Raw genomic sequence first — 72,089 nt, 5'->3', positions numbered from 1 at the left:
GCAATATGCATACATTCTTACCATGGCATAACATTATTCATCTGGATCTACAAGTTTCAAGACGTATAATTCGATTTAGAAGTGAAATAGTAGAAATATGTGTACACATTACCATAATATCATACTATCTAATTGGATAATTTTGTAAGTTTCAAAATGTGTACAATCATATGATGTCCATGTGTACACAAATTTTACTATCATGTACAATGATTCACTTGTATGATATTGTCCACGTACATAAGACCAATTTTTGTTTTTGAGCAAGAATAACAAACGACATGTGTGTACATTTTGTGACGTGTACACATGTAGGAACTTGAACAAATTAGATGTTTAAGATAAATGGACAAGTTATTTTGTGTACACTCGGTAATGTGTATACATATACATCGAAAATGAACCAATATATGTAAAGAAGTTGTACACATGCAGGTGGATTGATGGTTGCTTACACATACAGTTGCACACATGTAGGTAGATAGGTGCACACATGATTTTATGTTTACTCATATCTAATGATTTTTAGCTTTGGTTTTAGTTCATTTAATGTATTCTTCAATGTATTTTAGAATTAGTTATGTGCATATGTTGCCCAATTTCATTAAGAGAGAGTTGTAGTACCTAATTGGTTAATTTTAAGCTTAATCAAAGAGACAATTGATTTTGTATATGACAATAGTTTGGGCCTAATTGGTTATTTTTGTACATAAATAATTAAAAAATGGGCAAATTGCCAATAGAGAACAAAAAAATAAGGGTGTTGTCTCTTTGGTATAAATTCTTTTTTGTCCAATTTTTCTCTTTTCTACCCTTTGTATTTCTGAAAACTAATGAAAAAAATACTTTTGTGAATCAAAAAATATATTAAAAATATAAACAATTAATAAAACACCTATATACACAAGCTGGTATTTTTTCTTTTTTCAAAAAGTTAATAAATAAAAATTTGAAAATACGTTCTACTAAAAGTAGAATGTGCCTTCTACGGAAAATGGTATAGTAGAAAGCGATTTCTAAAATAAACACGTTCATCTACTATTTTTAGAACGTACGTTCTACTATTTACTAATTTTCTAAAAACATGGAATGCACATTCTACTAATTCTAAAGCTATCTACTTTTCGTCCGGAAACATCTTCTACTTTTATTAAGTATTCTAAATTTCGCGGAATGTATTTTCTAAAATGTACTATTCCGTCTACTAAAAGTAGAAAGCGTGTTCTAGATTTTTGTCAATCTTCTAAACTTTTAGAAGGCGCCTTCTCCGGATAAGATTATCTGATTTTTGCGAAAATTAATGAAAATTTCAGTTAAGGAAATAATCTAAAAAACTCCTAAAAATATTCTAACTTCCTAAATCGTGTTATTTTCGATTTTACTTGTCAAAAGTTTTTAAAAAATGATTTTCTCTTGTCTTCTTCATTAATCTATGGTTTTTCCATAGTTTTTCTTTTGATTTTTTTCACAAATTCTTGTTCTCTATGATACATATCTATACAACATGTGGTCTTTTGAAATTATTTGCAATTTTTTGTAAAGTTTTATTTTTATTTTTATTTTTTTTATTTTTATTAAAAGTTTTATTAAAAACATTTTTAAGAGTTCTATTTTTATTAAAAAGTTAGATAAAATTAAAAAGGTTATAACCGTTTTAAACTTTTTATAAAAATAAAACTTTGTAAAATGTTTTTTGTAAAGTTAGTTTAAAGTTTTATGAAATTTTTTTGTAAAGTTTTATTTTTATTTTTATAAAGTTTAAAATTTTTATTTTATTAAAGTTTTATTAAAAACGTTTAAAACTTTTTATAAAAATAAAAAATTGTAAAATGTTTTTAATAAGTTTATTTAATGATTTTTATTAAAAAATTGTAAATTATTTTTATTTTTACAAAGTCTATTTTTATTAAAAAAAATTAAACTTTTTTATTTTATTTTCCCTTTTTGAAACGTTTTAAATTAAATTTCTAAAAAATTCTTCTAGTTTAATGTGTTTAATAAAAACTTTAAAAAATCTTTATAAAATTTGTAAACTTTATAAAAATAAAAATAAAACTACAAAAAGTTATTAATAAAAAGTTTAAACAAACTTTATAAAAATACATTTTAAATTTCTTTATTTTTATTAAACTTTTTGATAAAATTAAAAAGTTTACAAATATTTTAAACTTTTTATAAAAAATAAAACTTTGTAAACTGTTTTTTATTAGGTTGATTTAACATTTTTTGTTAAAAAAAATTGTAAATTATCTTTTATTTTTATTTTATTAAGTTTTACAAAGTTTATTTTTATTAAATAATTTAAAAGCTTTTATTTTTATTTTTCCTTTTTAAACGTTTTTAATTATTATTTGTTTTAAATTATATTAGCTTAATGTGTTTAATTAGATTAATCAAGGGTTAGTTTTGGGATTATGAAAGAAATTATACTAAAAGGACAACTAAATGATGGTTTTATACCATAGGGACAACCATGGTGAATTTTTGTTCCGTTTTGGCAATTTTCCCAAAAAAATTGGGCAATTAAAATGGATAAATCTGAAAGTTTGATAGTTTGAACCAAATTGTTAATAACCTAAAAAATAAAGGACCAAATGTGAAAATGTGAAAAAAACTCTATTGTTGCCCGAGCTTCACCGTACGACACCGCAGTGGATTCCGACACCACGACATACTGTCACAGTGTGAGGCATATGAGTTACAGATCACTACATGGAAGAGGAAGCTTGGTCGTGTTGATTTATGGCGAAGGAGAAGACTAACCGCAATTGAGCTGGGCTGACGTTCATCAGAGTCACGGATGAAGACCAGGAAGCACATCGCAGAAGATATGATGCATCACAAAAGTAATTAAAGAATTGCGTTTATTTTATATAATCAGTAGACTAAAAAAAGAAAACAAGATCTGAGAAAAAAAATAAGATAAGAAATCAGTGGGTCCTACAGATTATGCTCTAGTTATACTTTAGTTAGTAATGAACAAAATAGGTTAAGAAAAAGTGTGATAGGAGCAGAAACTGTCTTATTGTGTTATTAAAAACTCAAAACTGCCTTTGAATGTAAAAAACTCTGGTAAATATCCCCAAATGAGACCAAAATTAGAGAATTGCCGACATGAAATAACTAGGTCATGTAATGTTTTTCTGGTGCTAGATTACCAAAAATACCCCTCCATGTTTTACTCATGAATTGGCGTAGAACTGACACAATCAGGAGCGGACCCACCACTATAATGGGTGTGACACTTACTTCATGCTGTTTTATTTGTTTTTCTCTTTAGTTATTAAAAAAAATATATATATATCTCTAGTTTACACCAAAGAAAAGATTTAGTGCCCCACCTAGCAAAAGATATCGTGGCCCATTCAGCAGAAACAAAAATAATTTTCCTATTCCAATTCAAATAAAAAAAATGTTCCAGCCCAATAAACAATAATATCAAAGTACCAAAGTCCACTTTAAATAAAATAACTTAACTAAATCTGATCCAACTACATCTGACCCAAAAGTTTATTAGCCCAAATATTACGTTCTTTCTTCACAAGAAATCTGCAGATTTGTTTTTAAACTTCTTTTCACGTGTAACAATCGACCATCAGAGCTTTTTTGGTATCTTTTCAAAGTAAGCATATATACCGTCTGTAACGATTTGTTATATATTTATTTGACTTTTAGGTTTTTTTCCGGGTCGTGTATTATTGTTTTGAATACTAATATATTTTTACTAGGTACTATGGAAAGATATTTTAAAAAGCAATGTGTATCAAAGTCGAATACTAATTCGGAGAATTCGACTTCAAATCCTTTATTATCGACATCAGAAACTAATGTGAAGGATCCAACTTCAACATCAAAAATCAATAAGGATTTTCCTTCAGTTTCAAAACCCAATTTGTAAGATTTGCCCTCAGATCCTGCAGATAGAAAGAGAATATCAGTATATAATCATAATGAAAGAGATGTGGTAAGACATAAATATCTTACTAAAGGTCCTTGTCAACCTCGTGGTCATGATTTTCCTAAGACGCTAGTAGATAATAAATATAGAAGATTTAATCCAGCTTGGTTTGATCTCTACAGTAGGTGGTTAGAATATAGTGTAAAAACAAACAAAGCATATTGTTTGTTTTGCTACTTATTTATAGACTACACTGAAAATAAAGGTGGAAGTGATGAATTTGTGACAAAAGGCTTTGATACTTGGAAAAATCCGAAGAGGTTAGGAGACCATGTGGGACTAGTGAATAGTTTTCACAAAGAAGATGGTTGATAATCTAATGAATCAAGATCAGTCAATCGTTCTTGCTTTTTATAAGCAGAATAAAGCAGCAAAAAATGAATACAAGATCAGATTGAATGCTTCAATTGATGCTTGTAGATATTTACTACGACAAGGATTACCTTTTCGAGGACATGATGAGTCGATGGAATCAGCCAATAGGGGAAACTTTGTTGAGCTTGTGAAATATACTGCAAATCAGAATGAGCTTGTAAGTAAGGTTGTGTTGGAGAACGCTCCTAAGAACAATCAAATGGTGTCTCACAAAATTCAGAAAGAATTAGCACATTACTTTGCGGAGGAAGTTATTCAATCTATTATGTAGGAGCTTGATCATGATCTATTTTGATTGATGGTGGACGAGTCTGCAAATGTTTCTACTAAAGAGCATGTGGCTGTGGTTTTTCGCTTTGTTGATAAAAAGGGGATAGTCAAAGAAAGTTTTTTTGGTCTTATTCATGTTCAAGAAACTTCTTCTGCAACTCTAAAAAGTGCTATTGATTCACTGTTTGCAAAACGTGGACTAAGCATGAAAAAATTAAGAGGGCAAGGTTATGATGGAGATAGTAATATGAAGGGTGAGTTCAATGGGTTGAGATCTCTAATTTTAAGAGAAAACAGTTCTGCATATTATGTCCACTGCTTTGATCATCAGCTTCAATTGGTTGTCGTTGCAGTTGCTAAAAAACATTTTGAAGTTAGTGATTTTTTTGATAAGATTGTTGTCTTGTTAAATGTGGTTGGAGCTTCTTGTAAGAGACAAGATATGATTCGAGAAGACCAACGTAAGATACTTGAGGAAGGAGTTAGTCGGGGTGAAATTAAGACATGAAAAGGATTAAATCAGGAGCGTTCAATTCAAAGACTTGGTTATACTCGTTGGGGTTCTCACTACAAAACTTTATTGCGATTAGCTGATTTATTCACTTCTATCATTAAAGTGCTTGAGCATGTCGAAACAGATGGGCCAGATGGTATCAAAAGATGTCAAGCTATGGTCTCCTCAAATACTTTCACACGTTTGACTTTGTGTTCTACTTACATTTCATGTTACTTCTTCTTGGTCTCACAAATAATCTATCACTAGCTTTACAAAGGAAAGATCATGATATTTTGAATGCGATGTCTTTAGTGCAATCTACCAAGCAACAATTGTACCAGCTCAGGGATAATGGATAAGATTCAATCATTGGAAAGGTGAACTCCTTTTGCGAGAAAAATAAAACAGAGTTACTCAGTATGGAAGAAGAATTTGTTAATCCAAAGAGGCCAAGGCAAAAAAGCAACATAACAAACTTGCATCATTATCAAGTTGAATGTTTTAACACAGTATTGGATATGCAAATTCAAGAGTTTAATGATCGTTTTGACGAGATAAACACTGAGCTGCTTGGTTGCACTGCATCTTTGAGCCCCATTGATTCATTCCACCAGTTTGAGTAGTCAAAACTTGTAAGATTATCAGAGTTTTATTCTGAAGATGTTAGCTCTGTGGAACGAATATCTCTTGAGCATCAACTTGCTATTTACATCGATAATATCTCTGAAGATCAAAGGTTTGCCAATTTGGAGGGTCTTGGAGATCTTGCACGTGTGATGGTGGAGACCAAAAAACATCTTTCACATCCTCTTGTTTATCGCCTTTTGAAGCTAGTTTTGACTTTACCCGTTGCCACTACTACTGTCGAGAAGTCTTTTCTGCGATGAAAATTGTGAAGACTACCTTACGCAACCGAATGGGTGAAGAATTTTCGAATGCTTGCATGGTTTGTTATACTGAAAAAGACCATTTTGACGAAGTGACAAATGAAGCAGTGATAAAAAGATTTCAAGATATGGGAGATCGAAGAATAACTTTATGAGATTTTTGCATTATTTTTTATTATATCTGAGGTTTTTTAGTTACTATTTCAGTGTGGTTTCAATTTTTAAATTATATATTGCACAAACAAATATTTATTTATTTATTATTTATTATTAATTATTTTATTTATTATAATAAAATATAATGTGCCACAGTCTATTTAGATTTCTGGGTCCGCCCTTGGACACAACAGTTCAAAAAGATTTCTTGCAGGTTTGCTAGGGAACTGTGCGAAACCGTGGGTTAGACCGTAGATAAGTTCTCTTTCACGAGTTCACTTAATCTCGTCCCTGTAAAAGAAAAGCACTTTTTGGGTTTTGAAAACTTGAAATCAAAACTACACAAGAGATTTATAGATTCAATGAAAAATCAAGAAGAAAAACATAGATTTTCAAGCGATTGGTGATAATTTATGATGTTGACAATGGTGGAAGTTACAGAAGACAAAAACGATGGGTAAAGGAAGAAGAAGACTTAAATCCTGCCATTCATTATAAGAAAATACTAATAAAAAGAAAACAATTTTCTATGTTCCAATTCATCACGTGCAAAGAATATCTTACAAACATCAAACTACTATACCACAATATATAGTCTTTAGAAAATTAATAATATATATAATTAAGTTAATATGTACCCGTTAAATAAAAGGTTAACATTTACGTAAAGAAATATCAAGTAACATTAGGTTGTTACGAGATTGTTAAGGGTGTTACCCGAATCTGATACTTGTGAATAGAGATGTGATTAACCATAATTTTACTTGAGATATGTTTTAAGACAAATCAGCGGATGCATGCTTGGGCAGGGTTGATACGGGGCATGATTACCATGAGGATGATGATTGTCAGATACTTGGTAAGATCTTTCACGATTATAACTACATACATAGCTGTTAAGTAAGTTGTTATCTGGTAATGATATTATGATGTGCTAAAATTTTATTTACCTGATATTTCAGAAGATAGAGCATGACCAAGACTGATCATTTGTATGTGAAAAAGTGTTTGTGGACATTGACGTGTTCAAGACACACATGTCACTATATGCCTTGGCAAAAAAGTTTAGGTACTTTATTAGAAAGTCTGAACACGGCAAGGTGGTCCTCGAGTGCAGTGGTATTAGTTGTACTGGATTGTTAACTGGCTAAGTTAAACGATAAAAAATAAATTAGCAGCTAAGGCAGAACATTAAACGATAAACAATGATTGTTAGCAGCTAAGGCAGAACATAAACGATTAAAATAAATTATAGCTTGCATTGTAAGCTACGATAATGTTGGAAAATAAAGAAACAAACGATAAACTGTGATATGATAGTGTTGTCTGTCCATGTTGAATGGGAAATATATCCTCTCTGGCAACATCTTCATGGCTTTCGCTAGCGGGACATTGATGAACTTAAGATTAACACGGTCCTTCAATGTTGTCTTGACAAAACGGGAGTGGTGTTTCATTAGAGCTATTGGAAGAGTGGTATCGTAAATTCCAACATTGGTTCCACTAGCTTGCCCACGAAACACAAATCCAATCAGAGCGCCCACTACCTGTTAAAATTGAGTTTAAATAAGAGTCAATAAAATGAGTGGCCTACCCAAACCATTAAAGGGAATTGTTTTTTACCCAGTAGACAAGATATTGTTGCGGTGGGCAATATCACAAAACTTCGAGGATGTATCAGAATACCCGTTACGTAAAACTAATTCGCTGTAAGAAATTCAAATAGCAATTATCCATACAAGAAAAACGATGTCGGAACACTTACGATTCTTTTTGAACAGTTTCTTCCATGAGCTTAAGGTGCATCTCAAGATCAGGATCATGGCGACACCTGTTGTTACTTTAGGATCACACTTGTAGTCTTGAAGACCAGTGGGGGTTATCCTAGGCCATTTGCTCATGCGCGTCTCCGGGGCCTCTTCAACCGGCTCCTTAGATGGTAAGATATAGTTTATCGGGTTAACCATAGAAGTTAGCATGATGTATGTTGAGTTAGGGGACAACTTAATAAGAACACAACTAATATTGAATTATATTGTGTAGCCTACTGTAAAGTTGATTCGTTACCCCTAATGACACATTTAGCGGCTAAATTTAAATTAATATCCCACCATATGTGCATTATAAAAAAAAGATTAAATAAAAAATCAGCACTTATCAAACTAGCATCGTTAGGGACGAAAAAACAGACATAAAACAAATTTAAGGGATAATAAGGTAATTAACCGCTAAAGATTCAAAATACCCTAAAACATGATTGATTTTATTAGCTACTAAATCAAGTGTTAGCCACTAATTAATCAGTTACCCCAATTTCTTTACTGGCACTCGGTATCGATGTTCTTAGCGTGTCCAGGTATGAGACAATACTTGGTCGTTTGCGATGGTCTGTCATTCGTCACCGCATTTTCTTCATCTGACTGTGAATCATTATCAGGAGTTTCGCCTTTGCTTTACGAATCCACAATGACTATAAGTGGGTAATTTCTCATTACGTATTGCTCGAACGCTCCAGAGAATTGAGGATTCTATTCAATGGCGATAATCCCCCCCCCCCAATTATGCGAAAATACTAACTCCTCAGGTTCAAACGCCTTGATAATCGCCTCGGTTTTCTTGTGATAGGAGTTGACACGCTCACACAATGGTTGCTCATCAGCGGTGAACATTTTAGACGGTTGTTGAAGTTCTTCCATCACAAATGATAGACAAAATCGGAGAGATTGGAAATGGGAAGTTAGGATTCTCTATAATTTTCGACTCAAAGAAACGATTAAAAAAGCATTGTCGGAGAAAGAATGGAATTGAAAAAAAAGATACATTGGTTGGGGGAAACCGACAGCCTCCTCTCATGCTTTTTCATTGTGAAACATGAAAAGGCACATACCATCTTTTGTCCAATGAAGAAAAGGAGACTCCTGACACGCAGCCACATGCAACACAGAGCCTAGTACCCATAGGTTTACAAGCTGGCAGGGGTAAAATCGTCCACAAAAATGAGTTCCAAAATTCAGGGTATATTGCGAATTATATGAGTGTTTGGGTGCAACTACACCAATTTCTCATCAGACACCGGTTGTTTGGTTTATTTCTCAGATAATGGTGCTCTAAGAGCACGTGGCGGTTCTAATTTGATTCTGTGTTTTCATTAAGTCAGCCGTAAAACGTAACATGCGTCATTACGGCTGAGTTAGTGTTACGTTGTGGCTAAATTAAAGAGCGCGGCTGAATTAAGAGAATACGGCTGAGTTAAGAATATCAGTCAGCCGCTCGTTACGGCTGATTTACAGATATCTGGCTGATTTATGCAATAACGGCTGAGTTAAATACACACGTTACAGTTGACTTATACATCGGCAGTGTGATTTCTGAAAAATTCGGCTGAGTTGTAGTTAAGAAACGACTGAGTTAAGTTCCCCCGACTGAGTTAACGAACATCGACTGGCTGAGTTATTAAATTTACAGCTGAGTTTTGGGAGGTTGTTACGGTTGAGTTATTTTTAATCAGCCGTAATTGGATGGACTAACACTAAACTCAGCTTTGTTACGGCTGGCTTATTAGCGAAAGATTAATTACTTGAATAGCATTCGTTTGATGGTGATTTATTTGACGATACGGCTGACTTATTATTTTCCATTATAATTACGGCTGATTTTTTAGCAAAAGTTTAATTACTAGAATAGTATTCACGTTTCAGCTTTACATTTTACATGATGGATTACATTTTACATGATGACTGATTTATCAAGGCTAAGTTATATATACGTTTGACGGTTGAGTAACCCATTTTAGTGGGCCACCGAAATACTAGTTCACACATAAAAATGATTGTTTATTGAATATATTCACAAATGCGAACTCATTCAGTAGTATTTTCCTCTCAAAACTCGAGCCACTAACGAGTCTGGGTTTTGTACCAGTCTCCGCATATTGTTTTTCCAATAATGGCAGAATGAATTCATGGATTATACGAACGCCAATCCCATCTTTTCTCTCAGTAAATAAGGCTTTTTCTATTTCACCCAGTCAATTCCTCTTTTTCGCAAATTTGAACTCTACCAAAACTATGCAATTGTCTGTCCTTGAGAAATGCAAATAGCTTACACTTAAAGCCACTAATATCTTTTGAAATTCTTAAGTAGGATCTCAATCCTTCTTCATTCTGGATCCCAAGTATATTTTTGAGTTGTTATCGGACTTTCCATCGACTCTCTTACCAATTGGCAGAGGATTTATCAAAATTAATGCATAACTAGATTCTGACCCGCACGCCCGTGCGGGTGTATTTTTTTATATGGTGTTTATAATTTTTTTTTTATTTTTGACTGATTGTAAAAATTTTGTGACTATTTTTTTTTCAAATGATTTTTTTTTTACGATTAATCAATATAAACCGATTATTAGACTGTATAATCGAATCAGTAGTAGAAATCTATAGTAAGATTACATTATATGATCTTTGTTTTTTTTTATCATTGTTGTCTGTTTTAAAGAATATTTAGATGCAATGGTTGTTCAGCTATAGCTTTTGTATTGAAATAAGAAATGTGCATTCACGGTATATATATCGACGGTCTTTGTGTGTAAGTCAATAATGAAATCCTAACTAATTTATTGTCAAACATGATTTACATGTTATGTGAGATGATATACATATTTGAAACTATTAATAAACATTCTTTTTAGTTTAAGAGCTTAACTTATTTGGTTAAGTAAAGATTGATATCCTAATATTAATCCATGTGATCCCTTAAATATAGGAGCTGTCATTCTAATTAGGTGATTTAGTAATGTTTCTAAATGTACTTTAGTTTTACTAGATTAGATAAGTTCAAGTAACTAAAAGAAAAAGGTCAAAATATAGTACTAAAAAATCAAAATGACTAAAATATTTTATTAAAGAGATAAATAAACGTTTATACACTAGGATTAACTAATCTTGACTTATAGTTTAATTTTGAGTGGTGAAGTTTTATGGGTTAGTATTTTAAAATAATTTTTTCAAAAAGACGTATTATTCAAAAAAAAATTATTTTTCAATTTATTTAAATAATCATGTATATTTCAATATCTACAAATTAAGGGAAAATAGTTTTATTATTTTTTAGCCTTTTTGGTGAAAAAACCTATTTTAGGGTTTTTTTGAAAAATTGTGCAGTATAAAGTCCTATTAAAATCATAACTAATAATTATTATAAATGTTAATTTTATATAACCATTCAATTTAACATCCTTACTAGATGACTCTCCCGTGCTCATGCACATACATAAACTTAAACAAACAAATATATTATAATAATTGATTAATATTTGAATTTTACTTTTACATAATTTTTTAATTTATATATGTATATATATAATATGATGTTATCCTAATTAGACATGTAATTTTATTATACAGTTTTACTCGGTTTGGTTATTGTTTGGATATACTGGGTTTATATCTCAAAATCTAACCATAATATTTTTAATAGATTAAAATGTTGATTAATTTTGTTATTTTACTTAGTTTAGTTGTTGACTTAAATTTGTAAATACCCTTCGGAAAATTTATGTATAATTTAATATATGATGAACAGTAAATTAAATGAAAAATATATACTAATGTATTGATCATACTCAAATATAACGAAATATTCAAAATATATTGAAACTCATGTCTATATAAAGTTTTAAGTGAACTAAAATGTAACAATTGTTTGTTATTTTATTTTGATTCATTAATATTTTTGATTCATTTCACATTTATAGGTATGGTATACTATAAATAAAGTATTATCTTGAATAATAATAAGTTGCTATTTTAATTAGATTTTTAGGTTTGAGTGTTAAAATTTGGATTGATCCAATTATTGATTTTGTAGATATATAAAGTTACGTATATTGTTTTAAATTGAAGTACTAACTAAATCAGATTATTCATTGCATGAGTGTGTTTCATCATCTAAAATGTGTAAATATATAATAACAGTTTGTATATTTGATGTCGGGTTTCAATTTAAAAAAAAAAGTAAAGTACTGATGAATGACATAATCAAATATAATTTTGAATGTTTATGAATGTATATCAGTAATTACAAAATAATGAAAATATTTAGTAATTGCAAATTAAATTATAGTTTTGATGTATAAAAAAATATTTTTGTAAATGCAAAAATTGTATTAAATTATTAATATATATATTCATATTGTTGATTTATTTTATTTAGAATATTTCCTTTCCTCTTCTGTTCTTTTGATCAAACCAGATATATAGCGAACCTTTTTCTCATATAGTATTTATTATATTATTTAGGATAGAGTTATTCAGCATTTTTTCTTTAAAATAATAAATCATTATTTTTAATTAAATAAATTTTGAAATAAAGTTTGTATATATAGTATAACCTCTTTAAATTAATACTCGATAAATTAATACACACCAAAAATCTCTATAAATGAATATAGTTTTATAGTTCCAAATTGAGTTTTTGGTTCAATTAGTATATCGATAAATAAATAATCTCTATAAATTAATAAAAAATATAGTTTTGATGTAGTTCAAACATTATTAATTTATAGAGGTTTCACTGTATATGTATATAAAATTTTCATATTTTAGTCTTATAAAAATATCTTTTTTTGATTTTATGTAGTTCAGGAAAATTTCTAAAATATAAAGGAAACAAAGTTAAAAATATTATGAAACAAAAACGAAAATAAAAATGGAAATCATTATAGTGACATTATTATGTATAATGTTTTTAATTCATGATACATTTGTAATTGATCAATACAAGAATTAACGTGAGAACTATACATAGGAAACTGAGTTCTCATATATATAAATTGACTAATACAACAAGGTCCCTCTTCATCCGCAGCTACACATCTAAACCTAGCTAATATTCACTTACGAGTTATGACCAACTACGCCGGTAAGCTCTCTCTCTTTCTCGAGAGGACCATGAGCTTCACTGCCCCTATTTCTTTAGAGTCAAATCTTCTATGGGGTTCGTTACTCTTTTATGCCGTTTTTCATAATTCTATTTTTGATCAAAATACAAATTACCAAATCAAATATTTTCCTCTCATCAAAACTAAACTCCAATCCCCTTATGGATTAGCTAGTCTATGGGCAAAGATTTAAATTCTATACCTTTCAAATTTGGAAAAAATAATTTTAAAATCGTTTTAATCATATTTTGATGATTTTCGCAAAAATATGAAAAAAAAAACAGTTTTCAATTTTTGAAATATTTTTATCAAATTCTATAAATCAAATAAAAAATATGCACTTTTCCAGTTTAATTTTATGATTTTTCGTTTACCATATAAAATTAAAAGAAAAACCGAACCCATTAAAGATTAAGAAATGAGAGATATAAGGGTATTGGAGCAATTGTTCCTTCTCGGGATTTGTATTCTCGATTAGATCTCAAATGATCGATCGTTTATGCAAAACAAGTAGAACTGACAGATTTGTTTCGTTTCGTAATTTGTCCGTCGCAGTGGCTCCCACAGTCGTCTTCTGGGACGTGGATGACTTCCCTATCCCAACTGGTCGACCTTATATTAAGACGGTTATCATGGAGTGGTGTCAATCTACGCTTACAGTGAGAAGAAACCGGACGATCTGGATGATGGAATCACCTTCGTACTCAAAAGTGTGATTTTCTTCACTCAAAATCCTCTTTTACTTTTTATCTTCTATGTAATCTTCGATACATCTCCCTCTGATATACATATCCATTTATTTTTCAGGGCAAAAATATTGGCGACTTCATAGGATGTTGTTGGACATCTCTTTATGGGCATTGGACAGATCTATGCCCACTCTCTCCCGAGAAAATATGATGTTTAGCGCAGTTAACATCAAAGAAGAAATCACTATAACCCCAGTTTTTCAAGGTCTGTATGGTACTTGTAATATTCTCTTCGTTCTGCCTGATGACTACAACGAGAGGAATGTGAAACTTCCGTATACAAATTTTATATGGACTTGGGAGAGTCTGATTAATGAAGGAAAGCCTATGGACCAAAGCCTTGTATTTGAATTGCGTAAGAAGTTTCACACTGACGAAGATGATGCCTAGCCCAGATGATGTGGTACAATACCTCACTCTTTCTTTCCTGTCAGGAATAATGTATCTAAACTAATGTTTTATCATTCTCCCTTTGTATGTCCGTTTTTGTGTGTTAGAGACACCATGAGTGTCTCTTTCTGCAGTTTACTCTCTGTTTGTGTTTTAGAAACAAAGCAGAGTTCTAAAGAAGAACGGTGAAGGGACAAATTATACACAACCAAACCAGTTTGATAGAAACAAAAGTATTATTTTAAAGTTGAACAGAAGCTAGATAGTTTTTTTTTTTGTAACCAACAGAAGCTAGATAGTTCTCTTGGTCAGCATCAGCTTCCCTTTCACGCTTCACATCTTGTGAGCTTCCCGCCTCACACCCCGAATCAGTTCACACCCTGTGAGCTTCCCGCCGGATCAACTATATATACATAGACTCAAGTAAAGTGACGAAGTCCATCTCTTCGCCTAGTATATCTTTTGAAAGGACAAGACTTAGGTTCACCCTCTATGGTGAACCTTTAAATTCACCACACTATTTATAATCAATGAAAATAACATGTAGATAATTAAACAAAACATTATAAATTTATTTTAAAATAGTTAAAAATGAATAATGTCAATTCTAAACCACAAATCTTAATTTTTAAATCTTAAATACTAATTTCTAAATCCAAACTCTATACCCTAAACTAAAATCCTATATCCTAAACCCAAATCTTAGACCCTAAACCCAAACCATAAACCTTAAATCTAAATCTAATACCCTAAATCCAAATCCTAGACCCTAAACCCAAACCGTATACCCTAAACCCAAATCCTAGATCTTAAACCTAAACCGTAAACCCTAAATTTAAATTTAAATTTTAGGGTTTACGGTTTGGATTTAAGGTATAGGATTCGGGTTTAGGATATACGGTTTGGGTTTAGGGTTTACGATTTGGGTTTAGGATATAGAATTTGGGTTTAGGGTATAAGGTTTGGGTTTAGGGTCTACGATTTGGGTTTAGGGTACTTGGTTTCGATTTAAGATTTATGGTTTGGGTTTAGAATTTTGGTTTGGGTTTAGGATCTAGGATTTGGGTTTAGGATCTAGGATTTGGGTTTAGGGTATAGAATTTTGATTTAGGGTATAGGATTTAGATTTAGAAATTACTATTTAGGGTTTAAAAATTAAGATTGTGGTTTAGAATTGTCATTATTCTTTTTTAACTATTTTAAAATAAATTTAATATGTTTTATTTAATTATCTACATATAATTTTCATTGGTCATAAATGGTGTGGTGAATTTAAAAGTTCACCATAGGGGGTGAACCTAAGTCTAGTCCCTTTTGAAATTACCATCAAACTTGTCATGTCCCCGATCCTAGATAGGATCGGCCACATGGACCATGGTGCGAGGAGATGCACCAAATCAGGTCTAATGACCTAAGACAAGGCGTATCATGGTCCCTGGAGTGGGTTAAGTGTATCAGAAGGCTGAAACTTAACTAAGGCAAGGAAGGTTCAAGCTTAAGGAAGCTGGACAAGGGTTTAGACAGCTGGCCGGAGTGTGAAACAAGCTCGGGCAGCTAGGAAGAAGTGTGAGGGAGCTCACAGTAGCTCACAAGAGTTCTGGTCAGCTCCAGTAGCTGGAGTGCTAGCTCACTCAGCTGGTGACAGTAGTGGTCAGCTCATCTCAGCTTGGAGGAGTGTTAGGAGTTGAGATGGTGTGACCGGACCATGAGCGGTTATGGTCCGGTGGGATGGTGGTGCGGTCCGGTGAGACCAAGTGAGCTGGTGGTGCAACTAGACACTTGGTCAAGTGCTAGCTGATGCTGATCGATGAAGAGAAGCAGTTGGGATGGCGGTTGAGAGGCGGTTGGGCCAAAGGGAGGCATTGATTCCCACATGCGCCCATTCGGCCAATCTTCGCACCGGTTCGCCCAAAAGCAGTTGGCGGACCCTTCCTCTATAAATAGAGGGCTCTGGTCATCGATTTATTCATCAGACAAAGAGGGGAAAACTCTGCCAAAATTGCCAGAGAATCCAACAGAGAAAGAGACCGGCGGTTTTACTTGTTGGCCGTGTGAGTGTGGTGGTGAATTGTTCTTGACCGGCGACCAAGGAAGAGTTGTGGGAAGGAACCGTGTGAAGATGGATACAAGAGGAACCGAGAAGGCTAGTGGGAAGGATCAGAACCCATCGTCGGCCACTCCTAAGGTTAGTGATGCTAACCATTTACCATCGCCATGATCCATGGGTCCGGATGGATGGTCCGCATGGACCAAGTGATGTTGGTTGCATCCGTTCTCCCTTCTCTGTCATTTTATCTCTTTTATTACATATTCTGATGATGTTCATGAGTTTAGACTCATGGTCAGGCCGCCAAGACATGGATTGGTCAGTGTAATCTCTCCATGGCCTTGGTTGGGCATGTAAGGTTGGATCTCCTACTTCCGGTTGAGGTTTGGGGATTCTGACTTCATATATCTCTTAATTGGGATTTATCATGAATTGTCATGGTGAAAGGATAATTTTATATCACTGATATAGAGGTGGTAAGTTATGGCCATGGGGGCGGGTCTAGGGTGAGATCGGTATGATCCGGACCTGTTCTGTGGATTCTGACCTGACCATTCTCTTAGTTGTGAATTATCATGATTTATCATGATGTTTGTATAATTTTTAGAGGCCTATCCGAGTGGGTCAAGGTTTGGGACAGGAACTAGTTCTAAGGGACTTAACCATGCATTGCTAGACTTGTTGCTAGGATATCGGTTTGATTGTGTATTTGATGGGTTTTATATGATTGCAGGATCTGTTCAGGATCGTGGGAAAGCCAAGGAGCTGTGAAAACTCAAGCCAAGGATGGATGTGTGATGTGTGTTTAGATAGTATGGAACTTATGATAGCCTATTGTGCAAACTGATTGTTATTACTACATTGTATGGATCACATGGTTTATATTAATAAAATGAATGTTTACTTTAGCTTCCGCATTGCTTATGATTTGTATATGAACCTCAGATCACTTGAAAATGACTTAGAATTATTTGGACATAAACCGACCAATTACACTTAGATTTTTAGGTTAAGGCCGCGGATCAGTTGGGTCTTGGGATCCAGGTTCGGGTCTTACAAGTTGGTATCAGAGCATGCTTGATTCTAGGACTTGGGGGTTATGGTTTGATCATCACACATCCGGCTGGGGTCTCACAGTATAGGGCTTGATTTACTTTTGTCTTAGGAACTGGTTTGATAGATCATTAAGTTAAGTATTACTAACATTGATCTTGTGTGTTGTTTTTGATGTTCCTAAGGGTGGTAAGAGTCGGAGCAAGTCCAAGAGGACTAAGGATGGAGCTGGAGCATCTGGCCAAGGTGGCGCGGATGGAGCCAATCCAAGTGTGGTGCTGCCTAACCCAAGCATTGGTGTGGACAGTGCAACTGGATTGCCTCGAGCTCGGATCATTCCGACTGAGATTCAAGGGAGCCTAGCTGAACAGCAGCAGAAGGTAGCTGAGGAAACTAGGCAGCAGCTGGAACAAGCTGAGCTAACAAGGCAGCTGCAAAAGCAAGCTGAGGAAGCTGCAAGGCAGTTGCAGAATGACATGGAGGTTGAGGGAGAGTCCTCACATGCTGGTGATCAGGGCGGCCGTGGCATTGGTACAGGCAATGTTGGGGCCAACCAAGGAAATCAGCTGGTGGAACCTTCCATGAAGGAGGTGCTTGATGCAATCAGGCTCATGGGTAGTCAGATGTTGGCTATGGCCCAAGTGATCACTCCATTGGTGAATTCATCAGTGGGGCAAGCTCCACAAGTTCAGGTGATGGTACCAGAAGCTGCTGGACGAGTTGCACCGGTTGATGAGGTGATTGAACTCGATCCACCAGCTAGAAGAGCTGGTAAGGTGGATTACCTGAAGGTTCTGGAGCACATATCTCGCCTAGGGACAAAGCACTTTGCTGGAAGTACTGATCCTATGGAGGCGGATGAATGGAGGGACAGACTAGCCCGAAACTTCAAATCTACAAGGTGCCCTGAGGAGTACCAGAGAGACATAGCAGTGCACTTCCTGGAGGGAGATGCACACAACTGGTGGCTGTCTGTGGACAAGCGCACCAATGGTTCTATTGAGAAGTTCTCAGACTTTGAGGTTGAGTTCAACCATAAGTACTTCCCAGCTGAAGCATGGGATCGTTTGGAGGCCAAGTTCTTGGACTTGACTCAAGGGCGCAGGTCAGTCAGGGAGTATGAAGAGGAGTTCAACCGACTTAGGAAGTATGTGGGTAAGGAATTGGAGGATGAGAAGGTGCAGGTCCGCAGGTTCATAAGAGGCCTTAGGGTCGAACTCCGGACCTACTGCTCAGTCTGTACCTTCCGTACTGTCTCTGAGTTGGTGGAGCGCATGGCAATGCTGGAAACTAACCTTGCTGAAGAGGCCAGGCTCAAGACTAGGAGTCAGGCAAGTGGTACTTGTCATGCTGGTGACCGGAAGAGGAAAAGAGATTCAGGTGATGAGGGCAAGTCCTCATGTGGAAGGCCGGAGTGCCAAAAGTGTGGAAGGCGCCATGGTGGTGAGTGCTGGAGAGCTATGGGAGCTTGCACAAGGTGTGGCAAGATGGACCACTCAGTTCGGGACTGTCCTGGACCGGATCAGAGTCGTGGTCAAGCGGCTGGTGGTGACTCTAGTACTTGTTTCCAGTGTGGGAAGGCCGGACACTTCCGAAAGGACTGTCCTAAGCTTCAGGCTGGATCAGGTAGGATGAAGTCTGAGGTTAGCAAGCCGGAACCAAGCCGTGGCCAGACATCTGCACCAAGGGTCTATGAGTTGTCTAAGGACACTGATGAGGCCAAGCCTTTCATGGCGATCACTGGTAATGATCTGATCTTATTCTTTTAAATTTGTAGAAATGCATGGTATGGAACCTAGAATGGATTAGATGCTTAGATTGGGTTTCCTGTAGGGACCCTAAGTATTGGTGGTGTAGAAACACATGTACTTTTCGACACTGGAGCTACACATAGTTTTGTGAGTCCATGTTTGGTCGGAAAGGGTTTGTTCCAGATTGGGACAGGAGATGATCCTGGCCTAGTGAGTGCGGCCGGAGGCCAATTGATGCCCTCATTAGGACGAGTGAAGGACATCCCAGTGGTGATCCAGGACAGGGTAATGCCTGTGGATCTTGTTGTGGTCCAACTCAAGAATCATGAGGTGATCTTGGGTATGGACTGGCTTGGAAAGAATCGGGCCACCTTAGACTGTCACCGGGGGAGGGTGCTGTTTGAGAGTGGGTGTGGACCCCCGATCAGGTTCCAAGGTATTCGTCCAACCTCTGGATGCTTAGTGGTATCAGCAGTCCAAGCGGAAAGGATGCTTGAGCGGGGTTGTGAGGCTTATATTGCCACAATCACCACTAAGGAGGTTGTTGGGGGTGGTAACCCGGACGGGATTCCGCTGGTCAGTGAGTTTGAGGATGTGTTTAGGTCTCCACAGAGCATTTCCCCTGATAGGTCAGACCCATTCATAATAGAACTGGAACCAGGGACGGCCCCAATGTCAAAAAGTCCCTACCGCATGGCTCCTGCTGAGATGGCCGAGCTAAAGAAACAACTAGAGGAGTTGTTGGATAAGGGTTTCATACGCCCTAGTGTGTCGCCTTGGGGAGCACCAGTCCTCTTTGTGAAGAAGAAGGATGGTAGCTTTAGGCTGTGTATTGACTATCGAGGGCTGAATAGGGTTACTATCAAGAATAAGTACCCATTGCCTCGGATAGATGAGCTGTTGGATCAGCTTAAGGGAGCAAGGTGGTTCTCTAAGATTGACTTGGCTTCAGGGTATCATCAGATCCCAATTGAACCAAGTGATATAAAGAAGACTGCATTCAGAACCAGGTATGGCCACTATGAGTTTGTGGTTATGCCATTTGGTCTGACCAATGCACCAGCAGCATTCATGAAGATGATGAATGGTACCTTCCGAGACTTCTTGGATGAATTTGTAATCATCTTCATAGATGACATACTTGTATATTCCAAGAGCAAGGAGGATCATGAAAGGCATCTTCGGGCTGTGCTGGGGAGGTTGAGAGAGCAGCAGCTCTTTGCTAAGTTAAGCAAGTGTAGCTTCTGGCAAAAGAGCATTGGCTTCCTTGGACACATTGTGTCAAGTGAAGGTGTGTCTGTTGATCCAGAGAAGGTAGTGGCCATAAAGGCATGGCCTCAGCCTAAGAATGCCACAGAAGTCAGGAGCTTCTTAGGGCTGGCCGACTACTACAGGAAGTTTGTGAAAGGCTTTGCTAGTTTGGCACAGCCTATGACTCAGCTGACAGGAAAGGATGTCAAGTTTGTATGGTCAGAGGAGTGTGAGAAAAGTTTCTCTGCGCTTAAGGACATGCTCACTAGTGCACCAGTCCTTGTCCTACCTGAGGAGGACCAACCATGTGTGGTGTACACAGACGCCTCCATTACTGGATTAGGCTGTGTACTGACCCAACATGGGAAGGTCATTGCGTATGCCTCAAGGCAACTAAGGAAGCATGAGGGTAATTACCCAACACATGATCTGGAGATGGCAGCTGTGGTGTTTGCCCTGAAGATTTGGAGATCATATCTATATGGTGCCAAGGTGCAGATACTTACAGACCACAAGAGTCTGAAGTATATCTTCACTCAGCCTGAGTTGAACTTAAGGCAAAGAAGGTGGATGGAGTTTGTGGCAGATTATGATCTGGACATAACTTACTATCCAGGGAAGGCCAACTTAGTGGCTGATGCTTTGAGCCGGAGAAGGGCTGAGGTATCAGCTGAGAAGGAGGCTGATATATTGGAAGGGATGGTCCGGTCACTCAACCTTAACACACTGGCTAGTGCTGATGAGCCATTGGGGTTGGAGGCAGTGGATCAGGCTGATCTCCTTACCAGGATTTGTGCAGCTCAGAAGCTGGATGAGAACCTTCAAAAGGTTGCTCTCAATGATAAGACTGAGTACCAAACCACAAGCAATGGTACCATCTTGGTTAATGGGAGGATAAGTGTTCCTAACAACAAGGAACTAAAGGAAGAGATTATGAGGCAAGCTCATAGATCTAAGTTCTCAGTACATCATGGACTGAACAAGATGTACAGAGATTTGAAGAGGTATTACCATTGGGTGCGCATGAAGACTGATGTGGCCGAGTGGGTGGCAAAGTGTCCCATTTGCCAATTGGTCAAGGCAGAGCACCAAGTACCCAGTGGACTACTCCAAAGCTTACCCATTCCAGAATGGAAGTGGGATCACATCACCATGGATTTTGTGACTGGTTTCCCTACGACCAGAAACAAGAAGGATGCTGTTTGGGTGGTGGTCGATAGGCTAACCAAGTCGGCTCATTTCTTGGCAATCAAGAAGGGGGATGGTGTGGATGAGATTGTGCAGATTTACATCAATGAAATAGTAAGGTTTCATGGTGTACCTGCAAGTATTGTGTCGGATAGAGATCCGAGGTTCACATCTTACTTTTGGCAAGCATTCCAAAAGGCATTGGGCACGAGAGTGCACATGAGTACGGCCTATCATCCCCAGACTGATGGTCAGTCAGAGAGGACAATCCAAACGTTGGAGGACATGTTAAGGGCCTGTGTTTTGGACTGGGGAGAGACCTGGGAGAAGCACTTGCCTTTGGTAGAGTTTGCTTACAACAATAGCTTCCATACAAGCATTGGTATGTCACCATATGAGGCTTTGTATGGGCGGCCATGCAGGACACCCTTATGCTGGACCCAAGTAGGGGAGCGCAGCATGATTGGTCCTGAGATTGTGGAGGAGACCACAGAAAAGATCAAGTTTGTCAAAGAAAAGATGAAGGAAGCTCAGGATAGACAAAAGAGCTATGCAGACAAGAGGAGGAAGCATCTTGAGTTTGAGGTTGGTGACCTAGTGTATCTCAAGATGATTACCTTCAGAGGCAGGACCAGGGTTTCTGGAAGAAGGAAACTGGATCCTAGATACTTGGGTCCATTCAGGATCACAGATAGGGTGGGCGCAGTGGCATACAAGTTGGATTTGCCATCAGCAATGGATGCATATCACAATGTGTTCCATGTGTCCCAACTAAGGAAGTGCCTATCCGAACATGATGTGGTGTTGCCTGAGATTCCCAAAGATCTTGGTAAGAACCTAACCTTAGAGACAAGGCCGGTTCGAATCATAGATAGGGCGGAGAAGGCAACAAGGAAGAAGACAGTACCTATGATCAAGGTAGTGTGGGAGAGCAATGGCAAGGACATTATCACTTGGGAAACTGAGGCAAGGATGAAGGTTGAGTACCCTGAGTGGTATGATCAGTATGTTAGTGAAGATGCACTTGGTCTGGATTCGAGGACGAATCCCTATCAAGTGGGGGAGACTTGTCATGTCCCCGATCCTAGATAGGATCGGCCACATGGACCATGGTGCGAGGAGATGCACCAAATCAGGTCTAATGACCTAAGACAAGGCGTATCATGGTCCCTGGAGTGGGTTAAGTGTATCAGAAGGCTGAAACTTAACTAAGGCAAGGAAGGTTCAAGCTTAAGGAAGCTGGACAAGGGTTTAGACAGCTGGCCGGAGTGTGAAACAAGCTCGGGCAGCTAGGAAGAAGTGTGAGGGAGCTCACAGTAGCTCACAAGAGTTCTGGTCAGCTCCAGTAGCTGGAGTGCTAGCTCACTCAGCTGGTGACAGTAGTGGTCAGCTCATCTCAGCTTGGAGGAGTGTTAGGAGTTGAGATGGTGTGACCGGACCATGAGCGGTTATGGTCCGGTGGGATGGTGGTGCGGTCCGGTGAGACCAAGTGAGCTGGTGGTGCAACTAGACACTTGGTCAAGTGCTAGCTGATGCTGATCGATGAAGAGAAGCAGTTGGGATGGCGGTTGAGAGGCGGTTGGGCCAAAGGGAGGCATTGATTCCCACATGCGCCCATTCGGCCAATTTTCGCACCGGTTCGCCCAAAAGCAGTTGGCGGACCCTTCCTCTATAAATAGAGGGCTCTGGTCATCGATTTATTCATCAGACAAAGAGGGGAAACTCTGCCAAAATTGCCAGAGAATCCAAGAGAGAAAGAGACCGGCGGTTTTACTTGTTGGCCGTGTGAGTGTGGTGGTGAATTGTTCTTGACCGGCGACCAAGGAAGAGTTGTGGGAAGGAACCGTGTGAAGATGGATACAAGAGGAACCGAGAAGGCTAGTGGGAAGGATCAGAACCCATCGTCGGCCACTCCTAAGGTTAGTGATGCTAACCATTTACCATCGCCATGATCCATGGGTCCGGATGGATGGTCCGCATGGACCAAGTGATGTTGGTTGCATCCGTTCTCCCTTCTCTGTCATTTTATCTCTTTTATTACATATTCTGATGATGTTCATGAGTTTAGACTCATGGTCAGGCCGCCAAGACATGGATTGGTCAGTGTAATCTCTCCATGGCCTTGGTTGGGCATGTAAGGTTGGATCTCCTACTTCCGGTTGAGGTTTGGGGATTCTGACTTCATATATCTCTTAATTGGGATTTATCATGAATTGTCATGGTGAAAGGATAATTTTATATCACTGATATAGAGGTGGTAAGTTATGGCCATGGGGGCGGGTCTAGGGTGAGATCGGTATGATCCGGAGCTGTTCTGTGGATTCTGACCTGACCATTCTCTTAGTTGTGAATTATCATGATTTATCATGATGTTTGTATAATTTTTAGAGGCCTATCCGAGTGGGTCAAGGTTTGGAACAGGAACTAGTTCTAAGGGACTTAACCATGCATTGCTAGACTTGTTGTTAGGATATCGGTTTGATTGTGTATTTGATGGGTTTTATATGATTGCAGGATCTGTTCAGGATCGTGGGAAAGCCAAGGAGCTGTGAAGACTCAAGCCAAAGATGGATGTGTGATGTGTGTTTAGATAGTATGGAACTTATGATAGCCTATTGTGCAAACTGATTGTTATTACTACATTGTATGGATCACATGGTTTATATTAATAAAATGAATGTTTACTTTAGCTTCCGTATTGCTTATGATTTATATATGAACCTCAGATCACTTGAAAATGACTTAGAATTATTTGGACATAAACGGCCAATTACACTTAGATGTTTAGGTTAAGGCCGCGGATCAGTTGGGTCTTGGGATCCAGGTTCGGGTCTTACAAAACTTGTTTCTCCTCCTGCGAATCTATTCCAGACCACCCAGGTAATAATGTCTTGTAAAATATTATTAAGCTTCTTACGTTTATTACCTAAATTTGAGATAGCCATTCCGGCTGCACCATAGTAAATCATACGCATCTGACCCGTCCTCACTAGCAGGCTCACTAGTCACTAATAAAGTATTTCACGTCACCATAAAAATGCTCTCTACGTATAGAATCTTAGACTCCCTCCCCAGGCCCGATCTTGAGCAGATACGGACGAAACATTCGCATGGGGCCTATAATTTTGTACACTTGAAAGCTTACAATTTATACTGTTTTTTTGTAACAAATGTAAGAATGGGTCTTAATCTAATCTGTAACAGAATGAAACCTTGAATATTTTTTTCCTTACTCTATATAAAAAGAGTAAAAAGATAATTTCTAGGATTGATAAACTCTTGCAATCTTGAAAAATTTGTAAATTTACTTTAAATTTTTCCTAATTAAAATTTTTAGTATCATTTGGGCCTATATTTTTTATTTCGTATTGGATCCGAAATATCTCAGGACCCGAAAAGAGTTCGAAGTACTTGGCGTCCCAGAAGAAGCCTGTTGTATTATCTGCACGAGGTCCATAAAACGGAAATAACTCATAAACAACGGGAAAATGGCTTATTCCCTTATGAACAAGTTGTTCCTCGCTTTTTCACACACGAACTTTTAAGCCATGTCAAAAACCACATGAACAACGGAAATATTGCTTATTCCCTTATGAACTAATTATTTCCAGCTTTTTCACACACAAATTTTTAAATTTTGCCAAAAACCACATGAACTAAGCTATTTTTTTAATTACATACACAAACTATCAATTTCAAGCTAATTCCCCTAAAATCGTAAATTGTGTTATTCAAACATTAACTTAGTTTATGACAGGTGGATAGCCGATTTAATTTGGGTTGATAAAAAAAGATAATACATCGTTTTGTTCTTTTTCTTTTCTTTTTGTCAACTGCGCTCTTCTTCTTCAAAAATCGTTTTACTCTTCATCATCAATTGAGAATAAAATTTATTATTTTGTAGAAGATTAAACATTTTATATGATGCATAAAGAAAGAAGAGCAGTAACATAACGGATTGGTAAACTAGTAGTTGATGTTCTTCTTTCTTTATGCATCATGTAAAACATTGAATCTTCTACAAAATAATAAATTTTATTCCCAATTGATAATGAAGAGTAAAACGATTTTTGAAGAAAAAGAGCAGTTGACAAAAAGAAAAAAAAACAAAATGATGTATTATCCTTATTTACCAACCCAAATTAAACCGGCTATACACCTGTCATAAACTAAGTTAATGTTTGAATAACACAATTTATTATTTTAGGGGAATTAACTTAAAATTGATAGTTTGTGTATGTAATTCAAAAATAGCGTAGCTCATGTGGTTTTTGGCAAAGTTTTAAAAATTTGTGTGTGAAAAAGCTGGAAATAATTAGTTCATAAAGGAATAAACAATATTTCCGTTGTTCGTGTGGTTTTTGGCATGGCTTAAAAGTTCGTGTGTGAAAATGCCGGGAACAACTAGTTCGTAGGGGAATAAGCCATTTTCCCCATAAACAACTAAGATACAAAGAAATCTTACGGATACTATAATTGAACATAGTTTCCACGGATATTCATTGAAAAGTTAGAGGAAGTTAGTGGGTTGTGATTTTTTCATGATTATAAAATATTCTTAAATTTTAGTGTTATCGGTAATAGATTCTAACATTTATACTAAAATTTAGTATAATTAATTTTATTATTGTTAAATGACTTAAACAATCTTTTGTTATTAAAAAAAGACAATCCCAAAGCGCGGGATTGTTTCATTTAAAATTAAAATTTTTAAAATTGAATATTTATTAATTATAACCTTATATGTTTAATATTTGATGACTAATATTTTTTGTAATTAATGATGTTTTATGTTTGCCAATTTTTTTTCTGATGTGGATATTATTCACAAAGGTTTATATCTATAGTTATACAAAGTAATTTTGAAGAGCTGGTTTTTTATAAAGATATAAAAGATATTTACTAAGATAATACCAAATATATTTTTTCATAGCATATTTTAAAATGTGACTAAAAGATATACAATGTGTTCATGGTAAACTATTATATAATGTGTTTAATTCAGTCCTATATTGTTGATAAAATGATAATAATTTACACATATCGAAATGTTTTCTTTTGGGGATAATTAACAAAAATTGGTTTTGGAGTATAGATTTTTCTGTTTAGGGTTTAGGCAAACATGTGAGGATTTTATACGATTTAAAAATTTTCGTTTATTATATTATATCGTATAAATATTATAAATAAAAATCAAACATTATTAGTCTTTTCATAATTTGAAAATTAGTTACCATAAGTTTTTATTTGTAATATTCTTTAGATTATTTCTGCAAGTGATATTAAATGATCTTAGATTTATCATAAATTTTTAGATCTAATTAAAATAAGTAAAAAATATAAAATTAACGACCAATCAAATTATAACAATTTTTTTTTGAAACCTCAGCAGTGATCGACACGTAAGCAAACGTCACTAAAGTGACTTCTCATTTAATATACAGGAGGATGTCGTTACAATGATATTATCAGTTTCATATAGATGCATACACTGCTTGTGTTTATTTTGAAAAGTACATAATATGACTTTTTTCACAATATACCAATTTATATGATAGTGCTTTGCTTCACATGTATATACTATAATGTTTTAAGTAGTCTGGTAAGATATTTTGAATTTTGTAATTTTCTAATGCGAAGTTAAAAGAATATTTGTATACTATATTTGTATATATATATAACAGTAGAAAGATTTATATACTGTATAAAAATATATGTATAACAGTATGCGAAGGCTTTGCTTCGCACTATAAAAAATTATATGATAGTGCTTTGATTTGATCAAAAGAAAAATGATAGTGCTTTGTTTTATAAGGCGAAGCTCAACGTATGACAGACTTTAATTTACTCTATGAATTATCTTGATTATAGTACGGTACGATGTTTCTTCTTCGATTCTAAGTCCTTGATCTGATGAAAGCTAAGAAGTTTTAGTGTGTTATGCATGCACATAATGAAAAACATGCTTATGATCAAGGGTGAAAATCCCGCCGTAAATGAGTTAAAACCATAAATATACTAATATACAAATACGTTACTCTAGTGGCTTTCTATGTAAATAGTCTATTTATGAAAGGGTTAAGGTAAAAGGATTGATAAAAATAGTTTTCATTGTGGCATATAGGCAAAATAGCACAAATAATTTACTTTTTGAAGGTTATTTTTTTTTGTTTTGCTTCTCCTTTAATAATAAAAAGATAGATCTAACCTACATTTTTTTTAAATTATTATTTACACTATAAACATGTAGATCTAACACAGATTTAGCGATTTCGAAACTCCAAAGTTAACAAAAAAAAAACTAAAGCTTTTTAATTGCTCCGTGGAATTAGCCGATTTGGAAAAACTGCCATGGTCGATGACCGTCCGCAATCAAAAGTTATGAGTTAGATGAACAAAAAAAGACTATGAATTCATAAAATACAATTTGTTGCCGCTATAATTAAAAATACAACTTTACTAGATACATATAATGTGCTACATTTAGTTTATAAGATTTTAGTTGAATAGAAGAAATATGTTTTTAATCATCGGTAAATAAACTCCGATGAAGAAAAAAAAAATATAATATGTGATTAAACTAATATTCATAAGAATCTTTGGTAAAAATAAGAATGTTTTTAACCATGTGTCAGTGGTCAAGTGGTATGTGCTCCCTCCTGTTGTCCGCAAGGTCGAGGGTTCGAGGCTACCTCTTGCAGATTTGTGGTGATTATCTTGAGGGACCTTTGGGCCCAATACGGAGAAGCCCAGATCTGCTGCGCGTGGCCACTGGTGGCTTAACATAGGGTGATCACCAGCCCTCCTGGATGCCTTCGGCGGGCTCTCTGGTGGGCAATGCCCAGATTTTCGAGACGGTCATTATGCGCTAGTCGGATTCCTCTCGAAGCATTCGGATACCAGGGTCATAAAAAAAATAAGAATGTTCTGTCAGCAATACTAATTATTGATTACACTGAAAAAGCTATACTATTACTTGACTAAGAGGGGTTTTCTTTCATAAACATCACTGATATCTGGTAATTATTATTTTATTTTGTAGATTTATATTTTATGTTATTTTAAAAATTAATAAACATTATTAGATTTTTGCGATAATACTTTTATATATGTGGTTTGGTGATAGAACAAATAAAAAGTTCTGCATATACCAAGTCATTTATCTAAATTGTGTTGTAATAAATTAGTCAAATTATATCTTTTTATTATATACTATTTGATACTACTTAAATAATTTAGATTGAAATAAAAAGATATGTTAAAACTTAGATATATATTAGTGTGGACAAGATGTGGCCGGTCGTCTAGTTCTCAGGAAGTTTTATTTTAGCAACAGTCAATATGCATGGACAATAATAAGGGTGGGCACCTTGGTTATTTTCTCGATTCGGTTCGAGTTCGGTTCGGTTTGGTTAATTCGGTTCTAGTATTTTTCCAATTGAATTAATCATAGTTATTTTGGTTCGGTTTGTATTCGGTTCGATTTATATTCGGTTCGGTTTATTGTTTGGATCGGTCTAATTAAGTTTTTTTCGTTTAAAAGCCCGAAAGCATATAACTATTTCTATATTTCACAAAGATTATTACATCTGTATAGAAATTAGAAAGTCTTATAGTAGTGCTATAATCCGTATGTTTGTATTAAAATTTTCACCTGAAGTTATTTAAAATATTAATATGTTTTATTAAAATAATTAAATAACAAGATCGGTTTCTCGGTTCGGTTATATTGATTTTTCGATTCGGTTTCTCGGTTCGGTTCAGTTTTAAACTGATCCATTCGGGTTGAAAAAATCTTCAACCGAATGATTTAAAATAGACTTTAGTTCGGTTTGAATCTTTTTAGATTCGATTGGTTTGGTTTGATTCGGTTTGGGCTTTTTTTGCCCACCCTAGACAATAGGACCATAGCACCATAGGACCATATACACTGTGGTTTCTGAGTTGGTTTATGACAACAGATTAATATTGTGGAACAGAGGCCCGAAAGCCCAATACGATAATTATTACAAACATCTTTAAAAAAAAAGTACAAAGTGTGCCCTAGAATCCGGAACCTCCTGTCTTTTCCTCCCCCGAAATTGAGCCGCCGTGGCAATCTCATTCTCAGGCCGTTGCCTAATCGCCGGAACATGTCTCCAAAGAGCTAAAAGAAAAACACCTTTTCAATCTCGCGAAAATGGATACGAAATCGAAGATCTCGCAGCAGTCCCGCAAGAATCACAACAAGTCAAGCAAGAAGCACGACGCTAACAACAAGAAACATCAACAAGAAGACGACGTCGTCGTCGTAACCACCAACAACTCGTGGATCTGCAAGAACGCGTCTTGCAGAGCCAACGTGCCGAAAGACGACTCCTTTTGCAAGAGGTGTTCTTGTTGCGTCTGCCATTCTTTCGACGAGAACAAAGATCCGAGCCTCTGGCTAGTCTGTGAGTCCGAGAAACCGAACGGCGTCGAGTTCTGTGGCTTGTCGTGCCACGTGGAGTGTGCCTTTCGCGAAGACAAGGTTGGGGTTACTAGTGTTGGGAACGTGATGAAGCTTGATGGGTGTTTCTGTTGCTACTCTTGCGGCAAAGTTTCTGACGTTCTTGGGTAAGTTTTAGTTTTCTTCTTTTGAGACATAGTTAGAGGAGTTTCTGATGTGTGTTTTTGTTTTTCTATGAAGGTGTTGGAAGAAGCAGCTTGTGGCAGCAAAGGATGCGCGACGGAGAGACGTTCTATTTTACAGGATAGAGTTGAGTTACAGGCTTCTCGATGAGACTTGTCGGTTTTCTGAGTTACATGAGGTTGTTAAAGCTGCTAAGTCTATGCTGGAAGATGAAGTCGGTCCTCTTGATGGGCCTTCTGCGAGAACTGACCGTGGCATTGTTAGTAGGCTTCCTGTTGCGAGCGAGGTGCAGGACCTCTGCACTTCTGCTATCAAAATGGCTGAGGATTGGTCAGCCAATGTAGCCAGAGGTTTGTATCTTTTGTTTAGATATATTTTGCATAAAAGGGGAGAATGGTGATGATATAAGTTTTGTTTCGCAGATTCGATTCCTGCTGCATGCAGGTTTCATTTTGAAAATGTTGAGTCTACACGAGTGACGCTTCGACTAATTGAGCTCCCTAGTGCTGAAGAATGTGGAGTAAAGGGTTATAGGTTATGGTGTTTCAAGAAAGGAGAGACGCCTGAAGATGATCAGTTTCTTGATTTCGGTAGAGCTGAGAGGAGGATATTGTTAGCTGACCTTCAGCCTTGCAAGGAGTACATGTTCCGTGTTGTATCTTACACAGAAGGTGGGTTTTTAGGTCATTCTAACGGTAGATGCGTTACCAAGAGCGTTGAGATATTGCAGCAAAGACGTGTTGACTCAGTGGATGGTAGGACGAGAAGGAGAATTGATTTGTTAGGAAATAATAATCAGGCTTCAGATGGAGAGGAGAAAAGCAGCATTTCCTCGGGATTCCAGATCCGGCAACTTGGAAAGTATGTGGAATTGGCTGAAGCTCAGGAGGATGGCCTGCTTGACGCGTTTTACGATGTAGATACTGATAAAAGCAGTGAACCAGAGGAAGAACTGCCACCTCGACAACCACTTGGGTTTGACCTAAATGTAGTATCAGTACCAGACTTGAATGAGGAGTTCACTCAACTTGATTCTTCTGGAGGTGAAGACAATGGAGTGCCGTTGGATTCACTAGCTGAGGCTGATGTTGGTAACGGTAACGGTAATGGTAACTATAATGATGATGATGATGATACAGTGTCTAACGGTACACAGAAGATGGTGAAATCAGATGGAAGTGGTGATGATCCCGAGTTTGATTTCCTCACGACTAGGAAGAGGAAAGCAGATTCAAACAGTCATGAATCAGAGAACAACGAGTGTGACAGTTCGCCGATTGATGACACTCTTGAGAAATGCATGAAGGTGGTTAGGTGGCTTGAGCGGGAAGGCCACATCGAGAAAACATTCAGGATCAGGTTCTTGACATGGTTCGGCTTGAGCTCGACTGCTCAAGAGCAATCTGTTGTGAGCACATTTGTGCAGACTCTAGAAGATGATCCAAGCAGCCTTGCTGAGCAGCTTCTTCATGTATTCTCTGATGTTGTCTCCAACAAAAGGCCAAGCAATGGATCTTGAAGCAGCAGCAAGCTCTTGTAGTAATAATCTTTTACTAATCAATTCTTTGTCAGTATTATTAGTATTTATGAATAATATGTGATTAGAACAAAAATAGTCCATGATTTCTCTCTAACATGGATTTCGGATATTATTCTATCTTTGGATTGGGTGTAGGATTTGACCTAAAAGACTCTTGAGGGCAAGCATTTTGCCTCTGTTCCTTGTTTCTGCTCATATATATATTTAAACTATGAGTTCTTGAACCATTGGCTATGTTGTGTATCTCACTATGAATGGTTTGTTATCTCTCTGGCAAGTTCAAAAAGTCAGGCGCTTTGTAAGACTTACGTGGGATTAAGCGAATATAAAATGTTTGTAAATTAATATGGACAATGATTGTACTTTTGACTGAAGATTTACTTGGAAAAAAGTTGGGAAATGTTCAAAGTCAAAATACTCAGAAACCTCAACACATTTAATCCTTAATCTCCGTGCTATAACGAAGAGTACCCAGGGCTTGTTGCACCAATGGTCGTTTATCCATGTCCCACTTGGTGCATATTCTGATGAGAGTGCCCCATTTCTGCCCCGCATTCACTGGATAATCATACTCATAAGTCGTGGATCGATTATTTCCCCAAGCTTTGATCATGGGACAGTTAATATCGCCCAACAACTACGCATTTGCTTCTTTCATTTGGTACTGTTTTTTTAAACGAGTTGAGGTCAAGCAAGATCACACTAGATGTGAAAACATCCGACTTTGATCCGGACCAGCTACATACATTAGGCAACTGTCTTGAGTCTCGACATTGAAAATCGTATGTAAATCAGAATTTGTAGAACGAAAGCAAATATTATGTACCTTGCTTTAAATATTCAGGACGTTCATATTTATGTCATATATTCTTTTGTTTGATTCAAGATAAAATAAGTTCATAGCAAAAAGAAAAGATAAAATAAGTTTGCATTGTATTGGTGAAGAAAATCCGAACATATGTATTAGTTTATAAGATCATAAACAAAAAGTGGAATAAGAACAAATATTGAAATAAATCGATACCTCGTCAAGCATGTTACACATTCTGAGTTCGGAATAGCGGTCTGTTCTTCAGAAAGTGGATATATGCAAAACCTTGAGCTGCTCTGATAGATGTGACCTCGTCGAATCACAGCTTTATAACAAGTTTAAAGAGAAACATAAAACACAAACTTTTGGGCTATTAATTCTTGCCTCTTTTTTTTGGTTTTCATTGATTTAAATAGAAAACATATAGAAGAAGGAAAGGTGGAGACATTAGCTCCTGCAAGTGCGTGAAAGTGGGAAATGGAAAAGGTTGGTTCCTTAATATAAGGAAGGCTCATTCTCGTTATTTAACTGAAACTAAAAAGAGCTTATTCCGGAGATACTCTAAGTTCATTGTAGAGATGGCAATTGGGTTTTCCCGTCCCGTTCCGTTCCGAACCGCTGCGGGTTCGACTTCTGGCGGTACACGGCGGGCCTGTCCCGCGCGTGATGCAGTCCTCAAACTAGCTGCCCAATCCCGTACCGCGAAATATGCAGGCCTTCGCGGGCCGTCCCGCGGGACATCGAATATTACATTACTTATTTCTACATGCACAAACAAACATAGACATGAATTGATTTTCATCTTGCACATGATCGAGTATACTCTTACAAGATCAATACATTAAGCTTATACAAACAAATGTATTTATTATCATTTATGATGGTTTGAAGAAGCTCTACCAGTGCAGATTAGAAACTCTTGGAAGACCGGAAGCATTATCGACACTGAAACCACCATCAATGGAGTTCCATAGTGTCTAATTTCTCTCTCTCTCTCTCTCTCTCTCTCTCTCTCTCTCTCTCTCTCTCTCTCTCTCTCTCTCTCTCTCTCTCTCTTTCTCATGTGAAAGCATAAATGGAGACTTAGGATTGCCGCAAAATCCCGCGGTTTAACCCATCCCGCTTTTGACCCGTTCCGTTTTGAGCTCATCCCGCTTTGAACCCGTCTCGCTTTGAGCCCGTTTGCGGGCCTATCAAATGGAGGCCCAATCCCGCCCCGCAGCAAGTCTTTACGGGCCAGGCCCGCGGTCCAGGTCCTTGATTGCCATCCCTAGTTCATTGTGAACAATAATTAGGTTTACCCCTAGAGTTCTGTATAATATCATAAATGACGGTTACTGAAATGCTATTTATGGGCGGAAAAGGAGAGTAGGAACCGGCTTTTAAAGGCAAAAGGCAATTTGTGCTCTACTCCCTCTCCAGTCCCTTTCCGCATTTACTAAGATGTTCTTATTTTCGTCATAATCTTTCTTTTAAGAAAAAGCTGTCTTATCTATTAAGGATTACGATTTCAAAAAAAAAAAACTCAATATCATATCATAGGAGTTACAACAAGTTCATAGCTATTCAAAATATTTGGGGAAATTTTTATTAGATAATCAGTTGGCGTATCTTTGACATGTATTACGTGACGATGTGTATTCTCTTGTCTTCTCTGCTTATTTCAAAATCTAATTTGTAGCTTACAAATAATTCAGGTTTACAAAACCAACTAGATGTTTTGCACGCACATGCGGGCATAAATTTCTTATAAATACTTATTAGTTTATGTCTTATTAATATAAAATCAGCATAATAAATTATTAATTATGTTTTTAAATAGTTAAATCAAACATCAAAATATTTATATATGTCAAATACTTTTAATCAAAATATATACTTATTATTGTGTTAAGTTTTTTTAAAACACTCATATCTTAGAGATAGTTTAGAAAATATATTTATATTTTATGTTGTTTTCAGATAGGCACAAAAAAGAATATATATAGAAGAATTATCTTTTTATAGTTCTAAAATATTATTTTGTAATCAATTATTTAATATAGCATATAGCATATAAACTTTATATCATTAAAATAAATTAGTGAATAGTTAGAAACTAATAATAAATTAATAACCTATGTAAAACTCTAAAACCTAATAAAAATATGACAAATAAGAAAAGCTAATATAACATATAAATTTAATATTAATAAAATAAAATTCGTTTTTATTTATATAGAATATTCATCAAGGCTATTATTTAAATTAATTATTTAGTGACACAGCTCAAAACAAATAATACATCAATGATAATTTAGCTTAAACTTAATAAGAATATGACAAATAAGCAAAATTATCTAAAATCATGGAGAACATGACAACTAAGCAAATTTACTTCATAAATAATAGTATAGATTGAGTTATTATATGTAGATACGTAATTTTTGGAAATTAAAAATGTTTACCAAACAGGTTGAGTTATTTATAACTATGTACATAATTGTTTCTTAATTTTTATTTGTTAATTTTTGTCCAGATACTAAACTAGTTCGTAGTCTTATGAGTGAGAATAAATTTTATATGTGGCATGATTAGTTTTCTTAAAGAGTTTCTAAAATTATGGCTGTAATTAGCATATTCAGATAGTATACTGACCAGGGTTCTTGATATTTTATTGCTGTATATATGTATAATGTGTTGTTTTGTGAATAAAATACACAATTTTTTTGGTCAAATCTTTTTTTGGTCAAAAAATACACAATTTTCACGATTTTAGCGACTCATAAAAATAATAAAAATACAATTATTTTCAAAAAGATTTATTCGATTTTATAAGAAAATCACGAGCCGAAACGATGTAGAACCATTCTTTGAAAATATCAAGCGCCGCCGTAGACGTTAAAGCTTGTTCGTTTTTTTTTAAAGCTTGTTCGTTTGATCAAATGATCTTCCAGAATTGACACTTGAGATATGAGATTGGAAATTGAGATATGAGATTGGAAAAGATCTTGCTGCAATGAATCCAGTAAGTCAGTTAACAAAAGATTTAAATTGAATGGTCACCTAAAGTTGCGGAATAGTCTTCAATTCACTTCTTTGATTTTTTCTGATATTACACACCAGAAAAAACAAATGATTTTACTGAATATTACAACTATATTTAGAAAAGTTTTTGATAAAAAATTAGATAAATTTTATCCAAAACAACTTGCAAACATATAAACAAAAGAAAACTTACTTTGGAACAACTTACAAATTGCTTTTAAAATAACAAAGCGTTAAATGAAGTTTGAACCAGTTTAAACATAAAAATAGTTTATCGCTTTCTTAGAAGAGTTTGCTGATAAAAGTAAAGTTTTAGACTTCTATATTCAACAATATAGTGAAGTGAAATAATTGCTTCATTAAAAGCTTTTTCAAGAAAATCGAATGGGCCAAAACCATAAGAGAAAAAGAAAACAATCTAGTCATTTTCCCCATTTGTTGAAATCAGTTAGCCTGAATCAAAACCAAAATGATTTGACAAGCTTGACCTTCTTACCTGCTGTCTTGATTAGTTTGACTCATATGGCATTGAGTATTCTTTCTGCTGCTTGGTTAAACTTTTTAGCTCTTGCTTGAGTCATCGGACCAACTGATTTCATAAGATCTTAGCTACAAGCTCATCCTCTAGCTCAAGTTGCTCCTCTAGTTCAAGCTTCATTCCCACGTTCTAATGTCATTGTGTCATCTAGGATCATATCTTCCTCTCTCACTTGAAAAGCATTGGTTCTTAAATCTGTTTCATGTACAACAAAAGAAACTAAACCAGAATTCAAAAACATTGAATGTAAAGCTCATTTCATATGTACCTTATAAATCAAGCTGATAAGCATTCTCACTGATCCTTCTTTTTATTTTTCAAATTGTCCATCAACTCTAGGCATTTGTTTTGAGCTTCCTCTATGCTAGAAAATCTTTCCTTCCTCAAGTGCACTCACTCTTGTTCTCCAATTTCGAACACTTCTCAGTTCTACTTTTGTTGGATGTCTTGACATACTGCTCCGTTTTCTTTTCTATGTTTTTCCTTGCATTAAGTTGGATATGTTTAAAGATTTCAGCTTTATTTTTCTCATATAAACTAGTTCTTTCATTCAATGATAAAGGATTAGATCCAAAGGAGATATGGGACTGAACCCATAAATAATCGGAAAAGGAAAAAATTAAAAGCATGATACACATCATGATTATATATATGAAAATTCAACATGAATTAAACATTCTTCTCAAGTTTTTAAGTTCTTTATGAATAATGCATGCAAGAAAGTTTCCAAAATTGTATTAACTACTTTTATTTGACCATCAGTTTGACGATGAAATGTAGTAGAAAACAAAAGCTTATATCCCAACTTAAGCCAAATAGGCTTCTAGAATTAACTAGGAAACTTAGAATCTCTATCAGAAACTACAGTCCTAGGCATACCATGCAGGCAAATTATTTTGCTATCTGCAATGAATCATCAGTCTTATTACATACAATGAAATATGCCATTTTAGAAAATCTATCAACCACAACAAAGATAGAATCCTTTCAAGTTCTTGTCCTAGGAAAACCAAGCACTCCATAAAAATATAATTCCAAGTATGCACTGGAATAGGTAAAGGAATATAGAAAATGTGAGATTGAACCTTTGACTTAGCTTGTTTACAAGTGACACATCTTCCACAGATTGTTTCATCATCTTTTCTCATGTGTGGCACATAGAAATGATCTCTCATGATATATATTTTCTTAGCAATACCAAAATGACCCATTAGGGCACCATCATCAGCTTCTCTAACAAACAAATTGTTGGAGTCAAAATCGGTCGCGACGAAATCAATGGTTAAAATCTTCCGAGAAACCAAAGAAATTACACCACATAAGTCTATCCTATTAAAAAGGGATATGAGAACAAAACTTTGTGTGTTTCATCCCGGACAAGGAATGAAAGAATTTCTATCCAAACATAAAAAGATCGGAAAAACGTTCTTATGGAACTTTTTGTGATAGAATGAAAAAAATCTCGAAAGAATTTTCCGTAAAACAAAAATCAAAAAGTTTACACGAAAAAATCTCATAAGAAAATCTGTGAGATAATCCTCCATAAAACAACTTTCGGGAAATCTTTACAGAATACCTTGCGTAAAACAAACGAAATAGTTCTAAAAGTATACAAAGCGATCAACGGAAATAACGAGAATGGAAGAAAGGCATCACCACCCTTCAAGCACTCAATGTCGACCTTCTCTCTTTATCTAGATGGACCATGTCACCATCTCTCTCTCTCTCTCTCTCTCTCTCCTCATGGTCAATGTTACCAAACTCCTTTCTCCCTTTCTCAATGCCACCACCATCTCTCTCTCTCTCTAGATGAACCATTTCGCCATCTCTCTCTCTCTCTCTCTCTCTCTCTCTCTCTCTCTCTCTCTCTCTCTCTCTCTCTCTCTCTCCTCATGGTCAATATCGCCCAACTCCTCTCTCCCCTGGTCAATGTCTCCATATCTCTCTCTAGATGGATCATGTTTTCATCTATCTTTCTCTAGGTGGACCATGTCGCCATCTCCCTATCTCCTTTGGTCAATGTCGCCATCTCTCTCTCTGGATGGACCATGTCACCATCTCTATTTCTCCTCATGGTCAATGTCTCCCAAATCCATCTCTCTTTGGTAAATGTATACATTCCAGCTCCCTCATTTCCCAGTGAGGCTCTCATCATGTTATCCTTTGAATCTTGTTTGAAATGTCTCTTGTTTCATCGAAATCAGAGTTTCCGTTAAGATTTTACGAAGAAAATAAGCAAGACTTTGTTTTCTCGTAAAAATTCAAATCAAACGTCAAGATGATACTGGTTAACCTAACACCATTGTATCTTTGACTAAATGATTTGATTTTTTACCAATTCATAACAACAACGACAAAAATCGTACATGGGGCAAATCGATGGTTTTTTGTAGAAAAATCGTAAAACACACATAAGTCGTCAAACGATCTAAAAGGTCCTAAAACACGATGGAAACCCACTTTGGTTTAAAATGAGAACATGCCCAAATACAATGATGGTTTACTCGACTTGGATAAAGAAAAATATGAGAAGATGATAGATGTGAAGTTTCCAAGATAAACATGGACTTTGAGAAGATAAAGAAAAATTTTGCACAAAAGAATAAACTCGAATCAGAGGTGGAAAAAGAAAGACGATAGACCGTGGAGGCATATATAAAGAGGACCAAGGCGAAGAGCACATGAGACAAGAAAAAGGAATAGCAACTTAGCACTTAAAAAAAATTTGTTTAGCAATTTTTTTTGTTATCGAGTTGCGACTCAAATTAGGTTTAAGACTTTTGATGGTTAGAACTAGAAAACTCGCTGATAGCTCTTATGGCTGTAGCTCTTACAACCTGTTGTAACGATCACAACCCCCTTACATAGAAATGAAATAAGAACATATTTCTCTTTATTCGCAAATTCATATATTGTTATTTTGTTCTCAGCTGTTATAATTTAGTCATTTGTTATTGTCTTCGCAGAAATCCGATTATCTATTTTTCATAAAACGTAAACCATCATGAGAGTTAGTGACCTCTAAATCATCGCTGGAGCAATCCCTGCAGATAGTTTCAGGAAACTTTATTTATTCTTGTGATTCTTTCTGTACATAAACTCCCTTACCATTAATATAAATTTAACATTTTACCAAAAAAGAGCCATGATGGTTTACATTTTATGAAAACTGTTTGTGATTTGTGTGGGAATAGAATTTCGTACTGTCGATTTTGGTAAATGGAGAAAAATAGATAATTGGATTTCTGCAAAGACAACAGTCAATTTGAGAATAAATCCCACTGTGTCGAACTGGAGAATAAATTGCACTTTCTGGAGAATAAATCCCACTGTGTCTTCGTCCATTCCTCTCTCTCTCTCCAAAGATAATAGATGGAAGTTTGGAAGACCAATCTGAGCAGTATAAAGGTAAATTTGTCATACCTATGCTCCACCAACCGAGCCAGAGTTGCCCTCCAATCCGGATCAGCGTTGGTTTCCAACAGATCACCAACCACCTCCAACCAAACAGTGAATGTGTAAGGACAAGCAAAAAAGAGGTGATCTCTTGTCTCATTTGGCTCATCACAGAACAGACAACCTTGTGTTACTCCCCAGTTCGCCATTCTAGCCCCGGTTGCGAGTTTATCACGGACTGCTAACCAAGCAATGAATGCAAATCTGGGTACTCCCTACGCAAACCATATCACTCTACTCCATCTCTGTTTCTTCTTATGCGCACGGACATGTTCCCAAGTTTTAGTTCATGAGAAATAAGATGCATACGTATCTGCACCAGCACACCATAGCACCTTGTCCTCTTCACTATCATCCGTTGGGGCAGGAAGCGCGGTAATGAGCGTAATTAGTTGCTGCAGATTCTGGTCCCTGCGTCTCCGAAATCGCCAGCCTGCCTCATTTGCAATATCCGCTACCATTGCACATCGCCCAATCCCTAGTCTTTGGGGCCCATTAGGTCCAATAAGATCAATGAGTCTACCTTGGGGAAGCCAGTAGTCAGAGCATAAAGAGATATTTCTGCCGTTTCGTACTTGCATCCGAATAAACTGAGCAGCTAGTGGTCACAGCTTAAGGAGCTTCCTCCACACCCACGATCCCTTGGCTGTTTCCCGAACATCCCAGAAAGAGCCATTGTTCCATAAGTACTTCCTCACCCAAGCTACTCAGAGAGACCCATAAGTAGTAAAGAGCTTCCAAATGAGCTTCAACGCAAACACCTTAGAGACATCTACTAGTTGACGGAGCCCAAGAAACTTTATCCTTCGCTTGAGACACTGGGGATCCACCCCACAAGAAAGAAGAACAAAGACTCTCTATCTCGTCAAGACAGCTTTTGGGAGGCAGAACGCAGAGCTCCAAAAATTGGATGTGCTGTAAATCACTGATTTAATCAGTTGCAAGCGGCGTGCAAAGGATAGATACTTGCTTGTCTAGTTCTGAAACCGTTGCTTGATCTTGTCCACCAAGAGTGCATAGTCGCTTCGTGTCATAGTTTTTGTATTAAGCGGTAGACCAAGGTATTTGACTGGTAAAGAGGATACTGAGAGACCAATACTTGTCATCTCTTGCTTAATTACATTGCGATCCCTGCCTCATGCGAACAAAGTTGATTTGGCTGCATTGATAGCCAGACCCGGCATCCTAGCAAACTGGTCAAACACTTGAAGAGTAGCACGAAGAGATTGTGGAGAGCCATCCATAAATACCATGATATCGTTTGCAAAACTGAGGTGCGACAGTCTCACTTCTTTACACCTCGGATGATAGCCAATCTCCCGTCTTTCCACCGCTTTGTTTAGCATTAAGTAGAGCACATTACTGACAATAACATATAAATAAGGGGATAGAGCACAGCCTTGTCTGATACCTCGGGCATTAGAGAAGAACCCCTCGAGCTCACCATTAATTGAAACTGAGAACCCCGCTGTTTTGATGCAGCACATAATCCAAGAGACAAACTGGTCTGGGTAGTGCATCGCTCGCAGTGTGGCTTCAATGAAACTCCACTGAACGGAGTCAAATGCTTTGGAGATATCAAGCTTAATGGCTGCCCGAGGAGAGAGTGAGGTGTTATGGTACTCCTTTACAAGATCCGTAGCCAATAGCACATTTTCTAATAGCAACCTGCCTTCCACAAAACTACACTGATTCTTTTCAATAGCTGATGGCAAATTGACATGAAGTCTTCTTGCTATGATCTTAGAAATGACTTTATATACCACATTACAACATGCAATAGGCCGGTACTCGGACATACGTTCCACTACTTGGGTTTTGGCACCAAGGCGATGAGGGTGGCGCTGATACTATTAGGGAGGAACCCGTATAGAAAGAAGGACTGAACCGCTGTGACAAAATCAGAGCCAATAATAGGCCAGGAAGCCGTGTAAAACTCCATCTGATAGCCATCTGGCCCAAGCGCTTTATTGGATGGCATCGAGAATAAGAGTTCTTTAATCTCAGCAGCTTGAACCGGCTTTACTAACATTGCAGCATCCTCTATGCTACATCTGTGCTCGATAAGGCTAGACAACTCCTCCATTTCAACCCCGACGAACCCATCCAAAACCTTCTGCAAGAAGCTCTGAAAGTAGCAAGCTGCCTCAGTCTTAACCAAGCCTGGATCAGTAATCACCTCACCCTTTGCTGTGATTAATCTTCTGATTGCATTCCTTGAGTTTCTGCTCAGTGCTCTGCTTAACTTTATGGTAAAAGCTTGTGTTGCAGTCACCGAGACTGAGCCATTGTATCCTCGATTTCTGATAAAAGAATTGAGGACTCCTCAATACCAGACAGGTGGTGCCAATTATTCCAAACATCTGTTACCGCATAAAATGTATCAGCATTCGGGTTTACCAACGCTACATTCTGACATTGACATAAGATTTCATATGCAGCTGAAACCCTTGCTGGCAGATTCCCAAATACATCTTTATTTAGGTTCCGAAGGGTCCATTTGAAATTCTTCAGCTTTGTATGGAACAGCAGAAGAGCCTGCCTCGAGTGAAAGAGGTTCGCCGTTATGGTCCAGGTCTAGGACGTCACTTGCAGAAAGCTAGTGTGAGATGTAAGACGATTGAAGAACTTAAAAGGTTTTTTATTTCCAGGAACAAGCGCATGCAGCTGCGTGTATATCCTAGCATGATCAGACACACTACCATTTCAAACTTTGTGAATGAATGCGAAAACATAGATATCCATGAAAGATTTACTAGCGCCTTGTCAAGCTTTTTGCAGATAGGGTTATCATCTTGGTTATTTGACCAAATGAATAGGAGACCTACAAATGAAAGATCTGATAAACCACATCTAACAGCCTCCTGAAATCTCTTATTGAGCTTGTGTCACCATCATGCCTCTTTTATGATAATTAGATAAGAACATCATCAAACGTGGAAATTTCAGTATAAATCTATGAGTTTCATCATCTATACTACTAATTTTGACCAAGTGGGAAAATCTAGTAGATACAAAATATTTGTTAAACGTTAATAGAATACAATAAATAAAACTATGGCAATTATATCATCGAGAAATTATACCATCGAGATTGTGAAATTATGCACCGCATTTATATACTACTAGATTTTGACCCGCGCTTTGGAAGCGCGGAATATTTTACGATGAAAAATTTCACTAATAATTTAACAAATATTTTGGTAATTTTTAAAGAGTGTGTATTTAAAATATTTTTGCATTTAAATCAGTGTTTTTAAATTTAACCCGATTGTGATTATACCAGTTAATCCGGAGATCTGACAATTCAATTTAGGTTTTTAAAATATTCATATTAAAAAAAATCACTAAAACCCGAGACTAACCAATTGAACTGATGGATGACCGATATGTAATCTAATTGGATTTAAATTGAAATAGTTTCATATTTTGTAGTCTTATAATCCAAATTTTAAAGTTCATTATTTTGCAATTTATGAAATTATAACATTTCTACAAAATTTTAAAGAGAAAATGATAGATATAAAATAACTAAGATTAATTATTGTATTGTTTAGAAACATTGATAGTAGTATAAAAATATATTGTTTGGAAACATTGATAGTAGTATAAAGAAATAAGTATATTGTTTGGAAACATTGATAGTAGTATAAAGAAAAGAACATTAGAGATTTAATGTAAGTTTAACTATAAAGTATAAATGTGTATTTAATTTAAAAACTTACAAAATAAATGTTAGGTCCAACATAATGTTTCTGTTTTAATAAGATAGATTATTTGCGAAGTGATTTTTCGCAACAGAGCTCTCACGTTAAAAGTTAGAGTGGCTAATATCGATTGTACCCTTAATAAATAAAATATATAAATTATCCATAAAATAAAAAACGAATTTTAATTTTCTTGATTAAATAAGTTAAAATTAGTTTAATATTAAGAATTATCCAAAATCTAAAAATATATTTTAAAATAAAAAGATAATTCATATATATATTTGGTTGTTATCTGAAGTATTTTTTATACAATAATTAAAAAACAAATTTTAATGTTAAAAAGGAAATTTAAATTTATTGATTAAATAAGTTAAAACTAGTAATAATAACAAGAATGTTCGAAAATCTAAAAATATATTTTAAAATAAAAAGATACTTCATATATATATTTGGTTGTTATCTGAAATAATTTTAATATAAAAATGAAAAATTTAAAAATAAAAATGAATTTAAAACTATTTGATTAGATAATTGATTAAAATTAATATTTTTTTACAATTAACCTCTCACGTTAAAATTTAGAGTCCTTTTTTTTTGTCAGCTAATTTAGAGTGCTTAATATCGTTCATATCTTTAATGAATAGAATATATAAATTACCCACAAAATAAAAAATAAATTTTAACATTCTTGATTAGATGAGTGATTAGAATTAGTAATAATAATAAGAATTATTACAACATCAAAAAATATATTTTAAGATAAAAAATACTTCATATATATATTTTATTGTTATCTGAAAATATCTTTTAATATAAAAATTAAAAAAATAGAAATGAGTTAACAAAATGTTTAATTTGATAAGTGACTAAAATTAATAATAATAAAAATAATCCAAAATCTAAAAATATATTTTAAGTAAAAAATGATAATTACTATGTATATTGTGTTGTTGTCTGAATAATTTCTTTTAAATAAAAAGTTAAAAATAGAAAATCACATAACTAAATATTAATCAAGTAATTTTTTTAACTTATATAATTGAAAAGAAAATATTGAGTAATTTCAAAGATTTATTAATTATTATTTAATATAATGTTCAAAAAAAAATTCAAAATATTTATAATATGTGGCTGAAAAAGAAATATTTATAATATGAAAGAATTTTAAAATGAAAACATAAACCATGGTATTTTTTTAATTAATAATATATGTATTAATAAATAATTATAAAACATAAATCATGATTACGTCCGCATGAGCGGGCAAGACACTTAGTTAGTTGTACCCTTAATAAATAATATATATATATATATATATATATATATATATATATATATAGCTAAAACATAAAAACGAATTTAAAACTAATAGTAGTAAAAATGATCCAAAATCTTAAATATATAAGTTAAATAAAGAGATAATTTGTATATATATTGTGTTGTAAACCGGAAAAACTTTTAATAACAAGTTCAAAATTAAAAAAACACATATTAATCAAGTAAAATTCTTCATTTATATAATCGAAAATATAATATTAAGTGATTTTTAAGATTTTTTATTAATAATGAATATAATGAATGATACTTTTTTAAATTATAATACATAAGAATTTTCAAATGAAAAATAAATAAATTATGATTTATAGCTATTATATTTTTATTAGTAATAAATATATTAATAAATAATTATAAAATATTTTAATAAACGGATAGAGTATCTTTTTCTATTTGGATTTTTATGCTCCTAATGTTTTCGGACATCCCGACAAACTTAGAAAGTCTTCTTTTCAAAGATTCAATGAATTCTCCAATTAGGAGCAGACATCAGATAATGGTCTAACTTCATTTATATGTTTGGTTTTATAAAAGGTTAATTTTAGTGACAAATGCATATGTATTAATTAACATGATAGAGATAATATGATCATGTATATAATAAATAGTTATATATAATATGTACTATAACTAAAATGTTATTTTAATAATTTTATGTTTATCTATTAGATTAGATAGTTGAACGTAAATTAATATAATACAACTTTTGGCCAAAAATAAATAAAAAAATTCTAATATATATTATATTGTTATCTTAAAATAATATTTTTAATCATAATGATTAAAAACTAAATTCAATAATAGTCATATATATTGTAATGAGAAACTTCATTATAGATACATATATCGGCAATTTAAAAATTTAAGAGTATAAACATAACTTATCATGTTAATTATTGAAATCATAATATATGTATTAATAAATATCTATAAGATTATTATGCCCGCATGAACGGGCCAACCATCTAGTTTAAAAATAATTGCAATTAGAATTTATCCGTGAATCAAAGTAACTAGAAAATTTTAGAAATTTACAATCTTTAAAGCACTACATATAGGAAGATGGATAATTAACGTGAGAACAAAAATAGTGATTTTACAAGAAAAGAAAAAAAAATGGTGGACTAAATTGGGTAACGTAATTGTCTTGTGTGTGTGGAGCCATGGAGGAAAGGTTGTTGGGCGTGTCGTGGACTTTAATTACTACACGACGAATCACAACTTTTTGTCCTTCGTTTCCCTTGACCTTGACCTATTGTAACTGTAAAAACCAAATCCCGTGAAAATTATTTGCCGAGTGATTTTGATATATCTCCTCTTGAATAATGTTCATTTGTATTTTTTGATAATTATACAACTTTTACATCATTTTTAATACAAATTAATTTAACATATTTTATCCAAAACAAATAGATAAAAATATCTAAGATTATAGTTTAAATAAATACATATCTATTCTTAAGTATAATTTAAAATAAACAATCTTTTTATTTTATCTTAATTTTATATTCAATTAAAACAAAATTTATATTACAATATTGGTAAAAAAATAAAATCCATAATACTAATATAATTTTATTTTTAAATATGTTTTTAAAATTCAAAATTTTTATTACTGCAAATGGTACAGAAAAACACCTAGTATATCATTATTATGTCAATACTTTCTTTTTGGTTACCTTATTAATTCAAAGAAAATAGTTTCTGTTTAAATAGGGGGAAATTTTGTTTAGATTCCTTTTTCAAAGTGTCTCCAACTTTTATAATGATGTTTTGTGTATATTTTTATCGCTTGTCACTCAGAACAATATATATAATCAATATTGATTATATAACTTTCAAATAGTTAGAAATTGTCTTAATATTAATTAGTAGATAGTATTTTTAAAAAAATTACTTACTAGAAATATTTAGACAATTAAGAACACAAATATGAGCCTCGTCAATTAGTATAAAAATTACTAAATGACATTTTAGCATTAATTATATCTACCCAAAGACAATAAATTGTAAATATATTTATATATCTTTTATATTTTTATCCTGACATTGGCGTAGGATTATAAAGGTCCAAATATGGAAGAAGGAAAACGACAAGGTATGGACAAAACCAAACTTTTGGGTCTGGTCCTCCAGATTCCTCATGTGCGGTTGTGTGCTTCTTGTCTTCTTATTATAACCAAACTATCTCGAGCTATTAGTCTCTGAACCAATCTAAACGCCATACACATTTTGAGTAATATAATACTGTGACGACCTTACACTTTTTGCCTTCAACATTTAGTGGAAGTTTTCTTCGTTATCACTAAAGTATGGACGCTTGTTAATTTTTTTTTTGTTTGGGTATATATTTATTATTGCTAAATGACCAATACGTCTTCGTCACGGATTGATAAGCTACCACTAGTCCTAAAGATCATTTAGGAGTTCATTTGTTTCTTATTTTTTTGCTAGGCCTTTACCTAAACATAAAGTTTTTTTGTTTAATCCATGGTAAATATATTCCAAACGTAAATTATATGTTTCCATCAAAAATATTTTATTTACACATTCAATTTATTTTCCCAGTGATTTGAAAATTTATAAATATTAAAACGAAATGAGAACAAATTTTTTTTTAACTTTTCTTTTGTGGCCATCTATATCTGATCATGTCTAATGTTTAATATTTTATTTGATCATGTCTTGTGCACAAAAAAGAGATGAGTATATTCTACTTTAATACTAATAAACACAATATATAATTTTTGTCAAATAAACGTATAAAACAATATATATAAATATATATATATATATAATGAAATATAGTGACATTCTGTAACAAAAAAGAGAGACACTGTAATCTTACTTAATATAATGGATTATGGTCACTGCAAATACCAACTCAAAATCCTAACTAAGAACGCTATTAACTAGCTTTTTTGTGTCAAGAGAAGTCAAAAGAGTACAACTCTTTATCACCATATTTTTTTCGTTTTTAGACCACTTTTTCCCGGTTGGTGGGGAGATTGACTCCCACAGCTAAACTTTTGAAATATCATCTAAAGTAGATCATTGGTGTTATGTGCTTCACAAACTAAAATATATTTTTAAATATGGTTAATTATGCTATTACAATAATAAAAAATATTATATAGATAATTTTATAGCCAATAATTCTGAATGCTTATATTTTCTAGGATTTGAACCTTAATCCCATGGTATAGAAGCATTAATGTATTTTAGTCAAACCATTGCACTAAATGGACTTACACAAACCAAAACATTTAGGGGGGTGTATTCAACTGAGAGTTTCAGGTGATTTGCATTAAAATGACAAATCCACTGTTATTCAAACATAAATTTTAAAAACTCATTTAAAATTCACTGTTATTGAACTTGACATTTCGTAAAGTACTCTGAAATTCACTGTTATTAAAAATATTTTAAGTTGTGAGATTTTAAAGTTTTGAGGTGATTTTAGGGTGTTTGGGTGGAGTTTCTTAGTTAAAAAAAATAAAACTCAAATCCCATTGTTTTAGATGATATTCTAGAGTGGTCTAACAAAATCACCTAAATCTCTGCAACTTATTAAAATCATCTAAAACTCCATTAAAAATTAAATCACATCAAATGCTAAATTGAATACATCCCTCTTAATAAAATGAATATAGTGTTTTTTTCTTCATATCCATCACATATCCTGCATATTTTAAACTCTCAAAAATAACAAGTCGCTTCCGTCTCTATTTCGATGTATCGACCCTACGTTGATGCAGGAGCGAATCCAGAGAATCTTGTAACAAAGTGCATAAATGGTAAAAACATTTAAAAAAAAAAGTATGGAGTAAATCGTGAATTGATATGGGTGCACAAAACAAATTTTGTTACCATTTTGGAGTAGTATAATCAAAATTCCTTCTACAAATTTTTGAATACCCAAATTATTATGGATGCACTTGTCCCATAATGACTAACCTAGATTCGCCCCTACGTAGATGTATAGTAGACTGATTTAACTTCTTAATGTTAGTAGAATTATATGGAAATTGTAGGCAGAAGGTTTACGCGTATTCATGGATGAATGTTTTGAGCAAAAAAAATGTCAATTACACTCTCGTATCACTATAAGTGATGTTTAAAGATTTTTATTTTGTTTCATAATAAATGATATTCTTACTATTCTAGAAAAAAATTAATGTCGTTCAAAATTTGTACCAATTACAAAATAATTATTGGTTGAATTAGTTTTATTTAATATTATTTATAAATAATTAAAAAAAAATTGCCTAAAAAATTGTGTTTTCTTAATATTTGTGCAAAAACCTTAAACACCACTTAAAGTGGTACAGAGATAGTAGTATATTAGATTTCACCGTTGGACTTATTTCATTAAGTAGAGCATCTATCTTATTAAAGATGAAGTACAATTTCGGTGTGTTTGGATACTTGGATAGCATTTATAAAGAATAAATTTGTTTGGAAACTTGGATTGTAGTTAAAAAAAATTGTTTGGAAACTTGGATTGTATTTTTATTAAAAAAATATCTCTATCCAAATAAAATCAGCAAATTCATTTAAACTTCCTACATTTTAGGATACCACTAATTGATCATATATGTTTTCGTGATACACAATATTTTCCCCTTAGATTTTTAAATTAAATAAATATCATTCGAATATTATATATGCCGTAGGAGGTTCGAGTTGGATCATTTTCGGTCCGGGTTGGTTTGTAGCAACCTAAAAATATATCAATAAACTTTCATTTTAAATATGGCAGTAATAAATAATTTATATACAGAAATACAAACTCGTGCAGGCGTGCACGTCAAAATGTAAACTGAATTAATACTTGTGCAGGCGTGCACGTCAAAATATAAACTGAATTAATATATAAATATGTTATATTTCTATGTAAATAATTTTTTATAGATTCTTTAGTTGACTAATTTTTGATATAGCTTATATTGAAAGAAATTTATTTTAAAAAATTATATGAACCGAAGAAAATACAATATAAAATTACTGTACATTTGAATTCAAAATCATTTCTTTTAACAACAAACTAGACAAATATATTGATTTGTATACAAATTACAATGTAAATATTTAATAAATATATAAATATGTCACATTGTTTAAACAAAATATCAATGTAAAAGTATTGTACAGTTATGTTCTAAAATCATTTATTTTAACAACAAGCCAAATAAATATATTGATTGAAGAGGAAATAAAATAAAGTCAAAGAAACACATAGTTTACCATAATCACTCTAATATGTCGAATTTATTATAAAAAAGTTTTACTAAGATAAATACATTCAATAATTATAAACAAATAATATTTTTCATAAAATCGAAAAATAATACCCGCGCTTTCGAAGCGCGGATCAAAATCTAGTGATTAATTAATTCTTACATCTATACGTTATTAATTAGTGATAATGTATTAATGCTAGTGTAGTGTATTTAAATTATGTTAATGTCTTGACAAAAAAAAATTATGTTAATGTCTATACACGTCACAATAGTTAATGCATTTACACGTACAAACAAAAGTTGTTTATGTAAGTTTACTTTCAGTCCAGATAACTATACCTTTTTAATACCAATACCAAAAAGTAAGGATTCGTTTTCATATATGTTTTATTTATGATGAATATTGATTTTTTCTATAAGATGCTATGTAAATGAACAATGAATACAAATACAGTCATTGTTGAAAAGACCATAAATGTTGGATGTACCAAAATGCGAGCCTAATAAAATCGGTGGTTGGATGTCAATTAAGAACCATATATAGACCTAATCCATTTCTCTTCACCCTTTATATATATGCACAAAAGATACTAAAGCCCTTGTCTCATCTCTTAAAGCACACTTATAGTTAAGCATGGTGGTTAACCAGAAGACATCCGGTCTCGCAGCCGCTATGAACGCCAAGATCATCGGTTCTGGTGAGAGGTCAATGGTATTGGCACACGGGTTTGGAGGCGACCAGTCGGTTTGGGACAAGATAATACCGGTTCTGTCCCAATCTTTTAAGGTTTTAGTCTTTGACTGGCTTTTCTCTGGAGCCATCAAAGACCAAACTCTATACGACCCTTCGAAGTATAACTCCTTCGACCCCTTCGCTGAAGATCTTATTGCTCTTATGGAGGAGTTGAAGTTTGGCCCCGTTGTGTTCGTAGGCCATTCCATGTCGGGCATGATCGGTTGTGCTGCTTCTATTAAAAGGCCCGATTTGTTTACAAATCTTATCCCTATTGCTGCTTCTCCCAGGTAACCTCACTCTAAAACTTCTCCTTAGTTTTAATTAAATTAGAAAAAAATATTTGTAGAAGCAAGAAAAGTCGTAAAAATCAAAGATATGTGTAATCTTCTCTTTTGGATACTATATCATTTAGTTCCATGTAAAATAAAATATAGGTAAATAATGCGTATATATGCCGCCGTAAATAAGACGAAGCAAGTGACTAACAGTTATAATTACGGTCTAAATAGAAATATAGCACATGCAAATCATAATTTAAAAAGACGTTATACCAACTCAACGATCGTACAAATATTCCTGATGAATAAGTGTTTCATGAAAGAAGACGAAAAGATATGGTTTATAATATAATGGTTTAGCCGACAATTTATTGATTTTATGTGAATTGTATGAAGTTTTAACTGTTGACAAGTGGTCAGCATGTGGCCAGGATCGCCTTCTAGCTTGTTAGATGGATATGACATATATGATCCTGTCTTATTTCCCTGCAGCCTATATCTGCGTGCTATATTGTCATGTATGTATTATTGTAGATTTATATAAATAAACCAACCAAACATAAGACAGTAGATATGCATAATATTGTGGACCACTTGTTTTTTTTTTTTTTTTTTTTGCTAAAAGGACCACTTGTCTTCCGAGCAGATTATTCTCTGATAGGCTCTAAATAATAACTGCGATTTTAGCGGTGTGGAACAAAGTGGATTAAATATTTGCTGTATGGTTAACTACGGATTGTATATGAGAAATGCATATTACGAAATAATTACAGTTTATCTAAAATAAGCGGTTCAAAACAATATATAAATGGTGATATGTATAGTGAATAATAATAACTACAAATATAATATATATATATATATATATTACAAATATGTATATATATATATATAAAATATATATATATATATATAATATGAAATTTGATATGTTATTATTGAAATTTTAGCCAATATCTTATTTTATTTTAGTTATAATTGCGCTAGTTGTCTTTAAACAAAATTAATTTCAGCTTTTATTTTAAAATAAAAAATTTAAAATCAATATCAAAATTAATTTTTAAGTTTATTATAACAATCGATAATTTTTTATTAAAAATACCAATATAATTAAATATTTTCGGATAGTTTTTGGAGATTTTTTAGAGATTTTTTAAAAAAAATATTAATTATAAAAATATGTGAATAGTAATATATATTAAAAATTGTAAAACAAGTGTTTGAGTGGTGACATATATAATAAATATGGTGAGATACATATAATATATTAAATTTTACAAATTAAAAATACAAGAGTATTAGTAATACTAGAAATAGTGTTTAATAAAAGTTTGTAAAACTAACTGTAGAAAATTATGTAGATAATAGGAAATATACTGTGTGATAGCATTTATGTATTTTCAAGTTATAATATTTTTAGAAATGAAGATGACTTAACAAAACAAGAGCGCAGAAAAAAGAATTTATTTTATGTATATTTTTACTTGATAACAGAATCCCACAATATATTAATCGAGAAGCCATTTAATTGATTTTTGCTTACGTGTTAATTATAGGTGAATTCTTAAAAAATTGTTATAATTTAATTAGTCGAAGATTTTTAATTTTTAATTTATTTTATTTAGATCTGAAAAAATTTAAGTATATAATCAATTAATATCACTTACAAATAATCTACATAATATTACAAATAATGATTTAAGGTAACTAATTTTTGAAATTATAGAAAGAATATTAATGTTGATCAATTTTTATATTTATAAAATACATAAAGTAATGAATGACAACAATTTATATAAATCGATATAGTGATTTTATATTCTTATTTAAAACATTGTATTTGTATAGAAATTATTATAATAACTATTAATGTCTTTTAATTTCATATATGCTTTAAAAATCATTTATAAAAATTATAAATACATTTATAAAGTTTTTTATCTTGGCTTATCATATATTTAAAATTATTATAAGAGGTTATGAGTCATTTATATAAGCTTATAATTAGTTTATAAAATCTATTTTGAAACATCATCCCACTATTTTACTATCCCACTATATATTAATTGAGAAGTCACTTAATTGATTTTTGCTTACGTGTTGATCATAAGTGAACTCTTTAAAATTGTTATAATTTGATTGGTCGACGGTTTTTATTTTTATTTATTTTAATTAGCTTTAAAAAGGTAAGTCTATAACCAATTAATATCACTTGCCAAATAATCTAAATAGTATTACTAATAATGATTTATGGTAACTAAGTTTTGAAATTATAGAAAGAGTATTAATGTTGATCAATTATTAAATTTATAAAACACATAAAATAACAAACGACAAACAATTTATATAAATCAATACAATGATTTTAGAGTAATTCCCTTGGATAATTATTTTTAGTTTATTTTCACAAAAATAGCTTTAAGAAAGAAAATGACTAGAAGATGTTTTATTAAAGGGTAAAATATACATTTACACCATTTGAGTTAACTAATTTAGACTTAGAGTTTAGAGTTAAGGGGTGGGTTTTGGGAAGGGGTTTTAAATTTCAAAAACTAAAAAATAAATATTAAAATTCTAAAATAAAAGGAGCTATTATGGTCATAACTTAAAAAGCTATTTGAGAGAATTTCCCATGATTTTATATTCTTATTTAAAACATTATATTTCTATATTAGTTATTATAATAACTATTAACATCTTATAAATTCATATATGCTTTACAAATCATTTATAAAAATTATGAATACAATTATAAAAAACATTATCTTGGTTTCTCATATATTTTAAATTATTATAAGAGGTTATAAGTCATTTATATAAGCTTAGAAATTAATTTATACAATCTATTTTGAAACATCATCCTACTATCCTACTATTCCACTATATATTAGTTGAGAAGTCACTTAAATGATTTTTGTTTGTTTGTCGATTATAGGTGAACTCTTAAAAATTGTTATGTTTTTATTAATCAATGTTTTTTTAATTTTTATTAGATTTAAAAATAAAATATAATTCAATATTCAATTAATATCACTTGAAAAATATACATAACATTACAAATAATTATTGTTATGGTAGATAATTACTGAAACAATAGAAAGAGTAATAATGTGATCAATCTTTTATATATTTATAAACTAAATAACGAAATAAACAAAAAAGTTTATTAGAATTTATATAATGCTTTTAATTCATATATAAATCCTTATATTTGTATATAGAGTATTATAATAACTATTAATGTCTAATATAATTCATACATGTTTTATAAATTATTTATAAAATTATAAATACATTTTTTAAACTATTTATCTTGGCTTATCATTTGGTTTAAATTATTAGAAAAGATTGTAAGTCATTTATACAAGCTTATATATTAATTTATTAAATCTATTTTGAAATTTCACTATATTAAATGAGAACTCAGTTGATTGATTTTTGCTTAGGTGTCTATTAGTTTAACAAAAATTATTATAATTTTATTTATTAATGGATTTTATACTTTTATTTACTTTGTGAGTAAGAAAATAATTTCTAAAATCAATTTTTATAAAATTTGACCAAAACAAAAATCAATTTGTATCAATATCCAAACATTCTAAATATATTGCATAAAATAATTTATGGTAGTTAAATATGTGATTTATATAAAAATATATAATGCTCATAAAATCATTTTTAGTAATCTGTATTTATAAAATCTATAATATATTCCAGAAGTAATTTATAGAATTGATATAATAGTTTTATATTCCTATGTAATTGGATATGAATATGTAGAGAATGTGTAACAATTGTATTGTTCTAAATTTTAATCTTATTAAAGACATAAAACTTTAGCTACAAATTATTTAAAAATAAAAATTTCAAAACTATATACCTTCAAAACTTAAGTAATTTTATTAGAACCTGAATTATGAATATTATATATAACTAATTTTACAAAAAATTTAAATAAAAAATATGAACAGATATTTAAAATAGTCATATTCATTTTTTCAAAAACATTTGTTTTTTGAAAAATATTTAATAGAAAACACATATTCAATTTTTTGATGATAAAAACATATTTAAATTTGACACATTATAATAAATATATTGTTACAAAATATTTAAATCCGCAAAATTGCGGACATTCACACCTAGTAATAATAAAATAAGTAAACAACTCAAATGGAAAACCAACCACACGTAAATTCCTTCTTCTCATTAGTCATTTTGAGGTGCGTTCTATTGATAAGTTGGATAAGCTGGCCCGCTGAAACAGCACAATACATTCATAGCCATAGAGTTATTAAATTGGGATCAATTTCATGAATTATAAATATTTTACAAAATACAGTATTTTTTTTCTATTAGTGCTTGTCATCTTTACCCAGGGCCAAAGAATATTTACCTAGTTACACCGAGAAATATTATTTATCTAGGGCCAATGCTTTAGTTCCAATTTTATAAAACAGATCCGCGAAATGATGAATTATCATTTTGATTGATAAGAGTTTTTTCTTTTATTATAGTTTTTAAACCAGTTTTTATTATTATAGTTATAGTTGAAAAAGTCGGCAATAAACTAATGCAACAGTTTTGACCCCAAAAAAGAGTAGTTTTTTTTTTGTAAATTAAATAAGAGTAGTTCAATGCAATAGTTGAGTGTTTGACTATATCATGTCTAATGCAACATGCTTACATAAATACAACTTTAATTAAATGATCAAATATAGTAAAGTTAGTACTTCATAGCTTGAAATGAAAACTATCAGGTTAATTTTAACTTTAATTTTAACCCAATTAAATTCTATAGGTATATAAACAGTGAGGATTACAAAGGAGGGTTTGAATCAAAAGACATTGACACGATCATCACCAACGTTGGCTCCAACTACGAGGCTTGGGCGGTTGCTTTCGCCTCCACAGTGGTTGACTCAAGAGACTCTCTGTCCGTCCAAAGGTTCGAAAAATGCCTTAAAAAGATGAAGCCCGAGACGGCTCTTGCTTTAGCTAAGATTGTATTTGGAAGCGACGAGAGAGGACTCCTGGACCAAGTGTCAGTGCCTTGCCACGTCATACAACCACGAAACGACGTCGTTGTACCTGTCTCCGTAGCTTACTTCATGCAGGAGAAGATCAAAGGGGAGTCGACGGTGGACATTATTGAGGATGCGATGGGTCACTTTCCACAAATGACGTCACATATTGAGCTGATTGGCGTCATGAAGCGCCTCCTCGAGTTTTAAAGCTTGAATATAATAAATGATTTGCGTCGATATTCTTCTTATCTATATAATATGTAATTTGAGTGTGTATTTACTAGTACAACAAGGTAATTTCCAGTATAAGTTAAAAGATCAAGAGATGATCATAGTGAGAGTAAAAAGGAGGTAACTAATTAAATTGAGCATCACTTAGTTGGGTTAAGTTAAACTGAATTCCTTCCTATTGGAGTAATCAGTTTACTTAAACTAGAATCCTCCAACTATATAAACGTTCCAGTGTAAACGTTAACAAGCTGATGAATAACATGCATAATCACTTTCTTCGAATTTGACGACATTTCTTTGATCTTGTTATTCTTGTAGCCGTTCCTTATAAATTGTTGTTACCTATTACTGTTCTAAATTGCGGGCACGGAGCCGTTTAATTGAATGTTCACCGTGGCGAGTTGAGCCAATAGGTTGCGTTCTACGCCAGACCGAGTTATATCCACCAAGAACGTATTTTTGTGTTACGCAGCCGTAGAATTTGAAAGTCGTGTAAGCTAAAGTCGCTTATATTGTGTTCCCATCTGTATGATTTGGGTCGAGGAAGTATTTTGGTTTACACTAAACTTTTGTTTTTTTCTCCAATTCACCATCTCTGAATCTTATTGTTTTCACGGTCTTCATTTAGAAAACAATGGAGGATGGAGAAGAGGAGTCTGAAGAAAGTGGTGCGACTCTCTTATTTTTGTTAGGGTTTTATTTTTATATAAGCTTGAGTATTTTTAATAAGTTCTAATTCTCATTAATTCGTCCCATGTCTTTTTATAAACGTAGATTTTTTTTCTTTTCGTCAAGACCATTGATTCACAGGAACCTCAAAAGCTAATAATTTATAACTCGCACGCCCGTGCGGATATTTTTTTACTATAGATTTTATAAACACTTTGAAACATAAGAATTTAATGATTGCACTTACACTACTTTTTTTGTTGAAACCATGTATTGCAATATCTATAGTGTTATTTTGTAATTATACAAAAATAATTGGATCTAGGTATTAATATAACGTGTCGTGTCAAATTTGTATTAACATATCTTTCATATTTTATTGTATGATTTAAACATATGATTAATTTTACAATGTTTTGGGTAAAGGTTAAAATAAGCTACAATTATTTTTAATAAAAAAAAAATTACACATATTTTGGACATGTTAGAAGTGTAATATCTTATTATATAAACAAATTTGGATAACTAAAACAGGCCACAAAACAATACAGGAAGAATAGGTTTAACTCTAAATTCTTTTACATGGACTTTGCATCTCTAAAATCTCAACAGATTTGTTGCAAAAATAATGACGTTTCACATCCTTAAGAAGTTAGTCGCAATTTTTCTATGAATTCTGAATGGAAATAGAGATATAAGAGAAGAGATGTATATATATAAGGTGATAGATTTTATATTAAATATTAATTAATTTATATTTAAAATTGTTAGATATGGCTTGATTGTGAAGCTGATTTCCTTGGGAATATTCTATATCTTATCAAATAAATCGATTACAATATTCCTAATTAAGAACTTGAAAAATAATCAAAATTAAACTTATAATAATATCAATTAATTTCATATTAAATAGTTAAATACGGCGAGATTGTAAGGTTGATATTGTTGAGAATATATCTTAATTATAAATAAAATCGATATGTACATTCCTAAAAAAATATAAAATAAGGTAATATGGGAGTGATCACGGCTAAAATATTTACAAATTATTTTAATCGTTTGTTTCCTTAGTCTACATTTTAGTAACATGTTAGGAATTTAAATTGGTCTTCCATATTATTCAGTTTAAAGATTTTGTTAATTTAGATTTTAATATCTAGTTAGGCTTGATTTTTTTAGAAATAAATTTGTGCAACTTTATCTGAAAAATATACAAACCAATTGTCTACTGAAACTTATGTTTTTTAAATTATTGAATGTGTAAAATATAAACACAATGACGAAATGTTTTTATAAACCATTTTGATCTTTGATGCGAAAACAATGAATGTCAATGTACACGTAAAACTAAATAACTCATTTTTGGTCAATATGTTCTGTAACTATAGTTTGACAGATGTAGTGAGTTGTATATAGAGAACCATCGCAGCAAAAAACTTCCTTGCCCTGGAATCAATTACTACATCAATATCTACTTCAAAATTATGAAAGATAACCGTCGGAAGTCACGTTAATAGATAGTCATTATTAAGTTAGTGGCAGTAGCAATAAATATATAGATAAATTAATGAGTATTTCAAAAGTATATAAATGGTGTAAGTCACTGGCATGAGATGGAAATTAGTGTAGAAAAAGCAGAGTTAAATACAAAATGTACTTCACTTTTAATAGATTAGATTTGCTGAAAATATTTTACGCTCATTCTCTAGTTTATGGACCACTATTGTATGCTCATTCTCTAGTTTATGGACCACTATTGTATGTTCAAATGCACTAGATGGATTAACAAATTTGTTAACAAAAATAATACTATGTTTCCAAATGCACAGATCAAAATTTGGTTACTAGTTATAATCATATAATCATACGAAGAATAACATATGGTTTATATTCTATTATCATCACTCAGTCTCAACATCAAGAATTGGAATACAGACTGGAACTTTCAAATAGATAAGGAGAGGAAAACACATTTGTTAAAATATTTTTTAATGAAATGTTAAATTAAACTCAAAAGAAAAAATGTTCTTTTTAACATTGTAATGCAGCGTTTGTGTAGTGCATTTGTTAAAATGTTAAATACCATCGTTTTTTCGATCTCTTATTTTTTTTAAACCAATTGTTTGATTCTTACTAAGAAAAAACATATCTATTTATTCAAATTTATAAAAATCATTTAGCTCGTAAATTTAACATTATAAATAAACTGTTCCATATTTAACTTTGAATCCCATTAAATTTTCAGAGGTTAGGCGTAGTCATAATGGTCTCATCTTATTTTAAATTTATCTTTAAATTTTTATATCTGACTTAAACATATAAGTGCAACTAGGAGTAAAATTATTATCTAAAAATCTTCTCAATTCGTTCTGGTTCTCTTCTAAAAATTCAGGTACTTAAAAAGGACTAAATCCATCAAAACCGAATTTGGATATGTTCAGATCCTATATCTGAATCTGGATCCAAAATTTAAAATTTATCAAAATTTTAAATTTAAGTAACAAACATTTTAATACGTGTAATATTTTTACATAAACATCAATCTTATTGACAACCTTAAAATGAAAGTTGCTTTGTATTTCATTGGTTCTGATAAGTTATAAGGCCCAGATGGATTATCGATTGCTTTCTATCAGCAAGCAACAGTGGGATATTGTGGGAAATTCAGTAACGAATGTTTGAATATTGGAGAATTGAGAACCCAAAGGAAATTTTATATTGCAATCAAATACTGGTTCACAATACTTGCCCATGCATTGGTTGGAATATATTGACGAATAATAGAGATTGAGTTTGAAGTTGCTTATACAACCAAGTACTCTCCCAGTATCTAAGCTCTATTTTACAACAACAAGTTAATCAATTATATATCTACACTGGCAGATTTAGAAAATAAATACAGTGGATGCAAAATGTAACATATAATTTTTTTGTAACACAATATAACATATAATTAATTAAAACAAAATAGTATTTTAGTAAACTTGCAATAAAAATCCAGCAAATATGATGAAAACAACTCTCACAAAACAATTCTACGCTTATTCATCTTTTTAAAATTTTCATTCACTTTCTTATTTGAAACTGAGTCAAATAATTCTTTTTCAATGAATCAAACCATACAATCACTTAAAAATTGATCTCAAATCCGTTTATGTGCAGTTGCCTTCAATAGTTTCATTGCTGAAAACATTTTTCGACACTTGCGGTGGCAATCGGTAAATTTAAAACCAATGTTAGAAGCCTGTAAATCAAAGGATGTGCAATATGTTTTTGAGTTTTCACCATCAAACATGAAAGATCTCTGAGATTTTCCACATTCTTAAACCTTTCATTTATGCGTATATTATCAATGTCAATTTCAAGTTGCTGCTTTAAAGATAAAAGCTCGCCATAGCTAAAATCATCTGGATAGAACTTAGCTAATCTCACCAACTTCTCTTTATCAAACCCATGCAAAGAAGTAGATCAGTGGTTACCTCTGTAAAACGATCATTGAACTCTTGAATTTGCAAATCTAAAACTGTGCAAAAGCAGTTGACCTTATAATGATGCATATTGGTTATGTTGGTTCTCTTTCTTGAATTCCTATGATCAACAAAATCTTCTTTCCATAATAAAAATTTCAGCATCATGTTTCTTACAAAAAGAATCAAACTTAGCCATAGGCAAATCCCAACCATCATCTCTAAGCTTATGTAGTTCTTGTTTAGGGGATTCTACCAGTGACATAGCATTCAAAATATCTTGATCTTTCTGTTTCAAAGCCAATGATAAATTCGCAGTGAATCTCAAATAAGCAACATTTGATGCAAACAGAATACACAATCAAATGTGCGAAAATATTTGAGAAGACCATATGCTTGATGTTTCTTTACGTCTTCTACGCATTCATCCTCTATATACTCAAAAACTTTAATGGTAGTAGAAAACAATTCTTCCAGCCTCAACAATGTTTTGTGATGAGAACCCCCAACGAGTATTTGCAGGTCTTGATAAAGAACGTTCCTGATTTTGTTTTGTCCCAGTTTTAACATCACCGCTGTTGATTCTTTTTTCTAATCTCCACGTTGAATTTCTCGAAACATATCCTGTCTCTTACAAGAAGTCCCAACAACATTCAACAATGTAGAAATCTTATCAAAAAATCAGCAATATCAAAGTGTTTTTTTGCAACTGCCACCACAGCTAGCTGAAGCTGATGAGCGGAACAATGAACATAATATGATGAACCTTTTATCTAGCAACCAATGTTCTTAGCCCATTGAACTCACCTCTTATATTACTAGCTCCATCATAACCTTGTCCTCTCACATTTTAATGCTCATCCCATATCTAACAAATAATTCATCTATAGTAGAATTTAGAGCTAATGAAGTTGTTTCTTTTACATGAATAACTCCAATGAATCTTTCTTTGATTGCTCCTCTTTTATCAACAAACTGTAAAACAACACCCATCTGCTCTTTACGAGAAACATCAGCGGACTCATCAATCGGCAAACCGAACACACCGTGGCCCAATTCTTCTAAAATAGCTTGTAGTACTTCTTCTGCAAAGGAATGGACGATATCTTTTTGAATCACTGGAGAAACCATCTGATTATTTCCTAGAGCATTATTCAGAATAACCTTGTCTATAGCATCGTTTTGTTCAACTGTGTATTTCACAAGCTGCAAGAAATTTTCTTTATTCATAGCCTCTTCTTTCTCAATTAACAAGAATCTGGAATGCATTAATCGAAGCATTTAAGCGAATATGATACTCATTTTTCACCTTATCATCTTGCTTAAACAGAATATGTACTATAGATTGATTTTGATTCATCAAATCCTCACACATCTGAGCAGCAATAATATGAGTACTGTTGGGTGGTTTACCCATATGAGTAAGCAATTTATCTGGCTTATTCCAACTATTAAACCCTTCTTTCACAAATGCATCACTTCCACCTTGTTTTCGTACCTCCTCTTTAAACAAACTATACTCTAGCCAACTACCATGTTTGATCAAATCATGTTGGATTGAATCGCCTTGTTGAACCAGATATCAATATTTGCTTAAATTTATGACCATAAGATTGACATGGACCTTTAGTTAAATATCTACGTCAAACCTCATCTCTTTTATTTACTGGATAATGAATTATGTCTTTCCTTTCACCGGGGTCAGATGGTAAATCGTCGATAATGGTATCATGTATTGGAGGAGATTTTCTTGTCTTTTCTTTCACCAGATTTAGATGGCAAATCATTGATATTGGTCTCATGTGCAGGAGATACTTTTTGAAATATTTCTCCATTGAATTTTTCTGAAAAAACAAAAAAAAGGACTGTGTTAAACAATATATTCATAAGGTATAATTTGAAAAATCAACTTTGACAATTAAAAAGACGTCAATGTTGATCAAGAACTTTATAATACTCTACATCATCGTATCAATAGAAGAGTTCAGTTTAATAATTATAATAGATTACTTTAGTTTTAAACTTATACCATTAATATCAACTGTAACTATGAAACATTAATAGCAAACAATTTTTTTTTGTCATCAACATAAAACAGACTCAAACTCACTCTGTGAACCACTCAGATGCCTCTGCATCCATGTGAACGACAAAAGACGGTTGTATTCTCGCACTTCGTGCTAGCTTATCTGCCATTGTGTTGAGCGTCCATGGTACAAGAATAATCGCTGAGTGAATAAAATTTTCTTGGAGAGTCTTGATATCTTCCAAATAACTTGCAAAAGCGGGTCATTCTTCTGCTTCTGAAACCATCTTCACCAATTGAGAACAGTCCGTTGCAAATATGACCCGAAGCTGACGTAAATTTATCATACACTCTATTGCCCACAATAATGCTTCCAACTCGCAGTGGAGCGGAGGTAAACTAGCCCGTACATTCTTTGCCCCCAATAATCCTTGGAAGCCTTCCAATGTACTATACCAACCTTGTCCTAAAAAAACTCATTTTCTTTCCATGCGCCGTCCAAGAAACACCACCGACCTGGGATAGATGGGAGGGTCGGGTTCTGAAGGGGAGCAGTTGTAATCCTGGTATTTTTGTCTTGTGCTTCCTTCCAAAGCACAGATTCCGTTTCCGCCAATTTTAATGTTTCTATGGGGTCTATGTCCAAATTGCTAAAAACTTTGTTATTTTTCGCTTTCCAAATATACCACAATATCCAGATAAATTGATGATCTTCCATATCTGGTTTAACTCGCCAGAATAAGTGGTCCATATTTGTAAAGAGGGAGCTGTTCGGAAATGTTCCTCATTTAATGGTATTTGTGAAAGTGCCCAAATTTGTTGAGGGACATTCGAAGAAAATGTGGTTTATCAATTCCTCTGAGGCTCCACATCGATCACAACCTATATCCCCCTTTATACCTCTTTCTTGCAGATTTTTCCAAACTGCAATGCACCCATATACCAATTGCCATAGAAAATGTGTCATTTCTGGTGGACACCGTATCTTCCAACAATGTGCCTTTAGTATATCAACAGTGGGTCCGAAGAAAACTGATGGCTTCACCTTATCAGAATAAACCCGTTCTATCTCGTAGCCCAATTTGATTGTATATTTTCCGTTTTTTGTGAAATGCCATACATTCTTATCCATCATAGGTGTTTTGCTCAGTGGGATGCTTGCAATGATCTTCGCCATCATGAGGATCCACTAACGCCTGAATTGCCTGTAAATTCCAAGTTTGCGAAGTTAAATCAATGAGAGAGTCAACTGTAAGGTCCGGGTAGAAGTTGTGTTGATTTTTGTTTCCTGGTCTCGGAAGAGTCGTTGGGAGCCATGGATCATTCCATACAGAGATAGATGATCCTGATTCCACCCGTTTAATTAATCATTTGCTAACCAGAGATCTATCTGAAGTGATACTCCGCCATCCATAAAACAGAGAATAAGAACGGATCGGTTCTAGGGGTGAGGCATTCTAAAGTACCGTCCTTTAAAAACTCGAGAAAACAAGGTGTTTGGTTTTTTCTATCAGTCTCCATAATTGTTTGACAAGCATTGCAGTGTTGAAATCATATATATCCTTAAAGCCTAAACCGCCATCTTCCTTAGTGAGGCATTCTTTATTCCATGATTTTCAGTGCATACATTTTGTACTACCACTTGGACTCCACCAAAATTGCACTATTGCACTAGTGAGTTTCTTCGTAGTTGTCTTGGGTAAACAATAGCAAGACATCACATGATTCGGATTCGCTATGACCACTGACTTAATAATTACCTCCTTTCCTCCATTAGTAAAGAATTTAAACGTCCAACCATTCACTTTACTATTTAAACGTTCCTGAACAAAACTAAACAGTTGCACTTTAGATCCTCCTAGGTTCTCTGGTAACCCCAAATAAGATTTCATTCCTCCTATATTTTGTATAGCCAAAATGTCCCGTAGTTCCTGCAGAAGTGGTTCTTCTACCTTGTGTCCAAACTGGATCGAAGACTTCTGAAAGTTGACTAATTGACCTGATACCTTCTCATACTCCTTTAAGATCCTGAGGATGGCTTGACACTCTTCTTTTTGCGCTTTGCAGAAGGAAAAAAGACTGTCATCTGCAAAGAGCAAATGGGAGATCGAAGGACAAGCTCTAACTACCTTCATTCCGATTATCTGTTTCTCCCTCTCCGTTTTTTTTTATATTTGCAATTAGCGCCTCTGTGCACAAAATGAACAAATAAGGAGATAAAAGATCCCCTTGACGTAGCCCTCTTTGCGGAATAATGAGTTTGTAGCTGGCCATTTAGTAAAATTTGATATTGAACCGATGATATACACTCTATCATAAGTTGTATCCAATGAGCTTCAAATCCCAAATTTTGCAAAAGAGCTTGAATAAAATCTCATTCAACTCTATCATATACCTTATTCATATCTGTTTTGATTGCCATATACTTTCTTTTGCAAGTCTTATTAGTTCTCAGTCCATGGAACATTTCCTAAGCTATGAAGATATTGTCGGAAATTAATCTTTCTGCTGCAAATGCTGATTGTCGGAATGCAATAGCAAACAATTTAACAGTAAAAAAATTACGAGTTTTGCTGACAAACTCACACGAGAAAGAAATTGGATTAGGGTTTTTAATTTGTAAATTAGTTAAGTAGTTTATAATTATGTCAATTTTTCAAATAAATACAATATTTTGAAGTGGGCTTTGGGCAATATAATTGAATGGGTTGTGGGTACAAATTTTTTTCTTTTTATGGTGGTAAATTGGTAATTTATTTTTCTATAAAAGAAAATCTTAATAATTTTTTTTTGATGGTGACAGTTGCCACCTCTCTGGCCCACGTGGATCTGCCCCTATTAGTGGTGGGACGGACCGGGTATTCGAGGTATATAAAAATATACGGGTTTGGATCCGTAAAATTGTTACCCTAATTTGGATTCGGGGTTTCCGGATATCCGTGGTTCGGATGTCCGGAATAAAATCTGAATATCCGCGGATACCAGGATCCAAACTTTTTAAAAAAAATTAAAATTTATAAACTAAATTAAAAACTAGCTAATGAACTAAATCTTTAAAAAAATTAAAATTGAAAAAATTATTCAAATTTAATAAAACTAAAATTTTAGTTATTTTATATATAAAATATATATGGTATACATATATAAATATAATTATATTTTAAATATTTTAAGTATATAATAGGTCTCGATCCGGATCCGGATATCCGGACCTAAAACTTCACTACCCGGATCCATATACGGATCCGCCAAATCCGTATACGGATCCGCCAGTCCGTATCCATATCCGCCAGATCCTTATCTGAATCCGCCGGATCCGTAGAAGTGCTACTCGGATCCGAATCCGGGCTCCGCGGATACCCGTTTTCTCGGACCGGACCAGAGTAGATACCTTTCGAGATTTTAAGTCCCAGGCCTAGCCCCTGTATATCTTTCATGATACGATACTACTGAATCTTTTTTTTGTCGGCACTAGTCAATGTTTTAAGCTCCTAACATATATACTACTAAATGTTTTCATGCGCCATGCAACAAAATAACTTTTAACATATATTTTTACATTAATTTTTACTTAATTAATTTTTTCAATTTTTAAAATATATAAAATAATCATTTGTAATTGAGATTATATTTAAGTTATAAAATCTTTAATCCACACTGGCATTTAATTTAAATAAACAAGTTTTTTTGAAATAATAAATTTTATACATCTTTTTACTGTTGTATTATATATATATCACATTTTTAATAATTTATGTCATAATTTTCTTTTTATAGTGATTATAGACATAAACAATCAATTGGTAATAATATATACAATATTATTTAAAATGAATGATATAATTGTTTAAAAGCAATAGTATATATTTTAAAAATATTTTTTTTTATAGTAGCAGATTAAACTTTGTAGATATAAAACATAAGTAGTTTGCATAGAAGTTTTATTTGAGGAATAACAATACTATAAAAACTATTTACATATGTTTATCTATATGTTTATTTTTTTATATCTTAAAAATGAATTATAATACCATGTATATATTATATTTAATAAAATCATAAACATGAGTAGTATACAAAATAATTTATTCATAAAACTTAAATATAATAAATAAATACATTCATACCATTTATTATTCTCATTTGAAACATTAAAAATACATAAAATTTCAATAAACTAATGGATATATTTTTTGTTATTAATTTGTTCATATTATATTTTTATTTCTTATGTTTTATAACTATCGTAATGACTATTTATATTTCTATATTTGAATGATGTCATAATTAATTTTATGCTATATAATAATTAATTTTGTGCCATATCATAGTTAAAAAAGATTCATATCACATTTTTGATAAATCATGTCATCATTTTTCTTTTAGAATAATTGTAGCGGTATGAGACTAATTGTAGTGATGACAAATCCCTTGGTAAATAATGTCTAGGAAAACCAAAATTCAAAAAGAGAATTGGTAAATAATGTCTAGGATAACCAAAATTCAACAGGAGAAATAGAGTTGAGAAACAAAAGTATGAATGGTAAACATGTATAGCGAAAAAAGAATCAGAATCACAAAAGCGTTCTGGCAGCAAAAATCAATTTTACATAAAAATTTGGCAATATATATCCACTGATCTGAACATAGAGCATAAAGATCCTTTTATCTAGTCTTTACATGTCAATAAGATACGACAGAAAAGAGAACCATGTCTAGATGTTTGAAACTCTTTTTTTAGAATATATGTCTTTTTAAGATCTCAATATTAGGCCACGAAGAAGAGGAAAACCATGAGAAATGCAATCAGTACGAAGAAAATCTTAATCATGAGCCATCGGTTTGACGATATACTGTTGAGATACCTGGCCAGTTGGCTCTGTGCACCTTCCACGTTAGCCAATGTATCTTCCATGTTCTGATCGATCCTGTACAAACCAAATTTCAACAACACATTATATCACTTCCTTTCCTTAAAATGTCCAATGATTCTTACACAGATTTTGGTGTTGACGAACCTGATGGCGATCTCCCCTTGCTGAGAAACCATGGTAGCTAGTTGTGTGAAGATATTGCTTAGCTCATGGATTGTTGATTCTACGTTGTGTAGAGCTTCTGCGCGGCTCTCCATATAAGTGTCTTGCAACGGGACCATCTGTTGTTGTTGCTGTTGACTCTGCTGCAACAATGGAGAAGATTCGGCCTCTCCCTGTCTCCTGTAAATGCACAACATATAGAAAGGTGTTGAATTCTCTCGTAAATGCATCACAACATTCTCAGGGAGATCTCAAGAGAGGTTATGGGATTACCTAGGGACTAACTGAGAGGATGATGAAGAAGAGCTGCTTGCCCATGGAAGAGGAGCAGGTTGACTAGCAGCGGGCTTAGAAGCCAAAGGGCGCTGGCGAACAAACGGGTTTGTTGATTCTTTAGAAGGGTTAGACGTGAACCTTTGCCTTCGAATTTCATGGATCTTCATGTTCTGCAACACCAGACCAGTAAAGCAAAGCTCTCAGCTTTAGCATCAAAGAGAAAAAAAAAATCGAAAGGGAAAGGAAGAAAAGAACCTCGGTTCTCAAAGTAAGAACATCCTTAAACTCTTTGGTAGTGTCCATCAAGCGATTCTTAAGATCGTCAACAACAGTTGCTGAGTGAGTAGTTGTGTCTCTAGAGATGGTCCGTTCATCATTATGGGAGTTGCGAACAGCTTGAAGGTCGATCAGAGCGGAATTCAGAGAAGAGATCTCTTGTTTGATAACAGCCGTCAGCTCTTGTATCTCTCGTGTGGGATCATCAAAAACTGATGATCTCTTTGCCACTGATTTTTGCAACAAAAATGACATAAGTCAACAAAGCAAAATGCTCAAAGTATATAAAAGAAACAACAGCTACTATTAATTATCAATGCTAAAGGTTCCAAAGATATCATAACCTATTCAAATTCCACCACTAACAATTACATCTCTCTCCAGTAACGACTTAGATCATGTTTTTGTTTCAAAGAGATCGTTCAAACGCCACCGTTTAATCGAGATTCACGAGCGAGTTAAGCAAACTTACGTTGAGCAAGCTTGGAAAGCTTCTGAGACGTCTGGCTGATAGCTAAACCGATGACAGCAGCTCTCTTTTTGAACTCCGATTGATTTGCCACGGCGGATCTCGGATCCTCTCTCCTTCCACCGCCATACGGCACATTATTCGCCGCGGCGGCCGGAGCAATTGATCTCCTCAGAGTTTCAACGATACCGAAGAACTCCTCCGTCCGATCTCGATACGACGATTGGCCATGCCTTGATTGCATTTTCTGTGCTTCCTCCTTTCGGATCTGGTGTCTCTCTCTCTCTCAGATGCAAAATCAAACAACAAGCGAAGAAGCGATGGAGGTTTTCCGATATGAATCACAATCACCACCCACCGCGTGGTTGTATCGTATCTACGGATACAGTGAATCGTAAAAGAGCTTAATCCGATCAACGCGTCGGCATAGTTTTCTTATTTCTTTCGTCCAACACGTTTTTATATATCACATTTTGGCCCTCTATTTTTCATCCTTTTATAAATAGTACCTAAGTTATTAAGTGATTTACACTTAAAAACTTTTGTAGGAAAAATCTTAACAAAATAGACACTTTGGGATATTGAGACATTACAATGGAGTAGGCATAGGTAGGGTATCCCTTCGGGTATAAATATTATCCATTTGGGTATTGATTTTTTTCGGATTTTGAAAAATAAATTTTATTTGGATATTACAAAAAATTAGGAGGTTACGTTCGAACTTGATACTTTTGGATTCAAGTTTTAACTAAAGTAACCAAACTACTCGATTTGACTCGTTATTTTATATCTAAATTACTCAAACTTATCTAATAATCCAAAAATAATCAATTTATATAGTTGAATTGGTTATTTATTGTTCAAGAATATTCATGGATATAATGTTATGGAGTACTATTTTTATCTAAAACATCCATTTTATTTACAAATGCCCAAATAACTAATCTATTTGATTTATAATTTAAATTTTAGGTATTAAATACTATTATATATATATATATATTTTATATTTATATTTGGATATGTTTGTATATTAATTCGGTTCTCACTGTATATCGGGTTCAATTTTTGGATTTTGGAAAATGATCCCATTCAGATATTTAGGCAGGATCCGACTAGATTGGGTACTATATTTTTCGGATTGGTTAAGTAAGTACTTCGGTATGGATATTATTCCAAGCCATATAATGGAGTTATTGGTTGTAATGTAACGTAAAAACTTGCGATGTAAAATTTAGTATCTTATTATATAAAGCTTGGTTTTTAAAGTTAGTAATTACCATGATTGTGACACATGTCAATTTATATTTAAAATTATGACATGTGTTAAATAAAAATCTTATTATAAATAATTATTTAATAGTAATTTTTATTTTTGAGAAAAATTATTGTAAATAAAACAATTTCCATACAAATACTAAATTAATAGTAATTTTTCTTTTTAAATCCAAAATAAAAATTGTAAGTTATATGAAAATAATGATTGTTGTGTACTTTTCTTTTCTTTTAAAAAAGAAAATCTTTGTTCAGATATGGATGTTTTGCTTTAGTTCTCTCTGTGAGTTTTTTTATTTTAATTCATTCAATCTAAAACCGGTATTCTTTGTTAAGATGTGGAACGTTTCTTCATGTTTTTTAGTTTTTGTCTCTGTGATTTTTTTGTGTTTTAGTCAAGTGATTAGTCAATTGATATGGAACGTTTCTTCATGTTTTTTAGTCAAATTTCGAACCTGTCCATCATGTAGATTCTTTTTCTACTACTACTGTATCTTAGTCAAGTGATTCTACTTCGCTGGGGATTCGTGAGCCAGTTTATGAGGTTTTTATGAATTGTTTCTTTATCCCATTGCATGTCTCAGAGATATTGTTTCTTTATTACAGAACAGAGACTTCTTTACTTTTAGTGTCTGAAACGTTTTGTGTTTTTTAATTACTCGAACTAAACAAAGGTTATAAAATTTTGCTATTCCTAGATTTGGCTTCTAAAAATCAACATCATGTATCTCTTTGATAGGATTAGTCGACAGTGGTTTAGGGTACTTGAATCTCTTTTGACTATGTTAAGATACAGTCCGTTTGATCACCAAAAAGAAAAATATTTCAAGTTTTTGGTTTGAGTTTCAAGACGTGTTTAACTCTCTTTATTTAAAGACACGTAAACTCCTACCTGATTTTGTTGATGGCAACGCTTATGTTTGTCTACAGGCATGAGAGGCAAAGGCGCTGTCTCATCTGTCAACAAAGGGAAAGCCATCGTCATCGCTAACGGCGGAGAAGTGATAACTTTCAGACATGCGAAATTCGGACCGCATGAACGCGAAGTGAGGTTCCGGTTGATCCACTATTGGGAAGCTCGAAATATCAGGACAAACGTGCTGATCGGTGTCGAAATGCTGCTCATTGATGAAGAGGTATGACCCGAGTTTCTCGCTATTATCTTTCTGTTCATTTTTGTTGGTTCATTTCGGTTTAAACATCTTCAATAAGTTTGTCTACTTTTAAGAGATTTCCTGTCTAGCTTATCTTATTTAGTCTTTTCAATGCTGTCCACAGGAAACTGTCATCCAGGACTTCATCCCAGCTGGGAAGGTAGATACTTATCTGCCACACATGAAGGCTGGTGGCCTTTACAGGCTCCACAACTTCTTCGGGTCCTACAACAAGGAATTCTATTGAGTGGCCGATCCAGACTTCACCATCACCTTCACAACGACTTCTGTCCTCACTGACCTGGATGACGGTTCGGTTTGTATCCCTGAGGACCGTTTCCGATTCCACGGATATGCAGAGTTCGAGGCTTCCTGCGACCTGAAAGGGGATCTTTATGGTAAGTTCCCTAACTTCAATTTCTTTATATTAATTGTTCTTTCATATCGAGCAAATCTATTTTCTTCTTTCCCATATATGCAGAGTCTGTGTAGTGTGTAACCTTAGATGATGTGCTTCATTCGATCTAATATATTCATAGCCATTTGGCTACGTTTGGCTAGGATGATGTCCTGTTCCAGTATTAAATGTAGATTTCATTGCTGGGTTTATACAGTATCAAGTATTGAGTTTTGTTGTCTTTTTCAGATTGTATTGAGCATATAAAACTTGTGAATGGCCAGGTTCTCGGCGACAGTCTCCTGATAGATGTCACCGAGATAGCTTCTACGCGCCGAGTTCAGCTTCATGTTCAAACACATGAGTAAGCTGTAGAGATAATGTGTATAAGGGTCTTTTAGTCTTTGTATTATACCTAGTATATCTCAAGTTCTCTGTATAAATACCTTATTATTACATCTAATAAAAATCAGTTCAGCCAATACTCTTATATGGTATCAGAGCGGAGATACCTAGGGATCTACTTTTTTTTTTCTCTAGCCGCCATCCTCTTTTTTATTTTTATTTTTCTTTTCAACTCACGACTTCTTCTTCTCAAACCTCCATTAATGGCGAGCTCCCCTGCATCTGCGAGTGAAACTATCATCCTCTCCGATTCCCCTCATCTCCTTAACGTTAACATGACCAATGTTACGAAGCTCACTTCATCCAATTTTCTGATGTGGAGTCGCCAAGTTAACGCCTTGCTGGACGGTTATGATCTTGCCGGCTTCCTCGACGGATCCTCTGTTCCACCAAGTCCGACTGTCACACTTGATGGTGTTGTCTCCACCAATCCAGAATACACTCTCTGGAAGCGCCAGGATAAGCTAATCTATAGCTCGTTGCTTGGAGCCATCACGGTTTCCATTCAACCCATACTCTCGACGGCAACAACCTCTGCTCAAATCTGGGAGACTCTCTCTACGACCTATGCTAAGCCAAGTCGCGCCC

At 33.4% G+C, this 72,089-nt stretch overlaps 4 protein-coding genes, 2 long non-coding RNA genes and 1 pseudogene across 6 annotated transcripts; 4 read left to right on the top strand and 3 right to left on the bottom strand.

Moving 5' to 3' along the window:
* The first annotated feature begins 13,538 nt into the window (after positions 1-13,538).
* LOC108860984 (uncharacterized) lies at positions 13,539-14,416 on the top strand. Its single transcript, XR_001950779.2, has 2 exons — positions 13,539-13,789; positions 13,887-14,416. It is a non-coding gene; the product is annotated as an uncharacterized LOC108860984 (long non-coding RNA).
* Positions 14,417-16,556: 2,140 nt separating this feature from the next.
* LOC108808380 (uncharacterized) lies at positions 16,557-23,055 on the top strand. Its single transcript, XM_056985669.1, has 6 exons — positions 16,557-16,583; positions 17,504-18,396; positions 18,463-19,051; positions 19,361-21,148; positions 21,305-21,652; positions 22,028-23,055. Exons 1-6 carry the CDS (start codon positions 16,557-16,559, stop codon positions 22,598-22,600), a joined length of 4,218 nt encoding a protein of 1,405 aa, XP_056841649.1. The 3' UTR covers positions 22,601-23,055.
* Positions 23,056-29,533: 6,478 nt separating this feature from the next.
* On the top strand, positions 29,534-31,888 carry LOC108805176 (VIN3-like protein 1). The gene is made up of 3 exons (XM_018577148.2): positions 29,534-30,103; positions 30,177-30,469; positions 30,542-31,888. The coding sequence occupies exons 1-3, from the start codon at positions 29,688-29,690 to the stop codon at positions 31,636-31,638; spliced, it is 1,806 nt and encodes a 601-aa protein (XP_018432650.1). The 5' UTR covers positions 29,534-29,687; the 3' UTR covers positions 31,639-31,888.
* A 95-nt stretch (positions 31,889-31,983) lies between these two features.
* LOC108860598 (uncharacterized) lies at positions 31,984-33,038 on the bottom strand. Its single transcript, XR_008934375.1, has 2 exons — positions 32,486-33,038; positions 31,984-32,397 (listed from the first exon to the last, which is right to left on the bottom strand). It is a non-coding gene; the product is annotated as an uncharacterized LOC108860598 (long non-coding RNA).
* A 17,316-nt stretch (positions 33,039-50,354) lies between these two features.
* On the top strand, positions 50,355-56,142 carry LOC108857614 (probable esterase KAI2). The gene is made up of 2 exons (XM_018631615.2): positions 50,355-50,802; positions 55,595-56,142. The coding sequence occupies exons 1-2, from the start codon at positions 50,414-50,416 to the stop codon at positions 56,025-56,027; spliced, it is 822 nt and encodes a 273-aa protein (XP_018487117.1). The 5' UTR covers positions 50,355-50,413; the 3' UTR covers positions 56,028-56,142.
* A 3,357-nt stretch (positions 56,143-59,499) lies between these two features.
* LOC130512892 (uncharacterized) lies at positions 59,500-65,891 on the bottom strand (annotated as a pseudogene).
* An 855-nt stretch (positions 65,892-66,746) lies between these two features.
* On the bottom strand, positions 66,747-68,697 carry LOC108856801 (syntaxin-32). Its single transcript, XM_018630687.2, has 5 exons — positions 68,274-68,697; positions 67,781-68,031; positions 67,523-67,695; positions 67,232-67,429; positions 66,747-67,141 (listed from the first exon to the last, which is right to left on the bottom strand). Exons 1-5 carry the CDS (start codon positions 68,512-68,514, stop codon positions 66,982-66,984), a joined length of 1,023 nt encoding a protein of 340 aa, XP_018486189.1. The 5' UTR covers positions 68,515-68,697; the 3' UTR covers positions 66,747-66,981.
* Positions 68,698-72,089: the final 3,392 nt, after the last annotated feature.

This window comes from Raphanus sativus, chromosome 5 (assembly GCF_000801105.2).
Source record: "Raphanus sativus cultivar WK10039 chromosome 5, ASM80110v3, whole genome shotgun sequence".
Classification (NCBI taxonomy): Eukaryota; Viridiplantae; Streptophyta; class Magnoliopsida; order Brassicales; family Brassicaceae; genus Raphanus; species Raphanus sativus.
This window is presented reverse-complemented; position numbering and strand designations above follow the sequence as displayed.

Excerpts from the sequence above, each read along its gene's own strand:
- LOC108805176 (XM_018577148.2), top strand. The coding sequence starts at position 29,688 with ATGGATACGAAATCGAAGATCTCGCAGCAGTCCCGCAAGAATCACAAC. Across the intron at positions 30,104-30,176 it reads AAAGTTTCTGACGTTCTTGG|GTGTTGGAAGAAGCAGCTTG; the intron begins GTAAGTTTTAGT and ends TTTTCTATGAAG. Across the intron at positions 30,470-30,541 it reads GTCAGCCAATGTAGCCAGAG|ATTCGATTCCTGCTGCATGC; the intron begins GTTTGTATCTTT and ends TTTGTTTCGCAG.
- LOC108857614 (XM_018631615.2), top strand. The coding sequence starts at position 50,414 with ATGGTGGTTAACCAGAAGACATCCGGTCTCGCAGCCGCTATGAACGCC. Across the intron at positions 50,803-55,594 it reads CCTATTGCTGCTTCTCCCAG|GTATATAAACAGTGAGGATT; the intron begins GTAACCTCACTC and ends TAAATTCTATAG.
- LOC108808380 (XM_056985669.1), top strand. The coding sequence starts at position 16,557 with ATGGTCAGGCCGCCAAGACATGGATTG. Across the intron at positions 19,052-19,360 it reads ATGAGGCCAAGCCTTTCATG|CCTGTGGATCTTGTTGTGGT; the intron begins GCGATCACTGGT and ends GACAGGGTAATG. Across the intron at positions 21,149-21,304 it reads TGGATGAGAACCTTCAAAAG|ATGTACAGAGATTTGAAGAG; the intron begins GTTGCTCTCAAT and ends GGACTGAACAAG.
- LOC108856801 (XM_018630687.2), bottom strand. The coding sequence starts at position 68,514 with ATGCAATCAAGGCATGGCCAATCGTCGTATCGAGATCGGACGGAGGAG. Across the intron at positions 68,032-68,273 it reads GCTTTCCAAGCTTGCTCAAC|TGGCAAAGAGATCATCAGTT; the intron begins GTAAGTTTGCTT and ends TGCAAAAATCAG. Across the intron at positions 67,430-67,522 it reads TCCTCTCAGTTAGTCCCTAG|GAGACAGGGAGAGGCCGAAT; the intron begins GTAATCCCATAA and ends GTGCATTTACAG.